The 72,089-nt window shown below is 32.3% G+C and overlaps 3 protein-coding genes and 2 pseudogenes across 3 annotated transcripts; 2 read left to right on the forward strand and 3 right to left on the reverse strand.

Moving 5' to 3' along the window:
- Positions 1–30,530: 30,530 nt before the first annotated feature.
- On the forward strand, positions 30,531–31,277 carry LOC111625774 (general transcription factor II-I repeat domain-containing protein 2-like). Its single transcript, XM_023368996.1, has one exon. It carries the CDS (start codon positions 30,531–30,533, stop codon positions 31,275–31,277), a length of 747 nt encoding a protein of 248 aa, XP_023224764.1.
- Positions 31,278–47,785: 16,508 nt separating this feature from the next.
- On the reverse strand, positions 47,786–49,649 carry LOC111625754 (annotated as a pseudogene).
- Positions 49,650–51,647: 1,998 nt separating this feature from the next.
- Positions 51,648–52,457, forward strand: LOC111625756. Its single transcript, XM_023368980.1, has 2 exons — positions 51,648–51,900; positions 52,182–52,457. The coding sequence occupies exons 1-2, from the start codon at positions 51,684–51,686 to the stop codon at positions 52,364–52,366; spliced, it is 402 nt and encodes a 133-aa protein (XP_023224748.1). The 5' UTR covers positions 51,648–51,683; the 3' UTR covers positions 52,367–52,457.
- Positions 52,458–54,741: 2,284 nt separating this feature from the next.
- On the reverse strand, positions 54,742–55,850 carry LOC111625752 (annotated as a pseudogene).
- Positions 55,851–57,420: 1,570 nt separating this feature from the next.
- Positions 57,421–59,307, reverse strand: LOC111625755. Its single transcript, XM_023368979.1, has one exon. It carries the CDS (start codon positions 58,504–58,506, stop codon positions 57,871–57,873), a length of 636 nt encoding a protein of 211 aa, XP_023224747.1. The 5' UTR covers positions 58,507–59,307; the 3' UTR covers positions 57,421–57,870.
- Positions 59,308–72,089: the final 12,782 nt, after the last annotated feature.

The following is a 72,089-nucleotide window of genomic DNA, read 5'->3' on the forward strand; positions in this document are numbered from 1 at the left end:
TTAGTAGTGTTCAACGAAAAAATATATTTATGTGCAAATTATATCATTTTACTGATGTCTGTTGTTAGATCAAAAATAAGGTACAGATGATCTCATAGTACAACATACTTCTTCAGAGTTATCTTATCCTATAGGAAAAAAAACCTATTGCTTGGAGACACAAGCTCCACCTGCAATCATTACATCTGCTTCACCAAGCTTTATACCCATTCAAGAGTTTACAATTGCATACGAAAAACCAATCTATTACAAGTAAACATTTCCCCCAAAGAATAATGCGTAAAGTCAACATTTCAAATTTTCCCCCTAATACAAATTTGCCTGGGCCCCTCATGCTATAATGTGAAACTACATTTCTTTTTATTAAATTTATACTGAATTATTTTCAATTTTCTTCTTATAACATAAAAAATTATATAAATAGTTATTATGTTNGGTGTTTGTGACAACTGTATTAAATTATTGGCAGATAAATATTTCAAAGTCCTTATTAAAGCATATGTGACAAAAAATAATGATTCATCTGAAAGTTTTCTGAGAACAAAAAATGCTAAATTAAAAAAGATTGCACATATGTAATAACTGTATTATCCATGACCTGTATGATCAAACTGTGCACATAATATATTTTGGTGTTCAATGTGTTCTAATTTAATAAAATGAAATTAAAACCTCAGATTTTGATTTTAAAAATCTGACTCATTGCATTTGATTCGTTTTGTTCCTATTATTCCTTCCTTTGAATCACTATCCATCAACGTTTCCTACTAAATAAAATTATAATTCATATTTTAAGATCATAAAATAAAGACAAAAAGATGATAAAATATTTATTTCGTTGCATTTTTGCAAGTTTTGTTAGACTTTACATAGTCTGCGATGTTAGTGTTCTCCTCAAACCGCTAGATGTCGCTAGTTCCGGCTGTCTCCACTACGGTACATGCTAATTAAGAAAAGTTTCCACTATTGTCGTATAAGCTATTTGCTAATATTTTGTTAATCTGTGATGCAATTAACAGGTTGTAATTTTTATAATAAATCACGTTTCCTAAGAAACCCGTATTCTCTTTTATATTAATTTTAGAAATATTTCTTAAACATTTCAGAAAAGTAAATTAATTTGCTTGTTTTCTTCACTTGTTTTAAACCAACCGAAGAAAACACTACTACATAAGCAATATGGAAGCCACACATTGTACTACGCCCTCCTTCAAAATAATAGAGTCAAAAGGAACAGAAATTACAATAAAGATTGTTCAAATATTCGGAATTATCGTGGAATGATACAGAAAATAATATAAATAATTACAAATATATGCTCTTCGTATGTACGAATAGTAGTTTTCGAATTATTTCTGAAACGTATTTTCCTACAAACTGTAAATTGATAGCAGAATTAGATAATGTCATGAAACAACATTACCTTATTCTATCGTCCATTAAAATATTTTAATTCGTTTAAACTAATTAAATATTTTGATGCACAAAGAACAATTAAAATTCGAATTGGCTCTGTAAAATCTGATTTCATGCAATTTTCGCATGAAAAATTCTAACTTTTCAGTAATTCTTCAACGTGGTTCTAATTATTACCAATTATAATAGTTAAATATCGCAATGCTTCTTATTCGAATTAAAATTTAAATACAAAAAACTGACTTGTGAAAATGATTAACTATAAAAGAGAATAAGTAATTTGTGTGCCGACTCACAAATTAAATAATATTAATTTATTCTGATATTCTTATAACATAGAATGGCAACAAACCATTGGCAGGCCAATGAGTGTTTTCTGGCAGATTCACCTTAAAAAAATAAATATCCAACATTTTTTATCAAATTTCCAAAAATTAAGCATATGTGAAGTTTTGATTATTTATAAATGTAATAATAGATATCTGTTTTGAGTAGTGTTCAAATCAAAATATCTTATGTGTAAATTATATTATTTTACTTACATTCTTTGTTAGACTAAAATCATCTACAAACCGCCATTTATATAGAAACTTATTACAAATAAATTCCTATTCACAATTATTTTTATTATAACATTATAAATACATAAATACCTATGGATACTTCCCATAAGTATTTCTCCTGTTTAACACTGTTAAGTAAATATTTAAAATGTATGTCATGTCATTTTAGAATCACAAAACATGTTTCCTATCTCACGATGACACCACTGCTTTCAATCAATTATAACAACATACAGAATTTTGTTTTAATTAAGATGACAAAACCAAGAAATTATTCCATCAGTCATAAGTTTGCAGAGAAAGTGCAAAAATATTATGTAATTTTGATCTAACGGCTCTACAGTTTCAATGAAAAGACTTCTAGAATGTTAACATAAAAAGATTTATAAGGAAATTTAAATAAATTTCTCAAAAAACAGAAATACTTTTATAATGAATAGAATTACTCATCATTATAAAATTAACATGACAATACAAAATATTTCCTTCAATTCTTTTTCAAACTGTTAAAAACTGATTTCATGAACACTATTTTCAATATATTCAAAATATAATTCATGTAATTTAAATAGGCATTTTAATGAAAAAATTAACATTCTAATTTTATACAAATATATAGGCTACACCAAACAGTGAAGCAGTAATAATGAAAACTTTCATAATTTTTCAGAAAAAACAAATCTATGATGATTAGCAGAAGAAAAACAGCTTATGTGAGTCTGAATGGTAGAGACAAGTGCAATATTAAAATCCAAAATGCAACGCTTCCTGTGGTTAAAAGGTTTAAGTATCTAGAGGCCTTTGTCAAAATGGAGGAAGGTTTGAACTCAAAAGTGCAACATAGAATACAATGTAAATGGCTGAACTGGAGGATATTGAGCAGTGTGTTATGTGACAAGAATGTTAGCAGTAAACTGAAAAATAAATTACACGAATCAGTTGTTATACCTGCAACGTTGTATGAGGCTAAAACATGGGCAATCACAAGAACCCAAGAAAAAAAGATGGAGGTGGCAAAGAGGCAGAAATAAAAATTTTGAAATGGATGTGTGGAGTATCAAGGAAATATAGAATATGGAACAAGTTTATTATAGGTTCTATTGAAGTGGGACTCTTGAGCAGGAAGATGCAAGAATGCAAGTTGAAGTGGTTTGGCCATGTAGTGCAAAATGATGAACATTATGTTGGTAAGAAGGTAAAAAAACTAATAGTGAAAGAAAGGAGGAAAAGAGGAAGACCAATGCTGCAGTGAAAAGATAAAGTGGAGGAAGTCTAGAAACAGATTAGACTTAAGAGAGAAGAGGCCCTTCATAGGAAAAAATGAATGAAACATATTACAGAAAAAAATGCTGACCCTATATAAACATAGGAAAAGACAAAAATTAAAAAAATAAAATAAAATAAAATAAAAAATAATATTTTAATTGAAATACTTAATGTTTTCATGTAGTGTTTTATTTCAGAGTTCAATATACATAATTACATTCACAGTTCTGTAGTTTGAATTTTTACTTATATCAAAATTGTACCATCTTACTGATATCAATTGTTACATTAAAAATAATGTGTAGAATAGATAGTCTAATAATTATAAACACTTATTTCCACTTATAAATTCTCATTATGAATTATTTAAANGATGAGTTTTTATGAAACATTGTAAATGCTAATTACGAATAAAATCGTAATCAAGTCACACCCTACTCAAGATGTGACACGACCCCCTTTATCTCCTCACTCCTCGATTTTTAACCACCGAAATTTAATATCATCCATTCCCCTAACACTTAAACCTTCCTGCAAAATTTCACAAATTTTCGACAAAAAACACAGGAATCATTAAGCTTGTAAATGAGTGAAGAAATTCGTGCCCCCCACAACGAAAAAACTACGAAATGTTTTTGTATTTCTCGACGTTTCAAAGTGTCCTAGTGCCAAAAATGTAAAATCATTGGGCACTAGGACACTTCCAGAGGAAAGGATCGCTGTACCTTTAGAGGAAAGGATCGCTTCCAGAGGAAAGGATCGCTGTACCTAATAGAGGAAAGGATCGCTGTACCTTTCCTCTATTACGTATAACATCTGGTAAAGTAATATTATACAAAATAAAAAAAAAATAATTAGCAATTAATCGGTAATCGCCGAATAAATAACGAATAAAGGCACGTCTAACGGTAGTGCTTGTTCTAATTTCAGTTTTTGTTAAGAGGGAAGTGATCAATCTGTTAATCTTTTAACCCAGAGATAAACCGATTGTCACTTCAATAGCTCCAAACTCGAATCCACTTATATACCAATTGCAGCCATGCATCAGAAGGTGTCATCGTGTTCTAGCCGTTATCTAAGTTTACACCTAAGAATTTTTTCACAAATTTTCTAAAAGTTCGACTGGCCAGTCTACTCTCTAATGAAATTCTGAGAATCAACTTTTCCAGTTACACATATTTGTGTAATAATTCATAATAAACGCCAATAAATGATTTCTCACGTAATAATTTTCGCCCTCTATCGGCGTGTTTCATTACTACCGCTCGGATGTCATTTTTGGCAAATGCAAATTGCAATCGGCCAAGTAAAATTTGTGTATTGTCAATTTATAAGAAGAAATAATAAAAATAAAAACATTCGGAACGAAATCAATCACTATATAGGAATCCAATCTCATTTCAGCAAGCATCCATTAACACAGTAGAATGAATTAGAGTGGACCATTAAACAACTCTTTTATTCTGTATCTTTACAGTTTCCACTCTATACAATAATAAATGAAGCCGAGGACAAAATACAACAAATTTTTAATCAAAATCCATTGTAACGTTAAAATTTTGATAAAATATTTATTAACTAGCAGGTATGCCCAGCATTGCTCGGGCAAAAGTAACGATAGCGAAGATTAAAATTATTACGTTATAGTCAACCTTATCCGTTTTCACAGAATGCATCGTTTCCCCCCTGTTTCTAGACTAATTACAGAATTTTTAGATGGGTCTAAAATTATGTTCGATTTCCCGCAAAACCAAAAAAACCGAATCTGCGTCTTGCACGTCGCTTTCTCTTAGCAATTCCATTGTTACTTAGCACAAAGCGTTTGTTATCGAAAAATTTTAGTATGGCCGATTCACTGGAGAAAAGTATATATCAGGTTAATAGTAAGATGTTATGGAAATTGTTTTACACAGTGAAAACTGTTTAATTAATATGCTAAGTTTTCAAGCTAGAACATCAAATTATTTATTTCTATACTACACTTATTCAACGAATTTTACACCAATGATTGATTATTGAACAGAAAAACGAGAATGTACAAATATCTGATACTAAATAACTTCCAGTTTACTACAGAAAATAAAAAAAAAAACAATTTATTACATTCGCAACAAGTTAAATGTGTTCTATAACAATTCTCAAATCGAGCGATGAAAATATTCTAACAATCTGTATATCGCAATAAACAAACAGCACAAGAACAGTTATAATAAATAAAAACCATTATTCCACTTAAAAATAAACTTTCATTCCATAAAAATCCCTTTTTTCCAATACTTACGAGAAATTGTAAATGCTAATAACAGAATTGTAATTCTCGTAATAACAGAAGAAATAAAGAGTATCCAAACTAATTAAGTTCAAAATTGACTTGATATTCTAATGTTACAGAAATTTGTACAAGAAATTTCCCAACAAAATGATCAACTCGATGTTTCCCCCCGCTTCATAACGAGCAAGAAATCGTGATATACAGGAAAGAACAATAAACGCTTTATGAACAATGAAATAAGTGATAAAAAAAAACTCTCATCACATTAAAAGTAAGTAAGATTAAATAAATATGGAAAAAAATGATGATAATACAGTTAATACAAAGATTTCAAAACAATGGAAAACCTTTAACTAGACATTACGAAGAAAACATGTCGAATGACATCTCTCTATATGTCACTCAACATCTGATATTAGCAGTAAAACAGCGTAAAAAATTCGTTCAAAAAACAGAAAGACCTTCACAATGAATAGAATTACTCATTTTTATAGGATTAACATGGCAATACCAAATATTTCCTTCAATTATTTTTCAAACTGTTAAAAAATGGTTTCTTGAACACCATTTTCAATACATTCAAAATCTAATTCATGTAGTTTAAATATGCATTTTAATGAAAAAATTAACATTCTAATTTTATACAAATATAAACACCTAACGGTAAAGTAGTAATAATGAAAACAATTTTCTAAAAAAAATAAAAACATCTATGACGATTAGCAGAACAATAACAGCTTATATGACTCTGAATGGCAGGGGCAAGTGCAATATTAAAATCCAAAATGTGACGCTTCCTGTGGTTCCAAGTTTTAAGTATCTAGAGGCATTTGTCGAGATGGAGGATGATTTGAACACAGAAGTGCGAAATAGAATTCAATTTGGATGGCTGGACTGAAGGAAGTTGAACAATGTGTTATGTGACAAGAATGTTAACAGCAAACTGAAAGGTAAATTGTACAAATCAGTTGTTAGACCTATATTGTTGTATGAAGTTGAGAAATGGGCAATCACAAAAGCCCAAGAAAAAAAGATGGACGTGGCAAGGTGGTGGAGATAAGAATGTTTAGATGGATGTGTAAAGTCTCAAGGAAAAATAGAATATGGAAAGAGTTTACTAGAGGTTCTGTTGAAATGGGTCCCTTGAGCAGGAAGATGCAAGAATGCAGGTTGAAGTGATTTGGCCACGTAGAGCAAAGTAATGAACATTATCTTGGAAAGAGTGTCAAAAAAACTGATGATGAAAGAAAAGAGAAAAAGAGAAAGACTAACGCTGCATTGAAAAGATAAAATGAAAAAAGACTAAAATAAAATTGGACTTAAGAGAGAAAATTCCCTTGATAGGAAGAAATGGAAGAAACACATTACAGATAGAAACACAAAATCATATAAACTTGGAAAAAGGTAAAGAAAAAAAAATAAATAAAATATTTTAATAAAAATACTTAATGTTTTCATGTAGTGATTTATGTCAGAGTTCAATATACATAATTACATTCACAGTTCTGTAGTTTAAATTTTAACTTATATCTAAATTTTACCATCTTATTGATATCCATTGTTAGATTAAAAATACTGCATGGAATAGATACTCTAATAGACATGAACACTTATTTCCAATAAATTCCCATTATGAATAATTCAGATTTTTATTATTATAATATAAATTTATATAAATACCTATGGCTGTTTTCTGTTCACATTTCTATTTTTAAATGTTATGCAAACAATTACTGAGATGCATTTCACCTGAAATAAAAAACTAATTTAAAATTTTATATAAATTATAACTTCTAAATATATTTAATACTTCTCTTTTTATCATTATATTCAACAATCACAGCTGATAAATAATAAAAACATAACCAAAATCTGCTTAAATAAAACACAAACTATAAAATGATTCTAGCCATATTTATTAAAAGTATTTTTATTCATATTTAATGGTCATTCTGAAATAAAAATTAATTAAAAACAAACAATACATTTTAAAAAAAAGCAAACCAAAAAGTCATTAAATTTAGAACATAGAACAGAACATTAAGACAGTAAAACTAATTGTATTTCTTTATTCAAGTTCAGAAATATTTCAATGCTTTTTTCTGCATTGATCTTAATAATGTACTTATCAGAAAATCACAGTTTATCTGCCATGACTGCATTAAAACAATTCAAATTTTTGTCTTTTTCTTTTATTTCATATGTTGTATCCAGTATGTTAATAAGTTTATTTTATTTTTCTTACATTTATAATAATGATAATAAGTATGATGATGAAAAAATCAAATAACAATATTTGTTTACATTTCTTGTAGTTATTATATCTATTTAAAACCTCCTTTGAAAAATTTATAATAATAAATTCTTTATTCATAATAGGGGATCCTTGTTACAGGGGATGATGATTAATATATAAACAGTACAAACAATAAATAAATATAAACAATTTAAATTATTTATATGAGAAATAATAGTTCATTAATTGAATATGTTATTTCCTATATTGATAATTCAAATCATTAATGATTTGGTTAAAAAAATTAACAATTTTATACATATTTATTTTTGACAAGTCGCCCAATTTGGATCTATAATCAAATTCATTATTTGAAAAAAATATTCTTAGAGATTGAAGTTTTTGATGATATTTTTCAACGCAGTACAGTCTCTGAGTATACGTGATGCTGAAAAGTTGCTGGAGTTACACCTATAGCATGGTTTAGTAAAATCAATATAATTATTATTTACAATTAAGGAGAATTAATTAAGTCTCAACTGAAGTAAAATACATTTAATATTTAAAGTTGTATTCATGGTAATAATGTTCGATTGGATGGGAAAATTTAGTATATGCAAGTACCAGAAATGATATGTTGAATTGAGTAAAGCGTTTTGATCACTAATTATCGAATGCAAAATCGCTGAATCCATCATCATAGTGTAGGCATTTTTCCAGTTGTCAATCGAGTTGTCAAATAAGGTACTAGATACGCCAAATGACTGTAGTACCCCATCGAACTTGTAGCTCCAAGTTGTTTTCTTGTTATTATCATTTTTCATTTGAGAGTTCATTATATGAATTATAAACTTAATATTATCATCTTTTAAATTTAGTATACGATAGTAAAATTTTATTAATCTTTTCATAAAGAAAGGAAAAAGTTGACATCTGTTTGTTTCTGAGCGTATAGCGTATCTAGGTACTGTGAGTTCAAGTTTAAATAGTTTATGTAAATAAATAATATGGAATTTTTCCAACTCATAGAATAAATCAATGGCCCAAATCGAACTGGCATATAGAATAGCTGGCATTATTATTGAATTAAACATTCTCATTCTCATATGAAGATTTAAATTTGAAATTTTTAAACTAGTACCTAAATAGAGAGTATTATTTATTAGTTGATTAATTTTTTTTCTTAAAGTATTTCAGATGCACCTGGAATTTACCATTCCAATTGAAAATCGTACGTAAGTATTTTATATTATTGACCAATTCTATTGGTTGATCATTTATATAAAAAGATTCCTCTTGATTTGCCAGTTTAATGTTGTTTTTGAAGATTATTTTTGATTTGCCAATGTTGATCAATAGAAAAATGGATTTCAGATAGTCATTAGTTTTATTAAGCTTATGTTGTAAAGTAACTTTTGTTGGGGCCAATAAAACCAAATCATTGGCATATAGAATGTAATGAAATGATCTTCCATGTATATAAATGCCTTCTGAATCGTTTAAAAACAGCTTATCTATATCATTAATATAAAAGTTAAATAGATAGGAAGACAATGACTCACCTTGTAAAATTCCTCAATTTATAGTAATTTCAGGATATCGCTGATTACCATATATAATGTTGATTTTATATGAAAAGAAAAGATTCTTAATTGTAGTTGCAAATTTAATACCTGCCCCAAATATTTTCAATTTGTTAACCAAAGAGGGTACATGTATAGAATCAAAGGCTTTAGTAATATCGATGAATGCAGCATAAATTTTTCTTCGTTTTCTTCTTTAAATATATTTGAATTAGTGAATTTAACAAGAATATGGCCGATTCAGTTCCTTTAGATTTAACAAAAGCATATTGAGAATTCAAATTTACTTTTTGGTTTATCGTCCACTTTTGAAAGCGTGATGCCAATATGGATGTAAAACATTTTCTTATAGTTGATAAGAGTGCAATGGATCGGTAATTGTCTGGTGGTAATTTATTTCCCTTTTTATAAATCATGAGTAACTTGACAACATTCCATGATGAAAAATAGATAAATTAAATGTTCGTAACAAAAATAAAAGTTTGACGAATTTATTAGTAATTAAATCTGGACCTGGCAATGATTTTATTTTTAATTTTGCAATGGAATATTAGTCGTTTGTTAGGGTTATTTGATGATTATTTAATGGATTTTCTATAAACGGAAATCTATTATAGTAGTCAGACCATATTAAAATGTCTATATCTGGTTGACATTCTGGATAAGTTTTCCGTAATTTTTAAATTAATGACCAGAAAAGTTGATTATTTTTATTTGCTAGCATTCGTTGTTGTAGATTTTTCAAATAGTTTAATTTTTTTTACTTTCAGTAAGTTAAAATATGATGTTTTTAGTTGTTTATAATGATTAAAAGATTCATCTGTATAACAGTTTCTAAATTGTTTTAAATCTTTATTCTTCTGAACTTTTAGTTTATAGCAGTTTAAATCAAACCATGGCTTCTTAAATTTATGTATTATATTATACTTTGAGTTACGTATTTGTATGAATTCTTTTATTACTAGTTCAAATCGAAAATATTTATCCATTACCTCTGTTCTAACATAGTTCATTAGATAATTAATTCTCTTACTAATAGATAGTTGATATTGTTGGTAGTTATATTTGATTATTTGATATGATATTAATTCAGATTTATATAATTGATTATTTGCTATTTGAATAGACATATTTATAGAAAAATGGTCAGTGAGATCATAGTTTAATACTTAAATATATGTGCATAAATCAGTAATTAGTTCTGAACATATTATTAGATCAATTGTTGAACAACCAGAATTGGTCAGACAAGTAAATTCTGTCAAGTTATCATTTTTAATTCTGCCATTTAGTATATATAGTTGTAGTTAATTCATATATTCTAATAATTGAAGTCCTATTTTGTTGTGTTTTTTTATCTTTTGATTTACGATTATTTTCAATCTCTGAATTTGGTCCCTTGTATTTCACATCCATTTTTTGGGATATTCTCGCATTTAAATCGCCTATTATAATAATATATGGAGTAATGATTTTCCATTGTTCAATGTGTTTATAGACATCATTTAAAATCTGTAGTTGATCTGGAGGGATATATACCAATATAATGGCTATTAATCTGTTTAACAAGAACTATAAATGTTGGTTGGTAATATGGATTAAAACAGATATACAGTTATCATTTTTCTGTATGTTCTTGATCATACCTATATTTTTCCTAATAAATAAAGTTAAGCCACCATATGGACGACCGAGCCCGACTGGTGTATGTGCCACAGTTGATAACACAGTAAATTCAATATAATTATTTTTTAATTCTTTATCTGGCAAAGTTAACCAGATTTCTGTTAACCTATTATATCAGTATTATTTAGTAAATGTTTAAATTCAATATTATCAATTTTTTTACTAAACCATTACAATTCCAATTTATTATATTTAGATAAGATTTTTCTTAAATTTTATTATTATCCGTTTCATTATTGAGTGTTATAGGAGATTGATAATTATCAGATTTATTTAAGTCGTATATTCTAAAAAATCCTCTGCGTATACCAATTGATTCATTAAGAAACTGTAAGTTACTTTTTTCTGTTTGATTGTAAGAAAATCATCTCGTAATTTAACCTGTATATTTCGTATTTTAATTTGATATTATTTAATAAGGTAATAGAGCTTTTCTTGTCTTACTAGAATTAATGACCAAATCTACAGACATGTTTAAATTTTGCCATGGTCCCAAAGAATTATTTTGTTTTTGCTTATTAAAGGTGATCATTATTTCGTTTCTCAGTTGATCGGATTTTAAAATTAGACATTTAATATTAATCTTTGAATTAGAAATATTATAAATTAACTTAATTTCTTCATCCATTTTGCATGGAATGTTTAATGAATGATTTAAAAATTTCAATATTTCCTCTTCATTACCATCATTAAAAATTTTTGAGTGATCATATATTATTAACTTATTGTTGTTTAGTTTATTGTGCATTGCATCAATTTTAAATTAAAGAAGTTCATTCTCATTTTTTAATTTTTTAAGTTCAGATCCGATTTTATCATTTTTATTTCTAATAGCATAAAGTTGTCCAGTAAAGTCACTAATTTCATTATGAATGGTAGTAATTTCTTTGCAAATTATGGCAAATTGACTTTCTATTTTTTCACTGCTAGCAGTAATCAAGTCAACTATCTTTGTCCATAGAAGTGAAGTTGTAGTGTCTGATAATTCCATATTTGAAGTTCCACATGAATAATTTAAATTTGAATTTTCACTTACCGAAGTAGATAATTCTGCTCTTTTTGATTGAGTATATTCAGTAATTAAGTTGGTTTCACCTTTCGCTGATTTAGTGTTGTATGAAGATTGCGTAGTTCAGTTTGTTGGAATCTTCCTCTTTTGGTAGGCGTTTTTTAAAGAGAGCCTGGATTCGGCTCAATTCCAGACATTAGTAATAATAATTGAATCAGTTTCAAATTAAACATTGTAGAAATAAAATCAAAAGAAACAAAATAGACAAAATATTCCCCGATGAAACGAAGTATAAACGAAAACGCACCAATCTCCATGACAAACGAAGCGCCCCTGCCATTGTTACCTCGTTTGAAAAATTTATAGAAAAAACTTACTACGTAACTTTATGAAAAATTATATTTTTAAATTTCACATATTAATAAATAAAATTTGTTTCTGTTAGTAGATAAAACTCACACATTACTAACCTTATGGGTAACCAACAGTACCTGCCAGATAATACATGAAATAAAAAACTGAATTGAAATTAAAATTGAAATTTAATATCATTTTTTAAAAAAATACTTGTAGCCTGCCTGGACTTTGAAAAATATATCGACATTGCTAACACTGACTACTAAAATAAATTACAAAATTTCTTTGTACTCATATATCACATTTAAAGCAGTAAATACAATAGAACTCAATTAAAAAATTCATAGACATTTCGTAATCCTGCATCTGCAGGTGTATAGATATGCTTCCGATAATTCAATAATCCAAAACTATAATTTAATTATGTTTATTTTGGTTTGGTTGATTACATACATGCAATTTGAGCTCACTTGAATTTTATGTCCCCCACATCAGTAACTAAAATTATTAAGAGTTATATGTAAGTACAAAATTAAACAAACATACTGATAACAAAACTGAACATACCAGTAATTCTTCCTTTCAAATGAATCAACCATCCCCTTAATTCTAAAAGCACACAAACAATGATATAATACATATTTCATACTGATACATACCGAAATATGTTCCATAAAACTATTTTCACAATCTAAATCTGTATTATTGACTTCAGATGCAACACAACAATTCACAGTTTCTTCATTCTGCATTTTCAAATGATTGCACAACAAAGTTTAAAAAAATTCCTGAAAGTATATATAAAAGTTTAATAAATCAAATGATGCAATTTTATTAATCTGCATACAAATGCTTTCAACCTCAAAATTTCATTAATTATATCAAAATTTTGAATTTAATGCTAATTTGAAGACCTTCATACAGAAATTTTAAGAAAACAGAAACATTAAACTTAGTAAATTGGTCTTTCATATCATTTTATACATTATTAATTGCTACTGTTATAAAATTCTAATTATCTGGAACAATAGAAACCGAGAGCTCGCAACTATTAGATATTTTCCATGAGAAATATACAACAGTTTAAACATTCTATATAGTGTGAGACATGAATTCTTAAGATTTTTGTATTCTTATACACAAGTATCGAAATATTGGATTTGGCAGAAAAATGTTTTGTATTTTTGTCAAAAATAATCTTTCAATCAGATAAATTGTTAAAATTGATGTCATGAAATATAATAACCTGTAATGTCAAATCCATAAAGTTTTCTTTTTGTACCAGACCATACAGAATCCCTAAAAATGTTTTTCTATTTACTAGCATTAGTTGTAAATTATAATTTTAATATAATTCTGAATGTGAAATTACATATTATAAAATTAAAATTACACTTTGAATTAAAATGTCATGTGCATAGCCTATATGCATTTATATTTTCTTATTTGATTACTTTTGTAATTGTATTATACTGTATTTGTAAATTGTTGATAGTTGCTTTATTTATTTATATTATACTTTTGTCAGCTTTAAATGCTCTTGTAAACTACAACTTTTTACACTGAAAAAACAAATATACACTTTCAAATTATAAAATATTTAATGTAATGTAATTCTGTTACATTCAATATGTTTTAATTTGAAATTGCGTTTTTCTTTTCACTCAGTGTAACAATTCATAGTTCACAAAAACATCCAATGTCAATGAAAGTATAATATACATATTTCTGTAATGTTTTTTGTAAGTAGGTAATAACGACAGTATCAACTACAATAAATAAAAGATTTAAAATTAAAAATTAAGTTTTTTAATACTGTACAGTACATACACTGATAGTACTAGATTGAACTTTTTCCCGACGTTGCTTACAGTAACGTTTTAAATAATAATAAATTTCTGCAAAGACACAACACAGCGATTTTATAGCATGTCATTTTGCTGTTAATTGAGTGTGATCTGATCCATACCGACACCATTGCCTTCATTCAAATGTAAATGTGTCATTTAGTCATTGAATTCATTCCAATGTTTATTTAAATATGATGACAAAAACAATCAATTATTCCATCTGACTATAGATAAGTTTGCATAAAAATTCCAAGACTTTTGTCTATTGGCTAATTTTCATCTTGTAGTTTTATAGTTTCAGGTCAAATACATCATTATGGGATTGACTCAATACCAATTTTGTCATATTCTCCAGATTTATAAAATCAACAGCAATAAAAAAATGTGCATTTATTGACTTCAGTAACCTAAAATCATTACAGTTTAAATAATTTCCTTTTTTTAATTATTAACCAAATCAAAGACAATTCTGCCCATTGATTTTTGATTTTCTTTCTCATTTGTATCTTGTGTGAAAATATCAAGCATAAAAGCCATTGATAATAATTGGTTTCTCCAATACCAATTTCAATAAATTCATAATTTAATTTATATAACTCAAATTTATTGCATTTTCATATTAAACAAGCATTATAATTTTATACAAATACATTTTTACATGCAAGCATCTAATTTATACAGTAGATATTCCTACTAGTTATTTAATTAGAAAATTTCCATTCTGACAAATATTATACATTGGCATAAAGTGAACTCAACAATTCTACATTCGTCGTTTCTCAATCCTCATCCATAAAATCCAACAACCAGTTGCTTAACCTTCCCAGCATCATTTAGTAACGCCATCTGTTATGATATTTTATTATTTAAAATTTTTTATAAATTTAATTATTATGAAATGGCAAAACGCTTAATTTTGAAAACAATGATGGGTTTTATAAAAAAAAAAAATTATAAATGTTAATGAGTAAAATCGTCATCAAGTCACTCCCTACNAAGACGAAAAATTATAAATGTTAATGAGTAAAATCGTCATCAAGTCACTCCCTACTTGAGATATTACACGAGCAATTTTTTCTCCACACCCCTAGAACTTTAACTACCGCATCGATCCCCCTAACACAAAAACCTCCCTGCAAAAATTCACAAATTTTCGTCAAAAAGCACAGGTGTAATTAAGTTTTTAAATGAGTGAACAAAATCCTGCCCCCCACACATACAGAAAAAAACACTGAAATATTTTTCCATTTCTAGACGTTTCAAGGTGTCATAAGTCCAAAAATGTAAAATCATTGGAGGACCGATCGCTGTACCTTTCATCTGTTACGTGTAACATCTGGTAAAGTAATATTGTACAGAATAATAGAAAAAAAAAATAGCAAATATTCGGCGAATAAATAACCAATAAAAGCACGTTTAAGAATTTTCGTATTGCTCGTTCTAATTTTTGTTTTTATTAGGAGTGAAGAGGCGATCGATATTTTACTTCCAGCCTGGAGAAAAAAATCGAGTGTCTCTTGAATAGCCTCAAAGTCGAATCCACTTATATACCAATTGAAACCACGGATCAGGAGGTGTCATCGCGTTCTAGTTGTTACTGAAGTTTACACCTAAGAATTTTTCCACAAATTTTCGAAAAGTTCGACTGGCCAGTCTACTCGCTAATGAAATTCTAAGAATCGACTTTTTCCGTTACGCATATTTGTGTAATAATACATATTAAGGCCAATAAATGATTTCTGACGTAATAATTTTCGCCCTCTATCGGCGTGTTTCGTTACTACCGCTCGGATGTCATTTTTGGCAAATGCAAATTGCTATCGGCCAAGTAAAACTTGTGCATTGTCAATTTATAAAAAGAAATAATAAAAATAAAAACATTCGGAACGAAATCAATCGCAATATATAGGAATCCACTTCTATTTCAGCAACCATTAATTATCACAGTAGTGTCAACTAGAGTCGACCATTAAACAACTATTTTAGTTCTGTATCTTATCCGTTTCCACTCTACATAATAATAAATGAGACCGAAAACAAAATCAACAATTTTTTAATCAAAATCCATTGTAACGTTAAAATTTTGATAAAATATTAATTAATTAACCATTTTATACTGCACTTATTCAACGAATTTTAGACTGATGATTATTCGATTAATGATTGAAATACAACAAAAAACGTAGAAATATTTCACACTAAATAACTGCCAATTCAATACAATACATTTAAAAAAATACTTTATGACATTTGGCACAAGTTAAATGTGTTCAATAACAATTTTCAAATCAAGCGATGGAAATATTCTAACGTTTTGTAAATTGCAATAAACAAACAGCACAACAACATTTATAATAAGTTAAAACCATTATTCCACTTAAAAATGAACTTTTATTCCAAAAAACTCACTTTTTTCCAATACTTACGAGAAATTATAAATGCTAATAATAGAATTGTAATTATCGTAATAACAGAAAAATTAAAAAGCATCCACAGTAATTAAATTCTATATGTAGTTGATAGTCTGTGACAGAAATTTGTACAAGGAATTTCTGAACGAAAATAACAACATAAATTATTTTAAAACAATGGAAAACTTTTAACTAGACATTACAAAAAAAAACATGTCGAATGACATCTCTCTCTATGTCACTCAACATCTGATATTAACACAAAACAAGGCGTAAATAATTCGTTCACGCAGCTGGCGCCACGACCTTACAAATTTACACTGTTTTTACCTTGTATACAAAGTATGAGAATTTCTAGAAAATTCACCAGAATTATTGTTTGCAGATCTATGTCTTTTTTTGGATTGCTTTCGACAGGTGATTAAATTGCATTGTCACGTGATCACACTGATAGTGCAATTTATCAGCCGTTAAAATAATCTTCCATCCATGCTTTTATCCTATCAACGTCTTTTCACTAAAGGGTGTCCTCACCTAACCGTACCAACCAACTTTCCTACTCGAAAAAACTTTCTGCAAATTACCAAATATTCAATTTAATAAGCATTTTGCAAGCGAAATTCTCAAAAGCTTTTAATAACTTCCACGCAATTAGTTTTTATAAAAGAATAATTAAGATATAAGTTTATAATTATGATCTCCCTCTGGCGGCATGTAATGTTACTAAAATTTTGTAAGTATGTGATGCAATTAACAGCTTCTAATTTTTATAATAAATCACGTTTCCTAAGAAACCCGTATTCTCTTTTATATTAATTTTAAAAATATTTTTTAAGCATTTCAGAAAAGTAAATTAATTTGCTTGTTTTCTTCACTTGTTTTAAACCAACCGAAGAAAACACTACTACATAAGCAATATGGAAGCCACACAGCGTACTACGCCNAATTTTTATAATAAATCACGTTTCCTAAGAAACCCGTATTCTCTTTTATATTAATTTTAAAAATATTTTTTAAGCATTTCAGAAAAATAAATTTATTTGCTTGTTTTCTTCACTTGTTTTAAACCAACCGAAGAAAACACTACTACAAAAGCAATATGGAAGCCATACAGCGTACTACGCCTTTCTTCAACATTATTAAGTCAAACTTGAGAGAAATTACAACAAAGATTGTTCAAATATTCGGAATTATTGTGGAATGATATAGAGCAATGTTCCGCAACCGGTGTGCCGCGGCACACTGATGTGCCGTTACATGATGAAAGGTGTGACGTGAACTTTTACATATTCTGTTAATTTCAAATTCTATTTACAGTATATATTTCTATCACAGTTGTTGTGTTTCTTATGTATGTATGTTGTTGTGTTTCTTATGTTATCTTTTGTATGTATTTCATTCTCTGCCGCAGCAGTGATGAAATAAGATGATGTTTGTTTATTATTTATTACAAGCCACCCATTTTTATGTGTTCTAATAAATTATATGTAAAGAAAATTTGCTCACAGGTGTTGGTGTCTGTTTAATAACAATAATAATAAGTTAGTGGCATTATGTAATTCTATTAATAGTATCATATCATACGTTTATGAAGGGAATAACATTTTGGTTTGCCGTGTTGAGTCATGGGTGTGCCGCAAGTAGAAAAAGGTTGCGGAACACTGATATAGAGAATAATATAAATGACTACAAATATATGCTCTTCATGTGTACGAATAGTTTTCACATTATTTCTGAAACGTATTTTCCTACAAAGTGCAAATTCATAGCAGAATTAAGTAATATCATGAAATGACATTACCTTATTCTATCGTACATTAAAATACGTATTTTAATTCGTTTAAACTAATTAAATATTTTAATGAACAAACAACAATTAAAAATCGAATTGGCTCTGTAAAATCTGATTTCCTGCAATTTTCGCATGAAAAATACAAACTTTTCAGTAATTCTTCAACGTGCTTCTAATTATTACCAATTCTAATAGTTAAATATCGCGCTGCTTTTTATTCAAATTAAAATTCTGAATACAAGAAACTGACTTGTCAAAGTCAGCAATTTTACATGTGGACCTTCGATTATTTAAACAAGTATTTTCAATATTTACAAGACAAAAACTAACATTACTCCTTAAATTTAGGACAACACTTGAAAAAAATTTTGCATTATAGACTCGACTACTTTGGCAAACACACTTACAAAGACTGCACAGTACATACCCCCTATTACAGATGCTCAATTTAAATCAAAAGTATAATTAAATGTGAACATTTCCAGGTATATATAACCCTTGTACTTGCCAAAACCTTTCATTTTACATTATTACCAATATATGGATCACATAACAAGTAATAGTATTACTTCAATCATCCAAATAAATTAAATAGTAGAATTGTTGATTAAAATGTAAATATAGACAAATAATAATACTAATTGTATACTGACACAAAAACATTAATGATATTTACTAATATATTTTATTCCATTTAAACATTGTTTAAACTACACCAGAAACTTCATTTTTTCAATAGTGTATTTTTACTTGATTTAACTGAAAAATTTCAAAAGCACATTTCAGCTTTATTCAAGTGTTTAAACAGAATTAAATCACTGATATTTTGTGAATTACATTTCAAATGTTTTCATATTGTTTTTAAATGTTATTTGAAAGGTCACTAAGTAATGGGTGATAGATAACAAATTGCTAACATTTTACACATGAATGCAGCATATTGCGCAGATAATACACACAGTTAACCCTTCTTAGTATGCCGCTGTCTGTTCTTCCCTCTTTTTTTGGCACCCTACGAGGATGGCATTATTTTGAAACTGGAAAAATATACAGTACTGCTAGTGAAGAGAAAACTCAGTATAACATGTAAATACACCTCTACAGCAGAAATAAGAGTTGAAATAAAGAAGTAAAATGTTCAAACACTACAAGTGAATACAAAAAATATTTATTTTTAGACAAAGAAATTTGCTTTTAATGACTGCTTTTTTATGCTCACTGATTTCATCAATAATATCATTTATGGCATAAACATAAGACATTACATCAGAATCAACACAGTCTGCATCTAAAAAAACTCTTACTATTCTAATGATTTATTTTCCTTCTTTAGCAGATGGTGGATGTGCACTTTTCCAGTCTCATCATCTAAATCAGAATTTTTGTTTGATTTGCAGTTTACAAGATCGCTTCTATGTTCATTCCTTCAAAAGTTGTCAAATTGTCATCCAGTTATAGGATTTTTCAATTATGCTGTTGCTTGAAACTGGTTCAAAATATCTGTCAACTCTTCTATCATATGATTTTGCTGCAACGGACTAAGAACTGATGGAATTAACCCTGTATACAATCCACTTTCATACATATTATAAAGATTTTACAACTCTACTGTCCAATCATGTCAGACAATGTTTCACAAGCATCTGACACAACTTGGTCATCCACTTCAGCTCTTTCACATTGCCTGATATGCTGTGAAATTTCATGACTGCTTGAATCTTCTTAACGAGCCCATGCTATATTGGAAGTTTGTAATTCCCATCTGTCTTCAGAATTCTTTTGCTTTTTATATAATTATAGCTTCTGTTACAATTCATGATTGGAATTAAGTTGACTAATCCATATTACTAGAGAATCTTCAAAATTCTCATGTTTAGCATATCTAAGATGCCATGCCTTAAAACAAGGCTTTTCCAGCCACTGTGTTTTTTTTCCAAGTTGTGTCAAATGCATCAAAAACTGATTCTTTTTCTTCCACACAGAGAAAAGGTGTTCTGATATTCTTTGTTGCTGACTTGTTGGAAATTTCTCTTTGTTTAAAAAATGTCATGTTTTTCTTTAATTGATATGACTGCTCGTTTCCTTCTACTGAGAACACTCACACAACAACAGATTACAACAAGTTAATAATACAGCAGAGTAGAACACTATGAAAGATCAACAAATTTCTAAGCAAGAAATCGAAACTCATTCCTATCTGATGTGGGTGAAACACACTCAATATTCCACCAGTATAATTCATTAAAAAACTGCTTAATAAAAAGAGATTCCAAAAATTTTTACTAGAATTAAATGAGTTGGCAACAGAAAAATTTTTTTAATATATACTCAATAGGGGTTATTTGTTCTTCATAAATATCTTACAGTAAATAAGGGTGGCACTCTAATAAAGGGCCTTTATTAAATATAAAAATAATAAAGGGCCTAATAAAGGGATCTAATAAGGGCATACTAATGAAAGTTGAATGTATTTGACAAAACCCTTCATTTAGATCAATACATTATCCATTTCATTATCACTCTAAATTATATAAAAATCTAAAATTTCATTTTAATAATTCATTTACTCAGAATTTGAAATAATAAAATAATTCACAACAAATTTGTTTTAATTTTCAAACTTTTACAAATCTCTACACTTGCAGCTATGAGTCTGCCAAATCAAAATCCTAATAAAATACAAAGAAAAGAAAGCAACCTAACCTATCAATAGATATGAGATTTCACAGTCTTTAAGACACAAAAATGTCACAGTGAATTCAAGTTAAATGAGGTTTCTCATATAGAAATACAAATAAATATCTGTTGTTAGTTTAAAAATAAGATACAGATGATCTCATAGTATAACATACTTCTCCACAGATAAGTTATCCTATGGGAAAAAAGAGCAATTGCTCGGAGCCCCAAAACCAATCTATTATAAGAAAATATTTCCCCCAAAGAAAAATGCCTGAAGTTAACATTTCAAATTTCCCCCTAATACAAATTTGCCTGGGACCCTGAAGCTATATTCCTAATACAAATTTGCCTAATAAAACTGCCATTTTCCATTAATTGTGATGAGGAATCCAAACATGTAATCTGGGTCCATTTAAATGTGAAAAAATCCAGCAACATTTAAAGGCAACGTTTAAAACAAGCTGTTACGAAATTACATGTAAAAAAACTTTTTACACTCTAATACATTTCTAAAAAATCCAGGACCAGATATACCTTTTAAAACATATTGTAATAACTTTTTATATTTTTAATTATTATAAACTGTCAAGAAGTTTAGTTTTTATGAAACATTGTAAATGCTAATTACGAATAAAATCGTAATCAAGTCACACCCTACTCAAGATGTGACACGACCCCCTTTATCTCCTCACTCCTCCAACTTTAACCAACGAAATTTAATATCATCCATCCCCCCTAACACTGAAACCTTCCTGCGAAATTTCACAAATTTTCGACAATAAGCACAGGAATCATTAAGTTTATAAATAAGTGAACAAAATCGTGCCCCCCTCTCACACGGAAAAAAACTACGGAATGTTTTTGCATTTCTCGACGTTTCAAAGTCTCCTAGGTCCAAAAATGTAAAATCATTGGTGGACCGATCGCTGTACCTTCCCTGTGTTACGTATAACACCTAGTAAAGTAATATTCTACAGAATAAAAGGAAAAGTATCAGTAATTATTCGGTAATCGCCGAATAAATAACGAATAAAGACCCGTTTAACGGTATTGCTCATTCTATTTTTAGTTTTCGTTAGGAGGAATGTGATGAATCTGTTTATCTTCTAGCCCAGAGATAAACCGATTATCACTTCAACAGCTCAAAACTCGAATCCCACTTATATACCAATTGGAGCCATGCTTCACATGGTGTCATCGCGTTGTAATCATTACTGAAGTTAATAGCTAAGAATTTTTTCAAAACTTTGCTAAAAGTTCGACTGGCCAGTACACCCTCTAATGAAATTCTAAGAATCGACTTTTTCTGTTATACATATTTGTATAATAATCCATATTACACTCTTATAAATGATTTCTCACGTAATAATTTTCGCCCCCTGTCGGCGTGTTTTGTTACTACCGCTCGGAAGTCATTTTTGGCAAATGGAAATTGCAATTGGCCAAGTAAAACTTGTGTATTGTCAATTTATAAGAAGAAAAAATAAAAATAAAAACATTCGGAACGAAATCAATCACTATATAGGAATCCAATCATCCATTATCTCGGTAAAATGAATTAGAGTCGGTCTCTAAAAGTGTTTCTCTATTTTAGTTCTGTATCTTTTCCGTTTCCGCTCTACGCAATAATAAATAAAGCCGAGGACAAAATACGACAAATTTTTAATCAAAATCCATTGTAACGTTAAAATTTTGATAAAATATTTATTAATTAAACTTAATCTTAAACCCCAGCTTTATTTTTATAAACATAAAATATAACGTATTGTAATGTATTATCCAAATCAGTATGTATTGTCTACTCAAGAATTTTTATAAATTTTTATAAAGTTAAATTTGGTCTGGCTAATTTTTATAAAATTAAGTTTTTATTGGATTTTCATACGAATTACGCAAACGGCCGAAAGTCCAAGTGATTATTAAGGACCTACAAACACTTATCCTTAATCGCTCGGACATTCGGCCATTCGCGTAGATTCGTATGAAAATCCAACAAAACTTAATTTTATAAAAATTACAGTTAAATGCTGAATCCAAAATGGAAATAAAAAATGCAAAGTTAAAAAAATAGTTACTGTGTTTTTTCTAGCAGATAAATCTGTAAGCAGTGACGTCACAGATTCCTTTCATGAAATAAAAGTTGTGAACTTTGGCGAATTTCAATCGATAAAATTCATTTATTGCATAAAATTTCACGAAATATATTAGATTAATAATAAGATGCACATCATTACACAGTGTAAATTACTTAATTAATATTCTAACTTTTCGAACTAGCCTTTAAATTTAGGTTACTGTACTGTATTTATTCACGCTTTGGAGTGGGAAAATCGGAGAAAGAGAGTAGAAAGAGCTAAATTCTCCATATTAACACTGAAGAAGAAGAGTTTAGTATTCACGCTTTGACTCACGGGAGATTTGCTGAAGAAATGGCGGATATATTTAAGATCGAAAATTACCAGCGAAGGTAAATAATACAAATTAAACTATTTTAAAGTATTTATAGGATATTTAATCACAAAATAATTATTTTTAATTAGCGTTGTGTCTCCTACCATACGATCGGACTACCTCATACTTTTGTCGAGGGAAGTAGTTGGTTTACGTAAATTCAAAAGCAGCTCGGAAAATTAATTTTTAGGAAATTTACAAACTTATTACGCTGCTGATGATGGTAGAAGATGCCATGGAAGAACAAACCTACCGTAAGACAAACAATAATTTATTAGCGATTTGGTATATATTCTAATAAATTAGCAAATTGATAATTTATTAGAATAGGTTAGGTTAAGTTAGAACGTGGGTTCTATACGCACTTCTATACTATACGCACTATTCTACACACACTTCGCATCACTTGCTAAAAAATTGAATAATTAAATCATTTCTGGATTAAAATTGTCTGTTTCTTTACAATAATAATCGTAAATGCTTAAATAATCATTATTTTAATAAAATACGACATAATTTTAACCACAAAGACAAAAAATGAAGAAGTTTAAACCCAACTTCTACCCGCCATGTTAGACATAGCGAACGCCAATGTCAACCTTCTAGACAGATGGCGGCACTCGTCCGTCCACCGTTCACGTTTTGGGGTGAATACGTGCGCCTCGACATCTCTATTCATAACTTGCACGCAATTAGTTTATAAAAGAATAATTAACATATATGTTTATAATAATGATCTCCCTTTGGAGCATGTAATGTTACTAATACCCGTATTCTGTTTATCTGTGATGCAATTAACAGGCTATAGTTTTTATAATAATCACGTTTCCTAAGAAGCCTGTATTTTGTTTTATATTAATTTTAGAAATATATGTTAAGCATTTCAGAAGAGTAAATTAATTTGCAGAAATTTTCTTTCAAACATGTGAAGAAAAGAAAGGAACACACCAGCAATATGGTTGCTGAGAACTGTAGAATGCATCCTATAAGTGAGAAAAATCTAATTAGAAAAGGTCTTAAAAAGTAAATTCAGAATTAACGTGGGAATGACACAACTTTGTACAAATTAAATATTTTAAAGCATCTTCCTAAAGCTCTGCTAGCTGTCTCATTGTGTTCCTGGGTGGGACACAATGAGACAGTAATTAAGTAAGTGTGTCAGTGTGTGTCTGTATTCAGGAATTTCCTAACAATATGACATGCATTCAATGGTGGCCTTCTGTAGTGTGATGTGTGTTTCTATTCAATTTTAATGTTGGAAACATTAAAATTGAATAGAAGCACACATCACACTACAGAAGGCTTTTGTGTAGAGTGTGTGGTATCACACCTTTAGAGGAGAGAACAACAAGTACAATAAGCACCCTATCCATCCTCCATAGATGCTTTATTTCCTGGGCGAGTTCCGTGTACTTGCTGATTTTTTCACTACATGTGTTTTGTACATTGTGAGTGTTTGGAACAGACATGTCTATAATGTATATGATTTTATTGTGTTTGTCAATGAGTGTGATGTCTTGTCTGTTGTGGTAAATTGTTTTATCTGTGATTATGGCTCTGTCGTAGTACATTTTGTGCATGTTGTTTTCCAATATACTTGTAGTATGGTTCATGGATGTCTACCAATTTGTGTTTATTTGCAAGCTCTTGGTGTATTATTTTTGCTACTCACATCATACAGACTTGACACAACATATAAAAAGCATAGACACCATTAAGCAATCGTGGGCTCGAAAAACACTCCATGGCAGGCATCCTTATGACCTGGCCCAGAATTTTGTTGACAAACTGCGTCAAACAGCTGGTTAGATCATGAATCCTTCCATCTCTCCAAAGAGGCTCCCCAATCTAACCAGCTGTTTGACGCAGTTTTGTCAACAAAATCCTGGGCCAGGTCATAAGGATGCCTGCCATGGAGTGCCTTTCGCGCCCACGATTGCTTGATGGTGTCTATGCTTTTTATATGTTGTGTCAAGTCTGTATGATGTGAGTAGCAAATATAATACACCAAGAGCTTGCAAATAAACACAAATTGGTAGACATCCATGAACCACACTGCTTTTTGGTCTATGCTTTTTATATGTTGGTGTCTATGGTTTTTATATGTTGTGTCAAGTCTGTATGATGTGAGTGTAAGTTTAATGGTGTGTTGTTTTAGTCTGCTAGAGTTACTGCTTTATGTAATTGTGATGTTTCTTGTTTCCTGTAGAAAAACTCTTGCAATGTCTGTATTTGTTTGTAGTGTAGGTTAACTATGTCGATCAGGCCACGTCCGCCATTTTTAAGTGAAAGGGTTAATCTTTCTATGGCAGATTTAGTATGATGTTGTTCGTGCTTAGTAAGTGTTCTTGTTTTCATTTGGAGTTGCTTAAGATCTGTGTGAGTCCAATATATAACTCCAAAAGAATAAGTGAGTACTGGGACGACATATGTGTTTTATTGCTTTAACATCATCTTATTTCATCAGTGAATGAAATAGAAGCATAAGAAACACAACAACTATGATAAAAATATGTAAATAAAGCCTGAAATTAATAGAATCATGTAAAACTTTACGTCATACCTTTCACCTTGTGACGGCACACTGGTTGCAGAACACCGATATAGAAAATACTACACTCCCTGTTGGTCTGAGAAATTGGAAAATTTGTTCCAAGAATACAATAACTCAAGAAATATCAACATAGCTAACCGTCTAATCCAGTGGTTCCCAAACTTTTTTGATTCTCAGCACCCTTGCTAAATCCCAATTTTCCAAGGCACCCTATGTGAAATTCTAACAAGAACAATTTGCAAAATAGTGAAATAGCCAATATTTTTTAAATTAAGTAAAATTATAAAAATTTTATAACATTTTGTGGCTGTCATGGCACACACTTTGGAAACCACTGGTCTAATCCATTCATTACATGGATCGAGGAACCAAAGGTGGTGTAATATGCTTAGCCAAATCAATTTCAAGAAATTTAGTAAGAAGAGTTGGTCCCTCCTGAGAAAACTAGATGGTGTAGACCTGCCTACTACACACCAACATGTAATTCATCCTAACCAAATTGCCTCTTGTATCTTTTCTAAATCTAAGATTTACCCCAACCCTCTGTCAGATATAATATAAATAAACAAACTATGATTAATACTAATGAAACCCCTATTGCTACACATCTTTTTACTTGTATAGAAAGGTTATATAGGTTTGGAAGAAAATGAAGATGCCATCAATCAGTCACACTTTAACTGTGCCCCTAAGCCTGATGGTATTTTACCTGAATTTATGAAATACAATAGAGCGTCGTTTATCTGAATCAATTGGAAACTGGGGCTGTTCGGATAACCGATTATGTACGAAAAAATAGTTTAATGTATCCGATATTGAAATTTTTCTCCGTTGCGTGTCGCTTCGCGTTCAATTTTCGTCGATGTTAAGCCTGACGAAGACTATTGTAGCGTTAAAAATTATTTTTTTATTTTGTACGAACAAAATAAATATATTGAAAAATATAAAAACAATAAAAAATTATACTTCAGAAGTTAATTTAGTATCAAAAACGTAAAATATTTGAGTACCCGAAGACATAGCCAAAGATTACAGCGCCACAGCACTGGCGAAAATTTAAATTTGTCGACTGGAATTCCTTCGGATAACTGACATTTCGGAGAACCGACCTTCAGATAAACGACGCTCTACTGTACGTTGGACAAATAGCAAAAATATGGTTCTCAAAATTATTTTCTCACACCATTAATTCAAATATTATCCCTTCNCGTAAAATATTTGAGTAGCCGAAGACATAGCCAAAGATTACAGCGCCACAGCACTGGCGAAAATTTAAATTTGTCGACTGGAATTCCTTCGGATAACTGACATTTCGGAGAACCGACCTTCAGATAAACGACGCTCTACTGTACGTTGGACAAATAGCAAAAATATGGTTCTCAAAATTATTTTCTCACACCATTAATTCAAATATTATCCCTTCTGTTTGGAAACAAGCTAAAATTTTAGCAATTCTAAAGCCAAGCAAATTTTCAGATTATCCTAATAACTATCATCCTATCTCCCTCCTTTGTATTCCTTTTAAAATTTTGTAAAGAATAATCCATAAAAGAATTTCTCCAACTATCGAATCCAATCGCCATATTGATCAAGCAGGCTTCCGTCCTAGACACAACTGGCTGACCAGGTCCTAGTCCTCACCACTACTATTGAAGTTGGATTCCAAAGGAAACTAAAAACAGGAGTAGTGTTCATTAATCTAACTGGTATGTATGATACTGTGTGAAAAGATGGCCTACTTTTTAAACTGTCAAGTATCATTGACTGCAAGAAAACTTTAAACCTGATAAACTTGTTTTTAATGAATAGAAAAATAATGGTGCATTTGAACAATAAGAAAAGCAAAACTCGTACTCTTAACAACGATTTACCCCAGGGATCAGTCCTGGCTCCACTGTTATTTAATCTTTATACAGTAAACTTCCGATTATCCAGGCTAATGGTGGGGAGAGGTGGCATGGATAATCTGAACTATAATTATTTATTTCTAAAATACAACATGTAGATTCACGTTTTTCAAATTCTTCAATTAATGTTAGTTTTTGTTTTATAGTAAGTACGACTTTTTTCGATTATTAGGCATTTTAAGGGTACTTATCTAAAAATTAAAAAAAAAAAAACATCTTATTTTACGTAATTTTACACTAAAAGTATTTGTGGGAGAGTTATATCAAATCTTAAATTGTAATACATATTATAACATACAACTAAACAAAACTTTGTATAAATGTACTCACTATTGTTTTCTTCTCCGAAAAGAAACGTCCGGCACGAAAGAAGTGGCCTAACTAAAACTAGTCCAGCTGAATTCAGATTTCAGATACCCGCTTCAAACATCTAAATACGAACACAGTTGTAGGAAGCGTAAACATGAAAGCGAGCAACTATTTAAAAAAACACACACATATAATTATTTTTTTTTTAAATTAAATTTGTGCACGGATAATCCGCACATGGATAATCGGGAGTTTACTGTATTTCCGATATCCAAACTATAAACTCTTTAGTTTTTTTATGCAAATGATATAGCCTTACTTCACCAAGCATTTATATCTCTCAAAAATATTATTAACAAGGACTTAGAATTAATGTAAAATTATTTTATAAAATGGCACTTGAAACATAACCCCTCCAAGAGGGTCTCTACCATGTTTCATTTAATTAAACAACAGTCAGACAAACACATAACTGAAACCCACATTTTGTAATAAACAAATTACTCACAAACGTTATTCAAAATATTTAGGTATTACCTTTGACAGGTCTCTTACATACCCTCATCACCTTGATATGACAAAAAATAAAATAAAAGCTAGAAATATTCTTTCTAAACTGGCAGGATACTACGTGGGGATGTGGGGCATATACAATATATATTACTATGCTTTCAATAATTTACAACAATATCTCTCCATAGACAAAGAATAGAAAAAAGTTTTTTCGCATCAAATTTATTATTATTAAGTTGGATCAAGAAAATTAATACTGTAGTTGGAATAGAGTCATTCGACTAAAAGGAAGCCATTTGCACTAAAATATTTTGGATTTAATAATTATTATAAACCGCGTCAAGCCATAAACTTCTTGACAACAAAGAGGGTTGTAAAATGATTCCGTGTAGCTAGAAAGCTGTGGTTTCTTCTGTTTGAAACAAAACAGATATATTTAGGTTATTTAAGTAGTAAATTAATTGAAACTTTTTATTTACTTTTATTTTTACATTCTTTTTAAATTTAAAATTAAATTATTATTTTTAATTTTTATTTTATTTGAAATTTAACAGTTCAAAAATTCGAATCTCCTCACATTCTACATAGCGCCAATTTGAAATGAGATATCGCAATTTTAATAATTATATTTAAAAAATTCAGATTTTCAGCTGCACTGCATTAATCACTTTTGATTCATTTCTGAACACGGGAGAGTAAAACTGACGGGCCATAAATATATTTTAGGTAAGAATGGTAACTATATGATGGATTAGTGTCCTGCACCTGGCATGTTGATGATCTGACTCACAAATTCTGAGAAATGGAGATGCCCAAACAGGGGTCGAACAAATTAAGATCTGCCTGGCCATTTGTCACGTGCGCATAATAATCTTCTGTCACCACCTCTTTAGTCTTTGGTCAGAGGGGATACAGAACAAAGCATGTGGTTGTCTAGCTTGCCTTATCTCAAACACGATTCATTGCAGGCCTGAGAATTTTCAGCACAACGAGACAAAACAATGTCTCGTTGTGCCGAAAATTCTGAGTTGCAACTGCTTTGCAGAGTGAACAGTATGGTGCCGGGCATTAACACAAGGTTGATCGCGAGAATTGTCAGTTTCAAGAAGTGTGGACTAACAAGTACTGTTTTGTGCAACAGAACAACAGCATTATTTGCCTCTTGTGCAATGGAACAGTAGCAGTGCCAAAAGAATTCAACCTGAAGCGACATCATGAAAGCCAACACAAGAATTTCCTTCTGCAAGGTACGGAATGCAAACAGAAAATCGAATCGTTACGACAATCACTAATCAGCCAACAAAATGTGTTCAAGAAACAATCTGGAGAATTGGATGTGGCTGTTGAAGCCAGCCTAGAAATATCTGCTTTAATAGCCAAGAATGGGAAACCTTTCACAGATGGCGATATGATAAAAAAGTGTCTTATCATCGCAAGTGAGATGTGTCCTGAGAAGACAGTGTTTTCAAACAATCAGTCTTAACCACATGACGATACAACAAAGAATCTCGCAAATTGCATCAGACATTTCTGGCCAACTTAATATTTTAGTTGCAAACTGTGCTTATTTTTCTTTGGCTGTGGAAGAATCCACTGACATATCATCAACAGCACAAGTGATTGTGTTTATTAGAAGTGTTTCACTAGATTTTATTATGAATGAATAATTTCTTGGCATGGCATCACCTTCCGAACATACAACTGGTGCTGACTTACTTACTGGTTTATTGAGCGTTTGTAACAAATCAGCACTGGACTTTCACAAGCTATCCAGCATTGCCACTGATGGAGCACCATCTCTGGTTAGATGTGAGAATGGCATGGTCACCTTGCTGAAAAACCACCTTGGGGACAGGCAAAAGGAGTTAGTCCAGTATCATTGCATAATTCACCAACAGCAACTTTTGAACCAACAGCTAGGATTTGAACGCCTGCTGAAAGATGTCTATGATACTGTGAGCTTAATCTGCCATCATGGACTCAACCATCGACTCTTCACATCATTTCTTGAAGAAATAGATGCTGATTATGCTGACCTGCCCACATATACTGAAGTACGTTGGCTGAGCAATGCAACAGTCGTCAAGAGATTTGCGGAGCTATTGGGGCCTATTATCACTTTCCTCAAAGAACGGAAGAACAATACAAGGAATTTGGAGGGACAAAGATGGCAGTGTGATTTTGCTTTCCTTGCTAACATTACTGCTCATCTAAACAACCTTAATTTAAGATTGCAGGGAAAGATGCAACTTGTTTCTCAGTTGGCAAGTAACATCAATGCATTTATGACCAAACTAGCATTTTTCAAGTCCCACATGCATTCGGAGAACTTTACACACTTTCCACATTGCAAGGCCATGAAAGAGAAATACCCACATATGAAGATGGATTACTCTGACCAAGTTAACACCCTCCTTACATAATTCAGTGAGAAGTTCGATGAATTCCAGAAATACAAGATCTACCTGCAACTTTTTTCAATTTCATTTCATGTGAAAGTGGAAGATGCCCCTCCAGATGTCCAAGTTGAGTTGATAGACATCCAGTGCAGTGATGAATTGAAATCACAGTTTTAAAATTGTAATCTCCTCACATTCTACAAAGAACTGCCAGATACATCATTTCCAAAACTGAAAGACAATGCTCGATTTTGTGCAAGCATGTTTGGCAGTACCTATGTATGCAAACAAGCGTTTTTGCTTAAGTGTTATTTAAACAAGTGCAAAACACAGAACAGGTTAACCAACGAGAATTTGGAAAATCTGCTGGTTGTTTCAACATCTGCCATTACGCCAGACATCAAGAAGATGCTGCCAGCATCCAATCTCAACCATTGCATTAATCACTTGGAGATCCGGCCCCTAGTCAGTAAACTTAATCCTAATTTGGCCCTTCTTCAGAAAAGGTTGTCTGCCTATATATTCCCACTGTTGTCCATCTGTCTTTCCTTAATCTTGAGAATAGAATTAGATAGATGAAATCTGAAACCAGATATGGAAATCTTACGGGCAGGAGGCCCCAACTAACTACATACGAATTTCCTGTTTGCATCGAAAGTCACATTATTTCAATTCAAAAGTTTTCCCCTGAAAACAGTTAATAGACAATTGGCATAACTCTATCATTAAAGGAAAAGTATGATGAACAGGGGCAAGCCATTACTAGTTTGAGGTGGAGAGCATATATTTTAAATTAAATAAATTAAAAATATGATAACAAATTGCATCCCAGCATTGTGACGATGTCACAATAAATAATCACTCATATCTACTTATATCTAAATTGTACCATTTTTAGTGATATCCTTTGTTAAATTGATACTGTTCTCAATATAATATCATAGTTATTGACAGTTTTAATTTGTAAAATCTAAGTGATTTTACAAATTAAAACTGCAAATTCCCAGTTTGAATTATTTTCATTTTCTTGTTATTTTAGAAGTATTCAATATCAAAAAATATATAAATACCTATGGATATTTTCCATTCATACTTGTATTTTTTAAACTGTAAACAACTTCCTTGATACATTTTCCCTAAAATATAAAAAGAATTGATTTAAAATTTTGTTTAATCATAAAAAAGTATTAAATATATTTATAAGTTAACATTACATTAAATAAGCTTTCTGTTAAATAAAAATAAAATGGCCAACTTTATAAAATGGCAAAAATAGAGTGGTAGCATGGTATAAGATTGGGTCAATAAGTCAAAAAATTACTCAATTACAAAGTACTTTATTTATATTTATACATTAAAACAGTATTTTAATCCATCCTGTACACTGTAAGTTTGTTATTAAATTTGATTTAACACTTTCACCAATAATAAATGCCTAGAACATTCCTGATGATGATGTATGCTTGAAATATTATTTTTCCATTAATTGTGATAAATAATCGAAAAATGTAATAAAAAATGAAGGTCCATGACATCATGTTTGAGATACAGTAGGGTCAAAGTGACAATGGGCATACTCCTTGATGGAATTGAGCATGCCTAACAGAATTTAGGGGAAATGAAAAGAACAGCATTTGTGCATGCCTAATGGAAAATAAGTGCAAAATGTTCTTGCCTCTATGTTGGCAGGTGTAAGAATCTCCTCTTCCATGACCTGCAAGTGCAAGGATCACTTCTCTTTCTAACTCTAAGTCAATTCAATCATGATACAACAAAGTTGTTTTATGTCCTTAGTAATAAAATAAAGTTATTGGCTTATACTTTCCAACTTTTTCCTGATTAAAATATATAATCCTCATGATGATGGCCAGTACCCATTGATATTTGAGATGAAATACTGATTCTATAAAACATTCATCTTTAATTTTCAAGTATTTATTCGTTGGAGGAATCATCCAAGTTTCCGTTAACCAGTTATATCTGACATTTTGCTTAATTGAAGAAATTTTACTCCTTGTTCATTTTTTAGTACTTGGCAGTTTCATTAGTTATTACATTTGTTTTTTCTTTTCTTTTCATTTTTACATTATTACTGTTTGTACTACAGTGATACCCCGAACTTACGCGATAGGTGGGACCAAGCAATAACCACGTAAGTCGAATTCACGTAAGTCGGTGTATAATTTCCCAATTTGTGTAAAATCCAATTCGGATGTAAGCTAATAAATGTTCTCGTTAATATTATCTTGTCTTTCGATTCGTTCACGGTTACAAGAAATCACCACATAGAGCCTCTCGAGTCTCTGTAGATATAACAAACACAGAAATAAATAACACAAAATAAATTGTAGCTATGTGTCGATTCCGCGCTTCATGTCCGAACATGTAAGCTGAACAATAGTGTGGGGGGAGTGAGTAATCAAGGGTTGCGTGGCGCTCAAACAAAAGACGAATCGACAAAGTTTGAAAATTGTGTAACTCCGAGTAGCGTAAGTCGAGGTATTACTGTACTATAATTTATTAAAGTTATTAAGTTTTGTATAGAAGGAACTGATAAAAAATGAATTACATTAATCAACTGCTTTTCTAAGAGACTACAAGCAATTTTTGTTTGCTTTAAATAGTTGTCATAAGTTTTACTTGAATTCTTGTTTCTTATTATCTTCATTATTAGGAAGAAGACATTTCCTCTTATCACAAGAATCTTTAAGTCGGCCAATATTACTCATATTCTGCCATTCTAACAGTTCACTTTTTTGTTTTACTTCAATGAAAACAGAAAAATTTGACTACATATCTGGTTTATTTGAAGTGTTAAATGTATTTATTGGTAAACATAAGAAAAACTTGAAAGTGACTAAAGGAACCAATATATTTATTCATATTAAGCACTTAGAATTTTCAATCTTATCTTCAGATCAGGAATATTCAATGTTAAATTAAACAAATAGACTATGAAATAATGGCTAAACGAAAACGACTTATCACATCAGGATGAGTTGGAACCAGACTCAATTATTCAAATAAAACTTTTATTAATGCGGGAATGTATTTCGGGTGCACAGACACCTCATGTATTATTTTTGATTTGCAAGTTTCAATATACAAAACTATTCATGTTTAATTTACCCTGTGAAAATTGACTTTCACTAATCACTTTCCATTCCATTTTTATTTTTACATATGGATGCATTCTTTTCCGTGCAATGTGGTCAATTGTTCTGAAATAAAATTTACAAAGTGATTACCTGAAAATTATTACAAACAAAAAACTTTACTACATAAAAAATGATTTTAATATTCAAATTTAAAATACAATTAAAAATAACAATTTTAGTAATTTCATTAGTTTCTTAAGAATTTTCTTTAATAAATAAAAGCAACCATAATCATTATCATCATCAGATAAACATATCTAACAACGTACCCTACAAAATATATCTCTCACACAAGTCAAAATACCATATTTCTTCAATTCTAATACTCTTTTTATCTGATATAAATTTTATAAATATTTTATGTACTAAACCAAACCATCACTAATTAATTGGGCTAATTAGGTACTACATTAATTAATGATTAACTGTTATGTAACTTGGTACTAGAAGTAAGTTAATTATGGCAATTGTTTAGTTTAATATTAATACATTGGGCTTTGAGATGTTTACATATGTGATATTTTACATATTATAAATTTAGTATTTTATTGGTTTGTGCCATAACTTATACCTTGTTTATTAACAATATCTTCAAACCTGTTACCGGTATTTTCTCCACCAACGACTAACAATGTAAAAATAAACAGTTTGTTACTAACATTTTTGAACCGAATAGGTTATTCTTCAGGTAATGTTGAATTCCTGATGGAATGCAGATTGAAGAAAACAAATTTAAAACTCAAACATGTGCTTCTAAATTATGTCTTCTTGGGCATGCTCTCTCCAGTACTTGATGGTAATCATAGATTTTTGCAGGCAAGCGTAGCAGACGCTTAGAGATAAAAATCTATGATTACTGACAAGCACTGGAAAGTGCATGCCCAAGAAGACATAATTGAGAAGCACATGTTTGAGTTTTAAATTTGTTTTCTTCAATCTGCATTCCATCAGGAATTCAACATTACCTGAAGAATAACCTATTCGGTTCAAAAATGTTAGTAACAAACTGTTTATTTTTACATTGTTAGTCGTTGGTGGAGAATATACCGGTAACAAGTTTGAAGATATTGTTAATTTACTACACTCCGGGTTAAATTAGTGTTGTTTTATACCTTGTTTTAACCTATTTTTTTACTTCTAAAATAAGTGCATTTTAGAATCAGTGGAATGTTACATTTACTTACTGTTCAAAACAACAATCAGCAGTCATTGCAAGTAAACTACAAAACTGTGCAAAAAACTTGCACCACATGCTGCATAAAACCGCCACCAACTGTTGTAAATAATAGAAAACAAATTTCAACACTTTTCATCCATAAAGACCATATTTATTTAATGAATTAATTAAACCCAAATTAAATAGGTTTTAACACCCTTATGAAAAGCAGAAGACAAATTCACTACTGTATCTATTGTGAATAAAAGGAAGCATTAACAACAAATGTTAACCAAAAGTGAAAATGTGTGCAATAACAACACCTGCTGGCACTAATATTTAGCGGGACTGCCCTGGCCTTGATCACTCCACAGCACTTTTATATCACCAAAAGGATGATGCAATCACTCAATGCTGCAGTGGCATAAAACACCACTTTAGCAATAACTTATGCAACTGCATCAAGTTATTGCACAATAATGTTAGAATTTCATAAAACTACTACAAAATGATTTGTTTCTATTATATTTTATTATTAAATGTAGTGTGAGAATCATTCATATTAAAATGTAATTACAATAATATACATTCTTATTCTTTAAACAATTATACTTATAGCTTAAAAGCGACACAGTGATACTTTGTACTTTGAATGATCAGAGTTCAAATGCTAAATTCAAGAGAAATTTTGACCCTTAGTTTGAATGATGCTTCTACGTTCAAATGCACTTGCTAAGTAAATGCCATCTTCTTGTGCATCCTAGTCGTCTCTCACTCTTGCTATGAAAGCATTTGTTGCATTAAATTTGTCTGTTTTCAGTGTTTGGTTTTTTTTGCTTTATTTTTGGTGTTTGGCTATATAAATATAATCCTTATCTATTAACCATGGCATCCCAGAAGTGTGGAAGAAATAAAGCCTATGAAGAATGCTGTAGTATGAACAATTCAGGTGAAAAATATTTATTGTGAAACATGAACACAGTACACAGATAGATATGTGGCAAATCTAGAGGCCATATTTAAGATGCCAAAATTGACAGTGTGCACCACTCTTAAGAACAAGGAAGTTATAAAAGCAGAAAATGTGGCTAAAGGCTGACAACATTCACTTCCAAGAGTTTGCATGTTATTGAGGAGATAGAAAAACTACTCTTAGTGTGGAATTAAAAACAATTGGTTGGTGATAACTCCAAGAGAATTATTAGTGAGAATGTCAAGCATGCTGCATAGACCTTAAAATACAGAACATCACTACTATTCACTAAGATACAGTAAATGCAATTTTAATTTTATTATACAATATTTATGTATTTTATTTATTGTTCTCATGTTTTTATTTATTATTTAAGGAACTTAGTTGTATTATTTTTAACTTGAATTACATGTATTTGCTGTTTAAGTTTATCGAAATGGGTTTATCAAAACAGCAGGTAACAGGTGGTTACAGATTAATTCACTTTCCATTACAGGTACAGTACACATCGCCTTACATCAGTAATTGGTTCCAGGAAATGCGACTTAAGTCGAAAAACGACGTAAGTCGAATTTACTTGTCTCCAAATTTACTCATCACTAGGCTAAACCACAAATAACTGTTCCCAGTTCTGTATTTTATTTATAAATGCATTTTTAATAATATGTGGTTAATAAGAATCTATTTTAAGCTTACAAACAAACAAATTTTCTTCTTCTTCTGGTTCCATATTCATTTCTGAATGTAAGACTAGTATTATAACAATCTCAATTGTGCTTCACGTGTTAGTTCTTCTGCTTTCTTATTATTCCATTCACATATATTACCTAACCAACTTCTCCTTCTCCTTCCTGGGCTTTTCTTTCCACAGATTTTTCCCTCTAAAATATTTCTCAAAATTTCATATTTACTTCCTCGGATGATGTGGCCAAAATACCCCGTCTTTCTTCTTTTAACTGTATTTAAAACTTCTTTTTCTTTCCCCATTCTTTCCAAAACTTCCTCATTTGTTATTCTATCTGTCCAAGATATTTTTAAAATTCTTCTATATAACCACATTTCGAATGCTTCAAGTTTGTTTAACGTATTTTTATCTAAGGTCCACGTTTCTACTCCATAAAACAAAACTGACATCACATAGCACCTTAACATTCTAATTTTAAGATGTAAATTAAAAACATTGCATTTGAAAAATTTCTGCATTCTGATAAAAGTACCCCTCGCATTTTCTATTCTAGATTTAATTTCTTTAATGCATCTGCCATCTTCCTGTATGATAGTCCCCAAATACTTAATTGATGAAACTGTATCAATTGTCCTGTTTTGTATCTGCAACGTTACATTATCTATATTTTTCTTGCATGAAATAAGTAGCTTTGTTTTCTTATAATTCATCTGAAGTCCATATAATTTACTTATTGAATTAATCTTTTCCATTAGTATTGTCAAATCATTTATATTTTCTGCTAAAACCACTGTATCGTCAGCATAACGTATATTATTTACATTCATCCCATTTATTACAATCCCAATGTGTTCCATATCTTCTAAAGCTTCTTTAAAAATTTCATCTGAATAAATATTAAAAAGTAAAGGTGATAAAATACATCCTTGCCTTACTCCTCTTTTTATTTCTATTTCTTCAGATAATTCAGAATCAATTGAAATGTTGGCCTTCTGTTCCCAGTAAAGATTTGTTATAATTTGCAATTCATTTCTATCAATTCCTTTCTTCCCAAGTATATCTATTAATTTATCATGCAGAATTCTATCAAATGCTTTTTCGTAGTCTATAAAACAGGCGTATATATCCTTGTTAACCTCTAAACTTCTTTCTACCAGAACTCTATAAGCAAAAAGAGCTTCTCTTGTTCCACAAGATTTTCTAAACCCAAACTGTGTGTTGCTTAAATCTTCTTCACATTTTTTATATATTCTTGTATGAATTATTCTTAAGAAAATTTTTAAAACGTGACTCATCAGGCTTATAGTTCTATAATCACCACACTTTTTTGCATTATCTTTTTTGGGAATTGCTATAAACGTAGACATTAAAAGATCTTGAGGAATTACACCACTTTCGTAAATAATGTTGTAAAAATCCACTAAAATATCAAGACTATCTTCATCCAGTAATTTCAAAATTTCAGCGGGAACTTCATCTGGTCCGGTAGCTTTACCTTCTTTAGTTGTTCTAATTGCATTCTTTACTTCTACTTTTAGTATTGTTGGTCCTTCTTCTTTATCAATTATTATAGGTTTTAAATTTCTCTCATCAAAATATAATTTTTCAACATACTCTTTCCATAATTTCAGTTTTTCCCCCAATTCCAAAACTAAATCATCCTTTTCATTTAAAATACTAGTAAATTTATTTCTTCTATTTGTTCTGGTAAGCTCTTTAATTTTCTTATGTACATTATACGTATCATGTTTTCTTTGCAAATTTTCAATTTCCTCGCATTTTTCTTTCATCCAATTTTCTTTTGCTTGTTTAATTTTCCTTCTTATAGTGATATGGAGTTCTTTATATTTAAAAATATTTTTATTTTTCCAATGTCTTCGTTCTTCCATTAATTCTAATATTTCTTTTGACATCCATTCTTTCTTTTTTAATGTTTTCTCAGGTTTTAGATTTTGTTCCACTACATTGTTTATAGTTTTCCTCAGATTATTCCATAATTCTTCACTATTTGTTTTTTCTTCTTCTTTTCTTTTGCAAAATTTTTTCCTTATTTTTGAAAAACCTTCATTTATGTCATTTTTAGTATTTTCCTTTGTTTTGGGATCTCTTAGCCTCCCTATATCTATATTTCTACTTCTTTTAATACTATTTTTCTTAAACTTAACTCTCATACAAGCCACTACTGGATTATGGTCTGAACAAACATCTGCCCCTGGATATGTTTTAACTGATTTAATACTATTCCTATACCTTTTTCGGATTAAAATATAGTCTATCTGGTTTCTCACAACATTATTCTGTTTATCCTGAGGTGATCTCCATGTATATAATCTTCTATTTGGCAGTTTAAAACAAGTATTACTAATGACTAATTGCTCTTCCTGACAGAATTGTAATAATCTATCTCCCTTGTCATTGCGGGCTCCCAATCCAAAGTTTCCCACTAAATCATCAACTCTTCCTTTCCCAATTTTTGCATTAAAATCTCCCATAATAACTAAAATTTCATTTTTCTTTGTATATTTTAAAACATCACTTATATGTTGATAAAAGTCCTCTATAATACTGTCATCTTTTTCTGCAGTTGGTGCATATACTTGAACTATATTTAAGATTCCTAGATTTGTTTTTATTTTTACTAAAATTATTCGATCAGAATATGGTAAGAAGAATAAAACTGCCTTGCTTGTATTTTCGTTGCATATAACACCTACTCCGTGGTTATGATTTATCGAATTATTTCCTGAATAATAAAAAATTCCATTCTGTGTTTTGCAAACTCCCGTACCAGGCCATCTAACTTCACTTATACCCAATATATCAATCTTTAATCTTTCCATTTCCTTCACTGTATTATCTAATTTTCCACTTTCAAACATACTTCTAACATTCCATGTAGCTAATTTTTTGTTTTGTCCGGAGATTCTTAGCACCCTCTGACCATTGAAGGTCTGCCGGGGACTGAGGGCCATTCCTGGATTGTATGTCATAATACTATAACTAGGAAGAAAATAATGTGGTGGTTTTCCATTGCCTTCCACATTCCCATGCCGTTGACTAAGTAAATAGTTCATCCGCCTTAAGGAGCAATTTCTTACTCCTAGGACAAGAGATTGCCCTTCTTCATCACAAGAATGAAGTTAGAAGTTTATCCCGACTCCTGCTCGGTCCCCTCCTATGTTAGCCGTCTTACCAACGTTGCCCATCCTTCACCGGAGGCATTATGTCCCACACTAGGAGGTATAGGTAGGGGTTTTCCCATCAGCAAATTTGAGACCGTAAAGGCATTTCTCAAATTCTCCGGTACTTTTGAAGGACAAACAAATTTTAGTTTTTAATATAGTTCAGAAAAAAGTAATCTAAATTTACGAATGCATGTACATACAGTACATACTTGTAAATGTATATGTTTACAATTTGGCGATGTTTACAGTACATTGCGGACTCTATTTGTGAATGTGGTTTGCACTAAGAGATTATAAAATAAGATGATTTTGTAAGGTTAAATAACAAATATGGTTATTAAAATGATCTTGCAACAGTAGAAAATGAACTAATTTATATTAAATTTACCAATATCAAGTGGCGCTGACAACGATGCCAAATGGTAGATATTGAAGCTACCGTGGAAAACATCAATATTGAGCACTTAAAGACCACTAAATAAGACGACAACACAGAAACACAGAGTTCTCTAGGGTTTATGATGATTATATTACCAACATTTATTGTAAATGTACATATTTTAATATGATTTTATATGCTTTAACGCTTTTCTAGTGATATTACGACTCCAATATTTGTGGCAGATGGACGTAAAGTTGAATAAAATGACTTAAAGTTGATTTTTATTTTTCCATATATTTGACAAACGACGTATAATTGAGAATGATGTAACTCGAAACGACGTAACTCGAGGTATACCTGTATTTTTAATAGGAAAAATTTATTTGGATTTCAAACAAGAGAGTTAAAACAGCTTCCTGGAATGAAGTATATTTGAAGTATGAGGCAGCACTGTATATCATATAAATCTTTTTATACAGCCTCTTCCAAAAAGAATGCTATCATTTTGAATTATTTTAATTATGCTAATTATTATCCAAGAATGTTGTAATGTACATTAACTTGTCATTACAGGAGAGTGAGCACTGCACTCATTTTCATTTTAAAACACTTGTAACTCAGGTTTCTTGGAATTTTGAGGCCAAACTCTCATCTACATTCCTTCCCGAGTATCCTCTTCAACAAGATACTGGAATTGGAAATAACAGTCTTTGCTAGTGCTTTCAGTGCTACTTTTGTTTCAGTCATGTTGGTCAAGTTAGCTCAATGCTCACCCATGAGTAATCCTGTGTCTTTTCTTTTGCATTCAAAGTGGTATGATTCTAATTGCAAAGTGATATTGTATATACATACTAAACATAAAACACAATGAAATGTTTCTGAAATGACTTGATGAGGAGTCTGAGAAAGAAAATGCAGGAAATTTCCTCACAGACAATGAAAATGAGGATCTCCAGATGAAAATCCTGGAAGTGTTGAGAAAGAAGCCAGATCTTCCACATGCAACAACAGTATGAAGAGAAAAGTGTGCAAAGTATTGCCAAAAAAAAAACAGAATAGGAAAACTACATCCAACAGCGTAACATGTACTGCACAGATCTGCAGATACCACATAATAACAATCTGCAAACAACGCCATTTAATCCAAACTAAACAGATTCAGAACTTGAACAGAAATTATAATTAAGTTTAACAATAATTTTAGATATTATATTTCTGTTCTTTTCAATCTGATCAAATATTGATTTTCTGTTTCTATATTGAAATTACTTTTAATGTATTCTAACTGAAGCAAAGTAAGGTAAATGTTAAAATGTGTATTATTCATAACAACCTGATCTAACTTGTAAAATTTCTCAAAACAAATCATTAGGAATACAAAAATATGTAGGATAAACACAGCACTCAGCCTCAAATAATGGCGTGACAAATTTGACTGCGAGTAGTGCTGGGTTAAAACATTGGAAAACTGTCCATATTTCACACTTGCCATTACAATTTCTCAACACACGTACATACATGCCATATTGCACACATACAACTGACACTCAAATTCTTCCATGCCCACTACAGCATAACCATTGTTACTCCTCCCACGGCAGCCATAATTCTATAGCTCTACGTCCTACAAATTACACGTCGCACAGTGATGAGTGTCTCTCACTTTGCAAACTGCAGAATATAAAATTCTTTTTCTATTGCAAGTTGCCAATTTTGTTTACTGTGTTTCCTAGGTTTAGTAGATAACAATTTGTTTAAATGCAGATGGGAGATGAAACTTGGAAAGTTACTTTATCAATTGCTTTATACTGCATAATTCTCAGATAATAATTAACATATTTACTGTGATTTAGAATGATAGCATTCATTTTGGAAGATCCTGTATTTGTAATTTTTAATTCAAAATGGCCATCCATTTTATCCAAGTTTCCAGTTATCTGAAGTAGTATTGGCCATATTTACTTTGGCCAATTAGGATTCTAATGAACTTAATAAAGCTGATTATTTAACTTTTTCCTTTCATGGAAAGAATTTGATTTTAAACTTCGTCTAACAATTGAGGAAATGGTATTTTTCTACATAAAAAAATCACATTGAAATGTCAATTTTAATTACCAGTATAACCATTGATTTACCAGTCTAGTAGATCTAGCTGCCAATGAAAATTGACAAATATCTTACATTGCTTCTTTACATATTTATTTTCACTGGGTATTATCTATTATTTAGTAAATTGCTAAATCATATTTAGGTATATTGAGATACTTGAGTAGCCCAGTATTAACACCAGCCATCTCAAAAAATTCAATTATTGAGATATTGGTATCATATTAAAGGTTATATAATTATCTACAACCTGTAAGCATCAAAACAAAACAAATCCAATATGTAGCATTGATATTCAGCTTAAAAGGCAAGACATATTATCAAAATCAGCCATCTCCAGCTTGTTTTTGGTTTCAAAATTGAACAACTCCTCCTCAGCCAGAGGAGATGTAGCCATTTCCTTGTACAGTGGGTGATTGATTAACAAACAAATCAGATAACGAACACTTTCGTGAAATATTTTTATGTTCGGACAATGAACACATGCTCGGATAACAAACACTTCACAGAACAAACACAAGAAGAAGCGACATAAAATAATGAATACTGATTGGTCTTCCCTTGTCTTCAGGCAACAATTAGAAACTTTTCGGAGTGCGGGAGACATCAACATCGATGCTCAACCCGGTGTATACTGATCGGATAGTAGTCCTCCAAACTTTGAAACTCTCCTTTGTAATTCCAGCTTTTTATTTTTCTGACAGAAACTATTCTTTTATAGTATTTGCAAGACTGTCAGGTGGGCACTCGTTAAGTTTTGCATCGGTTTTTATTTTTGAAAGATGAGAGTATAATAGCAAAGATAGAAAGTGGGCAGATGTGTGATGTTGCTAGTCAGTATCGCTCAAACAGGTCTGCAGTAGGCTACAGTTCAATCTTATCTAAGAAAGATACAATATAATCAAGACTCAAACAGCTAAAGGAGTGACAAAATTACATCTGATAAATATAGAACATCGAAGAGCTTTTGTCATTCAATCCTATTGATGTTTAGAACTAACACTAAGCAGTCAAACACGAACAGTAACAAAAAAACTTTATTAAAAAGGTCAGAACTGTCACTGACATCCTCGGGCAACACCCGGACAAATCCAACAAACTTTCACACCTTTTTTTTACGACGTTGCCATCCACTCTTGTTGGCAAGTGTTGCCAGACAGTGTTCGGGATCTCTGGCGCTGGCGGCCACAGCTACTCCCCCACCAGTGTCTGTGACACGAAACGAACGGGAAAGGATACATGTCAGCCAGAGAGTGTGATAGTTTGTCACATTGGGGCTCGATTTTCTGTGGTATGTTTAGTCGTCGCTGGTCTTGGCATTGGAGACGTTGGGGTAACTGGTCCGACTCGCTTGCTGTGCGAATAAAAGCCAGTTTCAGGCGATCAATAGAAACTACAGGTTTTTTTCCCTTTATGCATAGAGTGAATGTCTTGCTACCGCATGACATGACACGATTTCGTAGGGTCCATCATATGGAGGCTGCAAGGGCTTCCGTACAGCATCATTGCAGAGAAATACTTGGGAACATGACTGCAGTTCTTTCTGGATAAATGGGTTGCGATAGGAGTGGTGCACCACAGGCACTGGTTTTAAGTTTGCCATCATCGTCCTGAGTTTTTCGACGAAAGAACATGGATTGATGTCCTGAGAACCTGGGACGAAAAATTCTCCAGGCAATCGGAGGCTGGTGCCATAGATCATTTCAGCTGCAGTAATATTGGTGTCTTCACGAAGCGCAGTTCGCAATCCTAACAAGACTGTAGGTAGTACTTCCGTCCACCTGTCAGTAGAGTGGCATTTGATGGCAGTTTTAAGTGAACGATGAAAGCGTTCAACAATGCCATTCGCAATTGGGTGGTATGCTGTTGTCCTAACTCTTTTGGCACCAAGAAGTTGAGTGAGGGATTTGAATAGGCTAGACTCGAATTGACGTCCTTGGTCAGATGTTATTTGGGCAGGCACTCCAAAGCGAGATATCCAACCTGAATATATGGCTGAAGCTACTGTTTCAGCCGCTATATCTGGCAACGGGATTGTCTTAGGCCAAAGAGAAAATCTATCGATGATTGTGAGGCAGTAGGTTGAGCCGTTGGAAGGTGGCAATTGACCAACAATATCAATATGAATGTTTAAAAATCTAGCGTCTGGAATAGGAAAAGTTCCCAAAAGGCTAGTGACATGTCTCTGGATCTTCGACCGCTGACAAGAAATGCAGGTGCGAGACCATGTCTGGCAGTCTTTACTGATGGATGGCCAAACAAATTTTGCCTTTACCAATCTGGTTGAGCCCATTACACCTGGATGGGACAGGTTATGGACAGTGTTGAAAGCAGTGCGACGATAATTAGGTGGAATGTATGGACGAATGTGACCTGTTGATACATCACAGTAAATTTCGACATCACTATCAGGAAGTTTAAACTTCTTAAGTACAAGTGACGAGTCACTTGAAGTCAGGAGAGACTGGAGCTCAGGATCTTGCTGTTGGTCTTTTGCAATTTTGCTATAATCTATAGATGGGCTACTAATTGATTCAATACGGGAGAGAGCATCAGCTGGAACATTATCGATTCCCTTTATGTGTCTGATGTCTGTCGAGAATTGTCCTATAAAGTCGAGATGTCTCAACTGACGGGGTGTACATTTGTCGTGTCGTTGCTGGAAAGCAAACGTCAATGGTTTATGGTCTGTGTAAATGGTGAACTGTCGTGCTTCCAGCATAAATCGGAAATGTTTCACAGCCAAATACACAGCCAGAAGTTCTCGGTCGTATGCAGAATACTGACGCTGAGAGTTACTCAGCTTGCAGGAAAAGAACGCCAGTGGCTGGAGACCTTGTGCTGTAACTTGATGAAGGGCAGCACCCACAGCAGAATCAGATGCATCGACATAAAGTGCAAGGGTAGCACTTGGTGAAGGATGGTGTAGTAAGGTGGCTTCTGCTAATTGTGATTTGCATGACTCAAATGCCTGAATAGAATTGTCAGTCCATTTAATCTCACGTTGGTTGTTTTTCTTTGTTCCTTTAAGTAGGTTGTGTAAAGGAGCTTGGTGATGGGCAGCATGGGGTAGAAATTCGGGTCATGTCGGTTTCTCTCTCTACTACGATAACGAGGGTGAGCAGTACGCGATACATTAAGTTCTGCAACCTTCTTTGTGAGTTCTAAAATCTGCAGTTCAAGGTTTTTGATTACGAAATATTCGGCTTCTAAGTTGATGCTGGCCACTTGGGTTGGTTCTGTAAGTTCAGCAACCTTGTCAGCAAGGATGGATAGCTTGTCTAGTTCATCACTGCTAACAGCCAAAACGGTCTGAATATTTTTGGGGAGACGTTGGAGCCACAAGTTTCTAAGAAATTCTTCGGTAATTTTGCCCACTGAAAGCTCCCTCATTTTACGGAGTAAAACGCTGGGTTTCTGATCCCCTAATGCCAGATTTTCAAGCAGAATTTTAGCCTCTTTAGCAGCGGAGTTCTGGAAAATTTCGAGAAGTCGGTCTTTAAGTTTAGAAAATGGAGCCTCGGCTGGACGGTCAAATACTAAGTCACTAACATTAGATAGAATCTCCACGTCCAGGAAATTAATTAAATAGTTGTACTTAGTGTTCTCACTTGTAATCCGATTAATGGCAAAAGCCGCATCTAGCTGCACAAAAAATAATTTGATGTTGGTTTTAGTGAAGATAGGCATTTTTGCCTGTACACGTCCGATTTCCAACTCGTTCTGTTCCACCATTCCGGGTGCTTAACTATACGGCTACAAGGAAAGCAGGATAGTCTTTGATAAGGCTTAGCCTCAGTCACGTACTCCTAGTCTTCCTATTGAATTTACAATTTAGAAACTGATCATACCTGCATATCCTGTTAAAAAAGTTCCATCATAGACACAGAGTTGTTCACTATCCAATTCAGTCGAAAGTCCAGGTAGTTCATTAATCGGATCATGTTCGGATCACCACTTTGTCATTCAATTTTACTGATGTTTAGAACTAACACTAAGCAGTCAAACACGAACAGTAACAAAAAAACTTTATTAAAAAGGTCAGAACTGTCACCGACATCCTCGGGCAACACCTGGACAAATCCAACTAACTTTCGCGCCTTTTCTTTACGACGTTGCCAGCCATTCTTGTTGGCAAGTGTTGCCAGACAGTGTTCGGGATCTCTGGCGCTGGCGGCCACAAGCTCATAATGGAACCCGAAACGCATCTGACGAGAGAAGAATGCCAAGAACTCTTGAATGAACACCAACAAACTTGGCAAGATATGTTTTCTTCTGAAAAAGAGGATTAATGCCGACATCTGCTATTAAAGATCTTTTGAAGAAGTGGGAGGATGTCAGAACAACAATCTTAGGATGGCATCCAAACCAGGGTGAGGTTAATAGGCTTGGGGATCTCTACAATTACAATGCTATTAATTATTTCTGAAAAATCCTGAAGAAAGAAAAGCAATCAATGTTAGACAGATTCTTTAACCCCCACAAATGGAAAAAACATGACTAATAAAAATGCAAGACTGTATATATATATATGTTATGGACAAAGTGATTAATCAGGCATTATTCATAACGACCGGGCATTATGAATAATGACCAAATAGGGCAGGCAGTGTGATAAATATTAATTAATTTATCAAATTGACCGGTCATTATGAATACTGCTATCACCTAGTCGGGCAAAGTGATAATAATAAGTTGAGGAGTGATCATCTGACATACGCTAGCCAATCGGCACGCTGAGTTGCGTGTGCGTATCGTACAGCGTTTAGTACAGAATTTTAAATTTGATTAAAAAAACTCCACTTATTTCATTTATAAATATTTATTTTTTGTAAATTATATCAAAGTACTATTAACTATATTAATTAAACTAATATTAACGAAAAGTATTATTAACAATTTTTGGTATAAATTATATAAAAAATTAAATGCTTTTTAGTTTATTTATTTGAGCAATTAACATTTTCATGACATTTGGAATTACATAATTTTTTTTTCTTTGGTAGCATTTGCATCTATTAGATTTTCAACCAATTTTTCAGCAGCATTAACTATAGTTGTGGCCATCAGGAATTGATGACATTCTTGCACATTCTCTAAGCGAAATTTCTGCACCCGGTACATCTCCAACAGAAATGAAGTTTTCTTTACAAACAGTAAATTGGTTTCTGGAATATAATAGATTTAATATGCCATGTTTGGTACCCAGTTCGTAAAGGTTTTTATCTTTAACCGTAACAACACCTAAAATATTTTTTCCATCACTGCGGGCTTGATCTACATCAGGTACACGAATCCTTACTGTATCACCAACATTAGCTGTTGTGTATTTGGAATTTGATGTATTAATCATTTTTTCTGCTTGCTTTTTAAGATTAAACTAAGCCATCTCCCTTGTTTTAGACACACTTCTTATTTTTTCTTCTATTTTTGGATCAAATGTTTAGATTGTTTCTTCTTCTTCATTCACCAATTCTGTAATACTAATAACATCCTGGTTTAGATTTTCTTTCATGTGAAGGCGATGTAGATCTTTGAACTTTATCAGTTATATTGCTACGTAAGGGTGGCATTATCAAATAATCTTTCATAATGTTTTCTTGGATGGTACCTGGACTTTCAGAGTTTGAGCAACTTTGACTTACTTCGTCAATAGTTTTATAAAGTCTCTCTAGATCCTCTTCCATATTAACATTGATCAACAATTCGTTGGGTATAAAATTCTTTAGTCCAACTTTTAACTTTGCTCCAAACATGGCCTCATAGGGGCTGCAGTTTATACCAGTATGATGCGCTCGATTTTTCATCAGTTGTACAAAACGTAATCCTTCCGACCATTTGTTAGTATTGTTAGTCTCCAACCAAGAACTAAACATATTTTCTACATCTTGATTACATCTTTCTATTGAACCCTGACTTTGTGAGTGCCTGGGCTTTCTATGCACCATTTTTAACTCGGACCACATATTACACATTTCTTTGATGATATTATTGGTGAATTCTCTGCTGTTATCGCTTTGTAGAATACTCGGTGTACCGAAAATTGTAAAAATGTCTAAAAGAACATATGCTACTTCTTCAGCCCTTTTGGTTTTTAATAGTTGTAGTTGAACGAATTTAGTTAGATGGTCTTGATACACGAGTATAAATTTATATTCCTCATCGGCTTGCGACTGCATATCTATAAGATCGACCTGACATCTCAAGTTCATTTTATTACATAAAATTGGTTTAACTACCAAGCCTTTCTTAGGAACATTCTTTTTTTCTGACAGATTTCACACAGTTCAAATAAATTATGATCATCTCCCTTGTAATATTTTTATATTTCATACTTAATTCTTTTTCCATACGGTTTCTACGGCCATGTCCAATAGCAATACAGGCATCGTGCAATATCTGAAATATTTCTTCCGTATGAACGTAATATTTAATCGCATTACCTTCTTTTACAGGCATAATTAATTTTTCTAAATTTCCAATAGATACGTTGTCATATCTACGTAAACGCTGATATTCTTCCGGTAACTTAGAAGTAACTTTCATTTTTGACTCTCACTTTTTGTATCATTGAAAAATATGCTGATTTTGTAAAAATTTGATTGTTCTCACCTTTTTCCGCTATTAACTCGTTTAATCAGTTGTTGAAGCGATTATTCATATCACTTAATGATTCCTCCATGATCGTTACTTTTGTCAAAGAAGAAAGGTCATATAAATTTAAAATTCGGTACTAAACGCAATACACATGCGCAAGTAAGATGTAAGTTCTGATTGGCTAACGTATGTCAGATGATCACTCCTCAACGTATTATCATCACTTTGCCCGACTAGATGGTAGCAGTATTCATAATGACCGGTCAATTTGATAAATTATTAAAATTTATTACAATGTCCAATTTTGTTGGTCCGAGCATTATGAATAATGCTCAGTCATTATGTATAATGACCAATAAAATCGGGCATTGTAATAAATTATTGAAATTTATTACAATGCCCGATTTTATTGGTCATTATACATAATGACTGAGCATTATTCATAATGCTCGGACCAACAAAATTGGACATTGTAATAAATTTTAATAATTTATCAAATTGACCGGTCATTATGAATACTGCTACCATCTAGTCGGGCAAAGTGATGATAATATTTTGAGGAGTTATCATCCAACATACGCTAGCCAATCAGCACTTGCATCTGAGTTGCGCGTGTGTATTACGTTCAGTACCAAATTTGATGGCGATTGCGACTGTTTGTGCTCCCAACAGACTCCTCCCAGATGGGAGCCACTAGCAGGCCGCCGATTGTTTAACGTCACTAGTTATTGATTCATGGTAGTTGTTGAACACATATCAATAACTAGTGTCGTTAAACAATTGGCAGCTTGCTGGTGACTCCCCTCTGGGAGGAGTCTGTTGGGAGCACAAACAGTTGCGACCGCCACCATGACGGTGCACATAATTAAATGGTAAAATTTTACCTAATATGGTTAATAGTACTTAGTTTTTAATATAATAACAAAAATAAAAACAATGAGTTCAGCGTTACATGCATATGTTTTTTTATCGCAAGTACTTTCAACAAACTTATAGTCGTCGTCCTCAGGCGAATACAGATATTTACCGAAAAATTTAAAACAAAAATAATCGAATGCAGAATAGAACACATAAGTTGAAACTTTGATAAAGCCGTTAAGAACGCGAAGTAAATATTTAAACATAATTCAAAAACCAAACGAGCAGATAGCTCCGTGAAGTGCGAGCTGGCGCATGTGCAGAGCCATGCTCACCGCTACATGCATACTAGAGACTGCTAATACTCGCTTAAACGCTTATACAGTGTGACCCATACACTGGGCAGCTCGAGCATAGGGTTGTTGCAAGTGTCCAAGGTAACTGCTCATTTGGTTTTCAAATTATGTTTAAATATTTACTTCGTGTTCTTAACAGCTTTATCAAAGTTTCAACATATGTGTTATATTCTGCATTCGATTATTTTTGTAACTCGTCAGAGACTGCATTTCTTAACTAAATACACTCAAACAAACCTTTACATATGCAGCTGTAATTTAATAGATAAATTCAAACGTTTTCGACCATATTCAATGGCCTTTATCAAGAAAAACTGAAAAATCGAACTTCGAATTAAAAATTTGCGTTAAATCTATTAAATTACGGCTGCATATGTAAAGGTTTGTTTGAGTGTATTTAGATTATTTTTGTTTAAAATTTTTCGGTAAATATCTGTATTCGCCTGAGGACGATGACTATAAGTTCGTTGAAAGTACTTACGATAAAAAAACGTATGCATGTAACGCTGAACTCAAGTGTTTTTATTTTTGTTATTATATATTAATTTGGCATGTTAATCTTCCTATTGAGTACTTAGTTTTAAAAGATTACATATTCTTTTTAAAATACTTTGAAATAATTCACAAAAAATAAATATTTCTAAATGAAATAAGTGGAGTTTTTAAAATCAAATTAAAATGTTGCACAAGATTAACTACTGGTTGCATAAATTTAAAATTCGATACTAAAACACGATACGCACTTGCAACTCAGAGTACTTATTGGTTAGTGTATATTGGATGATCACTCCTCAATGTATTATTATCACTTTGCCCAACTAGGTGATAGCAGGTATTCATAATGACCGGTCAATTTGATAAATTAATCAATATTTATCACATTGCACACCTTTTCTGGTCATTATTCATAATGACCAGGCATTATGAATAATGCCCGATTAATCACTTTGTCCATAACTCCTAGCATATCACATATGTATACAGAAGTTCAAAGGCATCCTAAAAATCCATATGAGAAGTTAAAAGGTCAGTCAGATTCAGATCACAATACTGATGAATATGATGATCCGGATAAATTTCGAAGAAACAGAAAACAATGGCCAAATTTTCAGTCTGATTTATATGAACCACCTCCAGTTCCAGAAAAGCAAAATATTTATGATGATGATTTGGCATCTATTCCTGAAATATGTAAATATATTTTCAAATGTTGATAATTTGTTTTAATTAAAATGTTTTATATTCTTAGTTCACAAAAAATTTCAGGAATCAAAAAATTAATCAAGAGAACTTCTCAGATGAATACTGTATTTTTGAATATAAGATGAACATAAATCAATTATACTGTATTTAAGCTTATATTAGAATATTACATATTTAATAGAAATAAAACATTTAGAAATTGAATAAAATTATAAAATGTAAAAATAAAAAATGTATATAAATTCTAATTGTCATTTTCTGAATTTCAGCTCATAATCAAGAACAAAATGAAGATTTATCAAATACAATAGCTGGCCAAGCAGTTGCTGGAAATGTTGCTTCTGCTGAAATACCTTATATGACTCCACCTGTATCTCAGTCTATTATTATTCTGATAGTAACATCTCAAGAAGAAAATAATTTTCAAGGTTCAAATAATTTTCATCTTGCATAAACAAATATATGTATTTAGAAAATTTTTCATAAAATAACATTTATTTCTATCCATATTTGGAGGTTGTCACAATTATAGTCTTGCATATATATATTATTACATAATGTAGTAAGAAAGTATATATTTTTTTATTTTTTGGGGTCTCCAGAACAAATTAATCAAATTCACATAAAAACCTATGGTAAATCGATAATTGGTTAACAAACAATTCAGATAATGAACAAAGTCTTGGAACGAATTATGTTCGTTAACTGATCACCCACTGTACTCGTTGTGCAATGCTAACAAGTTTTATTACAATTTTGCATTGTTTTGTGATTATTACTTTTTTTTTGTTTATAAAGAATGGAAGAAGATAAAAGAAGTAACGAGAAGAAAAGCTAAGGAACCAAAATGAGGAGAAAAGGGCCAAGGAAGAAAAAAAGAGGTAAGATATACACATATCTTTCTTGTTAGATTATCAGACTCTGGTGATTCAGGTTGATGTTTATATTCACTAATTCTGTGAAGACTCCAAACTGTCATACAAGGGTGAAGTGCCAGAAAACCTTTCTTCTTGTCAAAATAGTTATGTTTATTTTCTGTTTTTTTTTTCCTTTCATATTAATAATACTTAAGGTATTCCCTCCACAGACTACCAGAAAGGCCCAGTTGTGGATATAATTTGAAAAATTTTAAATGCAGTTCACTTACAATAGCAGATATTTGTGAGTTCCACAAAGCATAATTCTATTTAACAAAAAATTAAGTTCAATGCAGTTGCAAAAAGACATATTCACACTGGCAGAGCAGAATATGAAAGGAGTGAAGACTGACATTCTATATGTTTTACTGAGGGAAAAAAAGAGGAAGTGTGCTTATTTACTGGAAAATGAAAACCAATTGCATAGGAATAACTAACCATAAATACATAGTACATGATTTCAACATAACAAAACTTTGAAAAAATGTACAATAGTGTTTTAAAAGAACACAAAGTAAAACTGACTTATTTTAGAGAAATTTTTAGCACATTCGATTAGGCATACCCAGAACAGATGTCTGTTTGACTTCCCTTCGGTTGCCTGAATAAATGAAAGCCAAAAAAACACATGCAAGAATAGAATGATTAAAAACTGAATTAAAAGTACATCAACTGTAAGGGAAAAGGCATTGTTTTAACCCCTAAAATAAGAAAAGAACGGTCTTTTGATCATATCAGTTGAATTTCAAAAAAATCAACCTTTTCCAAAACTTCCAAATCAGACAACTAATAAGTTGTCTGATTTGGAAGTTTTGGAAGAGGCTGGTTTTGGAAGATTTACATCAATTGTATGCTTACAACTTTATAGTAGTTGTAGGTCTTTAAAGTCAAAGCTGACTGCTGATAATATACTCAGTTATGTTCAGACTCAAGATATATATATATCTCAAAGATTCTAATGAAATATCCAGTTGTATTTTTCATTGCCTCTCTACAATATTTAAGTTTGAAGATATTCATACTCTGCACTTGGTAGCAATGGTTATGGGCAGTGGTGATATTCGAAATATTTAACAAAGGGTTCGCTAACAGAAAATTTTTCCTTAACAATTTTTTTTTTTCTCTCAAATGGTGCATTAGCAACATTAGCGCAAAAATTGACCTTAAGATATCCATATAAATAAAAAAGATGCGTTCGCAAAATTAAGTCAGTTAAAATTTAACATTGTTTATGCCAGAACTATATTTTTTTTATAAATAATGAAAAAGAGTGTTCAAAATGATTTATTTTGTACATATTTTAATATTTTTCATTCAAAATATTTTATAAACATAAAAATTGGCTTTTTTTAATCAGAAAAAGTCATAAGGAAAGCAGTTAAACAAGAAAAACTTTTCTATATCATTTATTTTATCGTTAGGTATTATTATAATAATAGACAGATGTCATCGTCTCTCGAAATACAATATCTTTCTTATTTCGCTGTTGATAGCCCGACACGTGCTCCGCAGCCATCTTGTATTTTCTCGCGCGCGTGGGATTGTGAGATTTCTCTTATGACTGGATCTAGTTTCGAGAACTCTCTAGAGTCGATCGCGATTGAACCTAGTTTTAGTCGAGATTGAAACGGTTGATGGAGGTTGCACTAAGCGAACACGGTATAAGGCTCTAGTTTAGTAGTGTTACAGAGTATAATACGTATATTTTAATATATTTTTTAAAAGAAACAAAACCACTGAGAAATGTTACATGTTGCGTGTGTTTAACAACGAGTTCGGAAAACTTTGAAAATGTTAACAACGGGTTCGGCCGAACCTGTGCGAACCCGCTGAATATCACCACCGGTTATGGGGCCAAACCAAGAACACAGTATTATTAGCATGTGTTCCAAATAGCTGCACTAATCCCTTATCAATATATTCCAATGAAATAATCTTTCCTGTGACAGGACATTCTTTCCTCTCTGGTAATTGCAATTTTTTTTTCATAATTGAACTGAACATGACACCAAAAAAAAATCATAGTACTGTTCCTGTGGAATGTGCCTCTCAAAGTTTCGATAATGTAAGATCGTGGAGTATGGTAAGCTTCCTTCACCTTTCCATATGTTTGCATATCTGACACCCAGACTGGTTGTCCTATCTGCAAACGTGGAAGAGTTTTTGCACTGTGGCATCGATCAAAATAGGTTTTCTGTTTATCTGCCTTCCCCTTTTCCTTCTTTCTTACTGAAGCGAAATCAATCAAACGAGGTATCAATTGTTGATTGCTGGATGGCAGGGGTGTTCTCAATCTTCAGCTCATTAACAGTTCCACCGGATTATAGCCATTTTCTAATGGTGCTGATCTCATTGCTAGCAGCATCAAATAATAATCCTGCAACTCAGATTTCAAGTAATGACTTTTAAAATTTTTTATCATTGATTCAATGAATTCATTGCTTTCAGAGTATCTTGGACTAGATGTTATACTTGAAAATTTATACTTTTCTGCAAATTTACAGTATTCCGAGTCAAAAACCTAAGAAAATTGGGTGCCATTGTCACTTCGTACAACTTCTGGAATTCCATGTCTTGCAAAAATTGATTTCATGTGGTTAATTACTGACGACAACAACAATTTCTTTAATCTGGCAACTTCAAAATATCTGGAAAAGTAGTCAGCCATTATGAGATACCAATGGCTTTTAGTTTTAGAAGATCTATCCCTACAATTTGCCAAGGTCTCTCAGGAAATTCACTTGGGATAAGAGGCTCTTTATGATACTTTTGGTATTGGATGCATATTGGGCAGTTCAAAATCAATTTCTCAATGTTTGCTGATAAGTCTGGCCACCAAACAGACTCTCGAGCTCAGGCTCAACACTTTGTTATTCCAAGATGGCCTTCATGTAACCTGTTCAATATTTCTCCTTGAAGCTTTTCTGGAATGATAATCCTGGCATCTTTAAATAGAATCTTATTTGGAGAGTAATTGAGTTTCTGTGCTCCCAATATCTTCATATTTTCTTAGGTATTTCGTTTTTCTTTGGCCAACCCTCTTTGCAGTATCTCATCAACATTTTGCAAATTGGATCTCTCTCTTGTAAATACACGATTTCTGCTAACCGTTTATCAGATGTAGGAAAGATGTTGATAATATTTTGAATTTAAGCCTTAATCTCCTTGGTCAATTCTTCATTTTCCTGTTCAGGTATGGGGCTACGGGATAATGCATCTGCAATTAACAGCCGCTTTCCCAGTTTGTATATGATGATAAAATTGTATCTCATCATTCATAGCTTCATTTGTTGCAGTCTTGGAGTAAGACTGTCCAAAGCCTTCGATATGAAAATTGGTATCAGCGGTTTGTGGTCTGTTTCAATATTCATGACTTTGCCCATTATGTAGTCATGGAACCTCTCAGAAACCCAAACAATTGCCTAAGCTTCCTTCTCAATTTGGGTGTACTGTTTCTCAGTATCTGACGATGTCCTAGATGCATAGCAAATCGGAGTCATGTGACCACTTTCACTCTGATACAACACAGCACCACGACTGTAAGATGATGTGTCACAGGAAATATGTTTCTTTCTTTGGATCGTACATTGATAATCTTGGAGTTTGACATAGCTGATTCTTGTTCTCTTGGAACAATGTTTCCTGTGCTGGCCCCCATAACCATTCTATGTTGCTCTTTAACAGTTCGTACAGAGGGTTTGTAACATCAGCTATTCTTGGTATGAATTTGTTTAGAAATCCACTCATGCCCAACAATCTTTTCAGCTCTGTGACAGAGCTAGGTCTTGTGAGCTTTGCTATTGTTTTCTTGGGATCAGGTTTTATACCATCATGCGAGATTACATGTCCAAGAAACTTGACTTCTTTCATTCTGAACTGACATTTTTCAGCATTTAGAGTCCATCCTACATTTTAAAGTGTACAAAGAACTTCATGCAGATGTTATGCAGACTTATCATGTTCTTCTGTGGCCCCAAATATCCTGAAATCATTCATTAGTATTACAATTCCAGGGCCCTCTGGTATTGTTTTGTGTATTCTTTTCTGAAATATTTCAGGTGCCGACTTAATTTCAAACAGCAACCGTTTAAATCCGAACCGCCCAAAGGGTGTTATAAATGTTGTCAAGTAAGATGATTCTGAATCCAATGCAATTTGCCAAACCCTGCATTAGCATTAATAATACTAAAGATTTTTGCGTTATGAAATTGGCTAAGTGTATAGTTGACCGATGCCATTGGAAAGTATTCTCTCTCAATGTTCTCATTCAATTTAGATAGATCGACGCAAATTCTTATTTTGCTTGATTTCTTCGGAACCAAAACCATTGGAGCACACCATTCTGCAGGTTCATCTACTACCTCAATTATTCCCTTATTTACCATATTGTCCAGAGTTTTCTTCAGCTTATCTGTCAAGGGCAATGGTACCTTTCAAGGAACTGCCAGGGTGTAAGGCTTTGCTTCCGGTTTAAGTTTAATGTGATAGGGTTTCTTTACTTTCCCAATCTCCTGAAATAGATTGGGGAATTCTTTAAATAGATCAAAAGTAGAGTTTAGTTCCTGTATTCTTTTCACAAGATTTAACAGTTCACTCGCTTTACCACTCAACAAGGAGCATTCTACTTTATCTATAACATATATGTCTTCTTGGATGCAGAATCTCTTATTTCTTAGCTTCTCAGTAAATCCAGTGTTTTCTTTCCAGGGCCGTGTATAGATCTATTCGTTTCTCATAATTTAACGAGATTGCACTCTGTGATATATCTCGTGTGGTATAACTGTGACATCTGCCCCTGTGTCAATCTTGAAGTTTAAAGGAATGTCTTCAACGAAAATGTTTGCATTCCACTGATTATGCTTTTTCGTAACCCTAACTTTATATTACTTGACCCTTTAACATGTCCCAGAAATGAACTTTGCTTAGGTTCTCCTATTTCATTGATACTCACTTTAGCTTTACAGACCTTTGCGTAATAACCTACTTTTTTACACTTATTATAGATCCGCCTTACATGCAGTGCAATTTAGATTAGTATGTTTCACAGTTTTTCCATACAATAACAGGAATTTAAAGGTTTGTTTCCAGTAAACAAATTGTTGGTAACTTCTGGCTTCGAAAATACATTCTTCACACGTGCAGCTTTGCCTAATGCATACATGTTATTCACGGAATTGTTCTCAAAAGCTTCTTGCTGCTTTTTCACTGTTTCAGCCTGTCTCACAGTGTTTATTGCTTTATCCAAAGTTAGTTCCATTTCTAGTTGCAAACGTTCCGAAACTTTTTTGTCTCTAATGCCGCAAACTATTCTGTCCCTAATCATTTTGTCTTGAAACGAAGCAGGGAAATCACGCGTTTTAACCAGACTATATAACGAAGTTACAAATTTCTCCACTGTTTCTCCTTCCTCTTGAAACCAAGAAATGAATTTATATCTTTTGTATATAACATTTTTAGTTGGGACGAAGTATTTTTCGAATGCTGCCTTAACTTTGGAATGGCCATTTCTATCCTTAAATCGGCAATGTACTACACCGGGATAAAGTAAACAAAAAACAACGTACCAGGAACCTGTTTCCGGTGTGCTTCTCGGTAAATTGATGCCATCGATACGTATGATAGAATTCTTAATGGTGTTCTTATTTGAATTGAATTTGAATGGCATTCGCTTAGACATCTGTTACCTGAAGAAAAACTTACAAGTTCGAAAACATTTGTAACACTTCGTTTTACCGAGAAGCACACCGGAAACAGGTTCCTGGTACGCTGTTTTTTGTTTCATTTCTATCCTCTTCTGGGAGACTAAATAATGCCAAAATTTCCTCGGCTTTCCGTCCCATTAAATATATGAAAGAATTTACTTGGTCAGTTTCTTCTTTATTATGGAGTCCACTGTTCAAAATCGTTCAAAACACCCTATCCATGTTCTCCAATCTTCAGAACAAAAATTAAAAACTTCTGGTACTGGGATCTGATACGTTTTCCTCTACGCTGCCATGTATTATAAACAACTCAACTGACCAGATAATATGATACAAATAATTCTTTATTAATATCACTAAACACTTCTACATCAGCTGGTTCCCTTGAGCTACTCCCGCTCAGTTTTTTTTGCCACACCCTTTCTTCAACCCTTTTTTCGTGTTGCCACCTCGGCACCTACATGATTACATTTAATGTTTATTTAAATCATCAACATATATTACACATAATTTAAAAGAGTTTTGATATTTGTTTTTGATCCAATAAATTTGTTGAATAGTAAATTCATTATTGTTTTCAACAATTTCCTTCTACTAGTTTATGGACTAATGGTATATGGATTGATGTACAATAATTTGCAAAACTATTTGTGCTGATAAAACTTCACTCTAAACACTTAAATTAGTGAAAATAAAACAGCAATTTTTAAGATCTTTTACTCCTCATACTCAGAACTGGAAGTAGAACAACAAAAGTTTGTATCGGCAAACCTCACAGTCAGTCCCCCAGTAAGAATATCAGAAGCTTCTGATTTTAATCTTCTAATTTTCTTACCGCTAGACTGACTGAGAGGTTTGTGGATGTGTATTTTTCTTTCTTTGAAAATGAGTATAACATGGAAGATTCAATATTTATTATATTGAATAAAATAGTAAACTTGGAATTATCTAAAAATAAAGAAATATGTTGTAGTACATTGGAATAAATTTGCAATAAGAACATTAAAATCATTTTTCTTTTTGTGGAACAAAAGTACAGATCCACTGATTTATAGTGTAATGGCAGAAAACTGAAAACTTGCAGTTTAAAAAACAAATTTTTTCAAAGATGTTAAAGTTAATCTTAATTTAGCTGCTATAAACATTTGTATTGAAGTTCGAAGTAAATTTGTAAAAGAAGTGAATTCAGAAACATGTAAAAAAGTTATCAGGAAAGAGGAATAATAGAGAATCTAGAAAAGGATAAACTTTGAAAATGAATATAACATGGAAGGTTCTTTCTGGAATCAAGTGGTTTTTAGTGATGAAAGCATATTCTTTTTTGGTGAAGAAAAATGTTAAAAAAAAGCCCAGAACTGAAAGCATAGCTAGACCAATACAGTAAAAATGACTCTGACTGGAAAATCCAGAACTCTAAGAAAATTTTAAGTAAAATTTGATGTTTTAAAGCACATTTTTGTTGTATTTTTGACTCTAGCAAATAGAGAAATTTTGTATACCTATTGCAATATTCTTTGTCTATAAAATTTTAAAAATTATTCTAATAAAATAATTTAAAACAGTTTGTTTTTACAAAAACAGGGTTTCTACTCAATTTTTGTTTTAAATTCCCTGATTTTCCCTGACATATTGTAAAAAAATTGTATATCTATAAAGTCCCACTGTCATTTATCTGCCTATCTGTTCTTCCTTAATCTCAATGAGGTTAGATAGATGAAAGAAAAGACCAGATATGGATACCTGAGGGGCAGAAGTCCCGATTAACTATGTAAGGTCTGATACAAACCAGAAGTCATACTATTTCTATTCACAAATTTCTCCTGAAAGGTGTTAGATAGATGATTAGCACAACTCTATTGTTAAAGGAAAAGTATGATGTAGAGGGCAAGTCACAACTGACTTGAGTGGAGAGTACGTATTTTAAATTAAAATATAATTATAAATTGCAGTCTGGCATTGTGATATCGTCACTATAAATAAATAAAATACTCCTCAAACCTTCTAACCAGAGTGCTTCTATTTTTAGAATTGTGAACGTTTTCGTCACCCCTCCTGGGCTCTTCTTCAGGCTTTATCAAATAGGCCATTATTGTTCAAATAAACATTCAAAATGAATTTCTTCTGAACACTATCATGTGAAATTGTTCTGTAGTTGTATTGCACATGCTCCATAATCATCTCTTTAAACACTGTTATCCAGCAAAATCTGCCATGCTACAGATAGGGCCATATAACTAATACACGTACCTTTTCATTCATTCATGGGTGTTCTGTCCTAGGACAGGTCCGTGGAAAGCAGTCAAATTATAGAATTCTCCTTCTCCAACATTCTCTATTTCAGGCTTCCTCTTTTATTTCTTTATAAGTTTTGCCTAGTAAAACATCATCTATCAATACTTTTCTTTTTCTTCCTCTTTGTTTCCTTGCATCAATTTTTCCTTCTAATGCCACTCACATTAATCCTTCTCCTCGCAATATATGACCTAGCCAGTTATTTTTTCTTCTTTGTATTGTTTTTAAAAGAGATCTCTGTTCCTGGACCAAATTTAAAACATCTTCATTCTTAACCTTTTCTGTCCACTTGATTTTCTCCATTCTTTGCCATAACCACATTTCATATGCTTCAAGGTAGTTTGTTTCCTTTTTTTCCTTAAGGTCCAAGTCTCTGCTCCATATAAAGTTGTGCTCCAGGAAAAGCATTTTATTAACTTTTTTTTAAGTGTTTGGTTCATTTTTCCAGCCCTGATTCGTTCTTTGATTTCTTTTTCACATCTGCCATCTCCCTGAATAATGCTGCAAAGATACCTAAAATTTTGAACTTGCTCTATTTTGTTTCCATCAATTAGGATTTTCAAATCTTTGCTAATTAGCTTTCCAACTTTCATCACTTTTGTTTTAGCTATGTTAATTTTCATTCCAAATTTTTTGCAAGTTTTGTTGAGTTTTGTTACCAAACATTGTAGAGTTTGTTCATTTGGTGCAAGTAAAGCAATATCATCTGCAAACCTAATACTTTGTATTAATTGGCCTCCAATTTTAATTCCGAGGCTGTCCTCACTTATGGTTTCATTCATTAATTCCTCAAGATAAATGTTAAAAAGAGTGGGTGAAAGTGTACACCCTTGCCTGACTCCTTTTCCAATACTGCATGATTTGCTTTCTCCAGTTTTTGTTTGGATAATGGCAGATTTATTCATATAAAGTAAAGCAATGAGTCTTCTATCTCTCCAATCTGTTCCTATTTTTCTTAAGATTTCCATTAGCTTTGTCCAGTTAACCATATCAAAAGCCTTTTCCATGTCAATAAAGCAAATGTACGTATCCTTATTAACCTCAATGTTTCTTTCACAGATTGTTCTCAAGAGGCCAATAGCATCCCTTGTTCCTTTTCCAAATCGTTCTTCACATAGAAATGTTTCAGCCTTGTTGTAGAGTCTTCTGTTAATGATTTTAAGAAGGATTTTTGAGGCATGTAAAATTAAACTAATTGTTCTAAAATCACTATCCTTTTTAGCTTTTGCTTTCTTTGGTATAGGTATCAAAATACTTTGAGCAAAGTCTTCAGGCCATTCTCCTGTTTTATATATGAGATTGCATAAGTCTGTTATAAATAAAGAATCTTCTTACTTCAGCTATAAACCAACACAGTGCTTATTTCCAACTATTTCACTAACGTTTTCGAACTTCGTTCTTCCTCAGGTGAAACGGATCGATGTTATTCGAAATTTGAACGCAATGTTCTAATGAAACTCGTGCAATCATCGTGTTAAACTTGCGCATGCTCTGTAGACGGAAGGATCGTTTTTGCTTCTCAAGTGTCGTAAATAAGCGTTTGCCATGCCATCGACAAGGACAGTTCATCTTTATTGTTTATACAGTTGTCTTCTTTTGCTGTTTTATAGATATATATCGCTTCCATCCAGCGCAAATGGTGTATTAGCTGTGTGGTGTAAATTATCTTTGACTCGTCAAATACAGCTTCTATATCAGGGTCCGTGGCAAATTGTGCTAGTGCTGTCGAATATCTTTTATGCAGGATGTCCGCCTTGTGTTCCTTGATCCTCACCTCCAACGATCTTTTTGTCGATCCCACGTATACTAAACTTTATCACACCTATGATCTTTTATGAACTGGGCCGTTCGAACTACAAGAAAAAGAATGTATTCTATTTTAACAGATCTCATTAAAATCGAAAATGAGCTCTTTTGAGTGCATCCTAGTCGCTTAATAGAAGAAAATGCAAGATTGGTTCCGCAATATGAATATTTATACAATAAATGCAAGGAACGATATCGTAGAAAGCTGCAATGGATTCTGAGATTTCAGGTACCAAAGAAAAAGAATCGCCCTACCTTCCCATTTATAATATGGGATGACATAGAAGTGCCTGACTTTGTGTCTGAGGTGTTACAGTATGGCCCAAAATTCGCTCCACCGCCACCCATAACTGGATCTCTGAATTATATCCCGGACATAGAAGCCCTAATACAAGGCCTCTTGGATAGAAGTAAGGAATATTATAGATGGTTGGCAGTGCATAAAATAATAAAGGCAAAGAATGATGTGGAGTCAAAAGAACTAAGAGAAAAAATAGCAAAAGCCCGTAGATGGACCAAAGCAAATGACATCACTATAATTAGAGCGGATAAAGCTAAAACCATGGTAATTATGAGGAAGCAGACGTATGAGAAATTACTTATGGAGTACATCAATATCACCCAATGTGAAAAAAGCGGCACTAACACAGTTGAAAAACTACAGGCTAGAGTAAAGAGATTCTCCAAAAGCAAGTTAGCGAAGAAGTTAGATATAAAGAACATTGTTGTAGACTCTCCGGACACACCCAAATTATTTGGGTTTGCTAAAACGCACAAAGAAGGCAAACAGATTCATCCTGTAGTGGATAAGATTCGGGCTCCAACATGCAAACTAGAAGAGAAAATGCACTATATAATAGCACCATGTTTAGAAGAATACCAGTTTAACATAAGTAACAGTGTTGACCTCATAGTTCTACTCAAGCAGATTAATACCCCTCCACAGTACCTCACTGTGCTAGATTTTAAATCATTATACCCTTCTTTACTCCTTCCACCAGCCTTCTGTGCATTAAGAGATTTGCTAATAAGTATAATAGGGGACAGTAACCACCATCAAGATATACTAGAGTTAGCGCATTTATTGTGCTACAATTCTTTCTTTCAATTAAAAAACGAGGTATATCAACAGAAAAGAGGTGTACCAATGGGGAGCCTGATAGCAGGAGATCTATGCGAACTTGTAATTAGACTCCTAGAACAGAAAGTACTGCCCGACCTACTCCACAATATTATTACATACAAAAGATATGTGGATGATATAATCATTTTATGGAAATCTAAACCTGACATAACGGCAGTCATAGCGGCATTTAATAATAACTCTTATGGCTTAACTGTGGGCCTCGAACAGGAGAGCGACAAACAAATTCATTTTCTCGACGTGAACATCATAGTTAAAGGAAGGTCTATCAACACAGAGGTATACAGAAAACCTCAGGCAGATCAATTGTATATCCCTGCGCATTCATGTGACCCATGGCAGTATAAGATAGCGGCCTTTAATAACTTGGTGAATAGAGCATACACCCACTCATCGACAACGCGGGCACTGGATACAGAGATCAACACCATTAATATCATGGCCAAAAGACATGGATATAATAGTAGGATAGCCATGAGGATCGAAAAACTGATGCATTCACGAAGAACAGATCTAACAGAACCGCAAGGGCAACAAAGTAACATTCAGAAAGACAGAATCCTAGTCACTTACAATCCGTACTTAGAGAAAATCTACAAAGAGATCGCCAAAACAAAACAAGCCTCCTTAATATTTAGAAGATGTCCCACTATATTTAGAATGCTAAATAATGCAAAAGACACTCCACACCAAAACAAATTAGCAGGAGTATACAGGATCCCTATAAAAGATCATAGGTGTGATAAAAGTTTAGTATACGTGGGATCGACAAAAAGATCGTTGGAGGTGAGGATCAAAGAACACAAAGCAGACATCCTACATAAAAGATATTCTACAGCATTAGCACAATTTGCCACGGACCCTGATATACAAGCTGTATTTGACGAGGCAAAGGTAATTTACACCACACAGCTAATACAGCATTTGCGCTGGATGGAAGCGATATATATCTATAAAACAGCAAAAGAAGACAACTGTATAAACAATAAAGATGAACTGTCCTTGTCGATGGCATGGCAAATGCTTATTTACGACACTTGAGAAGCAAAAACGATCCTTCCGTCTACAGAGCATGCGCAAGTTTAACACGATGATTGCACGAGTTTCATTAGAACATTGCGTTCAAATTTCGAATAACATCGATCCGTTTCACCTGAGGAAGAACAATGTTCAAAAACGTTAGTGAAATAGTTGGAAATAAGCACTGTGTTGGTTTATAGCTGAAGTAAGTCGTTATTTTTGCAGTGTGTTAGAGGAGAGTATTTAAAGAATCTTCAAATACCGGATTACAATACAAAAATAATCCCTCATCAAACCCTTTAACCGGTATTAAACAAGAGCAAAATTACATGCAAACATTTTCGGATCCCTCCCTGGGTCCTTTCTCAAGCAACTATTCTTCTTTAAAACTCGTTAGAACGAAGACCAGTAGAACGAGTTTTAAAGAAGAATAGTTGCTTGAGAAAAGACCCAGGGAGGGATCCGAAAATGTTTGCATGTAATTTTGCTCTTGTTTAATATCGGTTAAAGGGTTTGATGAGGGATTATTTTTGTAAGTCTGTTATTTTATCGATTCCTTCCTTGCCTAACTCTTTTAGAAATTCAGCTGGTATTCCATCTACTCCTTCTGACTTTTTGTTTTTCAATTCTTTAATTGCCAATTCAACTTCATCTTTCATGATAATAGGTCCTCTTTCATCATTAGCTATTTGAGATGATTTTTCCAATTTTAACTCTTTAGGTTTGGTGTTCTCTCCATAAAGATCTCCAATATATTCTTTCCAATGGCCCATTATATCAGTTGGGGTTAAGTGCTTTTCCATCTTTGTCTTCAATACTCAGAATTTGATGGGTGCGATCATTTGTTAGTTCTTTGACTTTTTTTGTATGATAGATCATATCTGCCTTTTTTCTTCAGTTCTTTGATTTCCTCACATTCCTTACTTAACCAAGCTTCTCTAGCTTTTCCAGTTTCACGTCTCAATTCATTATTTAGCTTCTTGTACATCATTCTCCCTTTTTCATTATTTATATTTTTCCAATTTATTCTTTCATCCATTTTCTCAATCATTTCTTGAGTAATCCAAGGTTTTTTTTATTCTAGCACCATTTACATATCCAAGAAAATTTTCAGCCAATTCCTTTATTGTATCTTTAATTCTTTTCCACTTTTCGTTTGGGTCAAACTCACAGTCAAAGTCATATGGAAGTTCTTTTAATTTATATTCCAGGTTTTCTTTAAAATTTAATCCAGTATTTCCATTTAGCTTTTCCAAATTCCATCTTTTTATTCTTTTGGCTCTCAAAACTTTTTCAATTTCATCACAATAACTGCAGTTAATAAGTTGTGATCAGAATCTGCATCTGCTCCTGGATATGTCTGAATTTTCTTGACTGCATTCCTAAAACAACTTTGAATAAGAATATAATCTATTTGATACCTTCCAATGTCTCCGGGCATTTTCCAAGTGTATAGTCGACGCTTGGATTGTTTGAACCATGTGTTTCCAACTATTAATTGATGCTTGGTAGCAAATTCAACAAGTCGTTTGCCTCTTTCATTCCTATTTCCTATCCCAAACTTGCCCACAATTTTTCCATCTCCTCCTCCTCCTACAGATGCATTCCAGTCTCCCATAAAAATTAGGCATTTCTTAGTTTTATTATTTTCAATTATATCTTCAATTTGGTCATAAATTTCTTCTACTTCTTCATCGTCATATTCTCCAGTAGTCATGTATACTTGAAATATCATCATATCTATGGAATTGCTTTTTATATTAATCATTAAAATTCTGTCACCTCTGCATTCAATTCTTTCAACTGAGTTTTTTACCTTCTCACCTAAAATAAATGCTACACCATTCTTTCCTTTAGTTCCACAAGAATAAATAACCCTGAATTCATCGCAAAAAGAATCATCGCTGTCCTCTTATCTAACTTCACTAAGCCCAAGAATATCCAAATTCTGCCTCTTCATTTCTCTCTTGACATTTTCCAACTTACCTGGTCGAAGCATGGTTCTTACATTCCATGTTCCTATTCGAATTCTTCCTTTGGGGGTCTTCCTATGGGGGTTTCGCGTGGTGACGACCTGGAAAGCCCCATAACTTTCCCTGCCAGGCATGACACCTTTCTCTTGGAGATGAGTCCCATATTTGCCAGTACGATAAATAGGTTTTCTGCTTTCCATTAACAAGGGAGATATAGCTGAGGTGGTTTCCCATTGCCTTCCTCACGGTTTCTGATCAGAGTTTTCCTTCTCCTAGGCAGGTTGCCTACCAAGGCTTAAGAGTCCTGACTACCCCGGCAATAGGCATATGGCAGCCTAAATTTCCTTGACACAGCACATCATGGGTCATGTGGCATTTTCCAAGTTATCAGTGTCACCTGATAACCCACAACCCCCTAAACATACTGCCGCTTTTGGTCTGGGACTGCTTATTGGGTATTCGCAGCTTGCCATCATATCTGATAGACATTCCCCTATCTGCCACCTGGGGACCCGCCTGGTTAGAGTTCAGCTCTGCTTCTAGGAAGTTGCCCAGGAACCAGGATGTACCATTTATTTCTGCCTTAAATATCTCCATGGCTTTTAGCAATTTTAGTTGTTGTGGGTTGGAGTTGTTTATAATGATTTTTGCGGCATGCAGGTCTGCCGTTATTTCTTGTTCCGAAGCTTATGTTGCTAGTGCCATTGTGTTTCTACCATGCTGTATGTCTGACTCGTGTTCTTTTAATCTCACTTTTAACAAACGTTTCGTGGAACCAATATATGTCAGTTGTCTATGGCACCTGTTGTCTTCTAGTGGTACTGTGTATACTCCTGGAAGCCTTTCGTGGTTTGGTAGGTCTTTGCCATTAGTTAGTATCCTGAAGACAGTTTGACATCTTCTGTATGCAATATTAATGCCTCGTCGTTTGACTATCATGTTGTAGATTGATTTCAGTATCGGATTATATTTGATAGGTATCCTCCTTGTTTCTTCCTCATGTATATTCAATGGTGGTCCTGTTTGCTCAATGGCTTTTTGGGAAAGCTCGTGTCTTTTAGACAAATTTTTGACTAGAGTGTTGTTGCATGCATGAGCCACAGCAATATTTTCTATGTTGGAGTTCCGGAACGTTGCTAGAGCTTGTTGTGTCGATGAGTGCGTGTGTGCTCTTCTCACTAATGCTCAGAAAGCAGAGATTTTGTATTGGATAGGATCGCACAAATTTCTTGGAATATATGTGGGAAAGGTACTAGGTTTCCAGTATACAGATGTAAGTATGTTAGCTCCTTCAAAGTTGATATCAATGTCCAAGAAATGCACCCTCGAAGAGTCATGTTGCTCTACTTCTAATGATAGACCATATGGATTATTGTTCATGGCTTCTAGGAAGAGTTTTATGTCCGGTTCCACCTTCCAAAATATAATGATGTCATCAATGTTATGTTTATACAACAAGATATTGTGCAAAAAGCATGGTAGAAGGTTGTTTTCTAATCTCCTGATTACCATTTCACACAAATCACCCGACACAAGACTACCCATCGGGACTTCTTTCCCTTGCATGTACGTGTTCCCATTAAATTGGAAAAGAGAGCTATAGCATAACAAATGGGCTAGTTCAAGAATATGTTGGTGCATTGTGGTGTCCTCAACTATCAAAAACAGGTAGTCCCTGAGTTCACGAAAACATGGTGGTAGTTCTATCGAAGGAAATAACGATCGGAAGTTTAAAACCGCAGCATAAGCTGGATATGATATCTTCTTCAATTGTTCTGTAAGTTCTGCTGGGTTTGATGTAATGATTTGGTATCCTTCCAGATGCAGGATGAGTAAGTTGTGCGTGATAGTTTCTAAAATATGAGTGGGGGGCCTTAGTCTTGTCCACTATAAATAATTACTCGTTTTTATTTAAATGATATTATTTATCTTTCCAATTTGAAACCGTGTCTTCTATTATGTTTATCCGTATTTCACAATGAAGTGCTTTTTTTGATAGATATAAAGCTTTACTTTATTTTGATTTTTAGGTGCCAATATATGTTTCGGCACCTAAAAATCTAAATGAAGATGAATGTAAAGTAAAGCCTAGTGTCTATTGAAAAAAGCATTTCATTGTGCTTTTCAGATAAAGATAGATATTATTTATCATTTTTTGTACTTTGTAAACTTTTGGGGAAATTTTGTGTATGTTGGGAGAAAGTTCGGGTGCTGAAAATATTATGTACTCCTTTTTGTAAGTTGTATTACACTGCATTACATATTGCTGCCTGCAGATGGCTAATATTACACTTAATCAAGCATATTGTCAGCAAAAAGATCAATAAGGCAACCAAGGAAGCAAATTCCCTGATTTTTAACAATTTTTCTACAAATTTCCTGACTTTCCATGACTTTTTCCAAACACTAAAGAAAATCCCTGATTTTTCCTGACTTTCCAAGTGACTAGTAACCCTGCATAAAACAAACTAATATTCTTGTCTAGCATTAATATATACTTGTGAGCACTATGTTGGCCTCTATATTCCTAGAGTTACTACACTGTCACTGGACACAAGATCAGCCTTAGAAAATCAGTTTATTATTCCAAAAAAAGTATGCATTTCAGATCTTAAATCCCTCATTGGCTTTTTTTACAACTATCAGGATTTAATTGAACTAGGAGATCAAAATTTTCTTTTAAATATCAATAAAAGAACTTATGACAGTTTCCAAACAAGTATATTTTAACTTTTGTCTATCTCAAGCAGTTTGACAGGAATAATTGTCTTTTTGTCCTCATGTGTCAGATCCACAGACTGAATTTATTAGTTATCTTATTTGTATCCTGATTTTAGATATAAAGTGATAGTTAGAATTATATAATCTAATCCACATGTTGAAACTTTCAGCAAAACCATTATATATATTTCCAGTCATCCTCTGTAATTTGTTTTTATATTACAATAGCAGAAATTTTATTCATTTTACAGCAATATTGATCTTCAAGATTACCTCATTGTAGTTAAATCTCCAGATCCTCCAAAACAGCATGCATAATAGAAATAAAGGTGATTGTTTATGATGTGTACGAATGATTTCAAATATTTACCAAAGTATCAAATAGATTTTAAAAATTAATTAAAAATATTTGCTTGCAGCAGAATGGAGCCATGCTGCAGTAAAACTGTTAACAGCAGCTAGAATAGATTTGGAAGACGACTTTCAAAAGCCTCGAATAAAAACAAAGCTTTGGGCTGAAATAGCAGATAAATTATGCAAAGAGGGTTTTGCATTTACAGATTCAGATTGTGACCACAAGTGAAGGAATCTCATGACTACGTACAGAAAAAACATTGATAAAAGCAAGACACCTGAGAAGACAAAATACAATAAGAATATTTTAAAAAATTACAGTAAGACCCTGCTTAATATGGGGATGCATTCCTAGACAACAAAACATTAAGCAAAACAGCGTTAAACGAGGTAATTTTAACATGGAGTAAATACGGATAGGGGAACTTGCGACCAAAAATCAACAAATTTTACTTTAATTTTAAGTTATTTTTATATTAATTCGTATAATAATATATGTTAAATGACACATAAACATGCACACAGAAATATAAAGGTCATTTTTTGTGACAAAGGNAGGATGTCCGCCTTGTGTTCCTTGATCCTCACCTCCAACGATCTTTTTGTCGATCCCACGTATACTAAACTTTATCACACCTATGATCTTTTATGAACTGGGCCGTTCGAACTACAAGAAAAAGAATGTATTCTATTTTAACAGATCTCATTAAAATCGAAAATGAGCTCTTTTGAGTGCATCCTAGTCGCTTAATAGAAGAAAATGCAAGATTGGTTCCGCAATATGAATATTTATACAATAAATGCAAGGAACGATATCGTAGAAAGCTGCAATGGATTCTGAGATTTCAGGTACCAAAGAAAAAGAATCGCCCTACCTTCCCATTTATAATATGGGATGACATAGAAGTGCCTGACTTTGTGTCTGAGGTGTTACAGTATGGCCCAAAATTCGCTCCACCGCCACCCATAACTGGATCTCTGAATTATATCCCGGACATAGAAGCCCTAATACAAGGCCTCTTGGATAGAAGTAAGGAATATTATAGATGGTTGGCAGTGCATAAAATAATAAAGGCAAAGAATGATGTGGAGTCAAAAGAACTAAGAGAAAAAATAGCAAAAGCCCGTAGATGGACCAAAGCAAATGACATCACTATAATTAGAGCGGATAAAGCTAAAACCATGGTAATTATGAGGAAGCAGACGTATGAGAAATTACTTATGGAGTACATCAATATCACCCAATGTGAAAAAAGCGGCACTAACACAGTTGAAAAACTACAGGCTAGAGTAAAGAGATTCTCCAAAAGCAAGTTAGCGAAGAAGTTAGATATAAAGAACATTGTTGTAGACTCTCCGGACACACCCAAATTATTTGGGTTTGCTAAAACGCACAAAGAAGGCAAACAGATTCATCCTGTAGTGGATAAGATTCGGGCTCCAACATGCAAACTAGAAGAGAAAATGCACTATATAATAGCACCATGTTTAGAAGAATACCAGTTTAACATAAGTAACAGTGTTGACCTCATAGTTCTACTCAAGCAGATTAATACCCCTCCACAGTACCTCACTGTGCTAGATTTTAAATCATTATACCCTTCTTTACTCCTTCCACCAGCCTTCTGTGCATTAAGAGATTTGCTAATAAGTATAATAGGGGACAGTAACCACCATCAAGATATACTAGAGTTAGCGCATTTATTGTGCTACAATTCTTTCTTTCAATTAAAAAACGAGGTATATCAACAGAAAAGAGGTGTACCAATGGGGAGCCTGATAGCAGGAGATCTATGCGAACTTGTAATTAGACTCCTAGAACAGAAAGTACTGCCCGACCTACTCCACAATATTATTACATACAAAAGATATGTGGATGATATAATCATTTTATGGAAATCTAAACCTGACATAACGGCAGTCATAGCGGCATTTAATAATAACTCTTATGGCTTAACTGTGGGCCTCGAACAGGAGAGCGACAAACAAATTCATTTTCTCGACGTGAACATCATAGTTAAAGGAAGGTCTATCAACACAGAGGTATACAGAAAACCTCAGGCAGATCAATTGTATATCCCTGCGCATTCATGTGACCCATGGCAGTATAAGATAGCAGCCTTTAATAACTTGGTGAATAGAGCATACACCCACTCATCGACAATGCGGGCACTGGATACAGAGATCAACACCATTAATATCATGGCCAAAAGACATGGATATAATAGTAGGATAGCCATGAGGATCG

The sequence above is a fragment of the Centruroides sculpturatus genome, unplaced genomic scaffold, assembly GCF_000671375.1.
Source record: "Centruroides sculpturatus isolate CEXI.00-Female unplaced genomic scaffold, Cexi_2.0 scaffold459, whole genome shotgun sequence".
Taxonomy (NCBI): Eukaryota; Metazoa; Arthropoda; class Arachnida; order Scorpiones; family Buthidae; genus Centruroides; species Centruroides sculpturatus.

What these genes read in the sequence shown, in the direction of transcription:
- LOC111625756 (XM_023368980.1), top strand. Translation starts at nt 51,684, where the DNA reads ATGTATACAGAAGTTCAAAGGCATCCTAAAAATCCATATGAGAAGTTA. An exon ending in GGCATCTATTCCTGAAATAT is followed by an intron (nt 51,901 to 52,181) that starts GTAAATATATTT and finishes TCTGAATTTCAG; the next exon opens with CTCATAATCAAGAACAAAAT.
- LOC111625755 (XM_023368979.1), bottom strand. Translation starts at nt 58,506, where the DNA reads ATGTCTAAGCGAATGCCATTCAAATTCAATTCAAATAAGAACACCATT.
- LOC111625774 (XM_023368996.1), top strand. Translation starts at nt 30,531, where the DNA reads ATGGCATCACCTTCCGAACATACAACTGGTGCTGACTTACTTACTGGT.